Source organism: Lepisosteus platostomus, chromosome 2 (assembly GCF_059453375.1).
Source record: "Lepisosteus platostomus isolate fLepPlt1 chromosome 2, fLepPlt1.hap1, whole genome shotgun sequence".
NCBI classification, from domain to species: Eukaryota; Metazoa; Chordata; class Actinopteri; order Semionotiformes; family Lepisosteidae; genus Lepisosteus; species Lepisosteus platostomus.
The window spans coordinates 51,152,484-51,224,572 of record NC_142612.1 but is presented as its reverse complement, the minus strand read 5'-3'; the positions used below and the strand labels follow the sequence as shown (position 1 = coordinate 51,224,572).

General features: G+C 37.7%; 2 protein-coding genes across 4 annotated transcripts; both read right to left on the bottom strand.

Annotated features, from left to right (window-relative positions):
- Nucleotides 1-26,313: 26,313 nt before the first annotated feature.
- LOC148676430 (uncharacterized) lies at nucleotides 26,314-40,630 on the bottom strand. The gene is made up of 3 exons (XM_088643060.1): nucleotides 40,335-40,630; nucleotides 34,816-34,874; nucleotides 26,314-26,839 (listed from the first exon to the last, which is right to left on the bottom strand). Exons 1-3 carry the CDS (start codon nucleotides 40,498-40,500, stop codon nucleotides 26,717-26,719), a joined length of 348 nt encoding a protein of 115 aa, XP_088499186.1. The 5' UTR covers nucleotides 40,501-40,630; the 3' UTR covers nucleotides 26,314-26,716.
- Nucleotides 40,631-45,128: 4,498 nt separating this feature from the next.
- Nucleotides 45,129-70,589, bottom strand: LOC148676429 (uncharacterized). 3 transcript variants are annotated; one of them, XM_088607999.1, is made up of 5 exons: nucleotides 69,942-70,589; nucleotides 69,440-69,793; nucleotides 68,997-69,191; nucleotides 68,746-68,865; nucleotides 45,129-46,990 (listed from the first exon to the last, which is right to left on the bottom strand). In XM_088607999.1, the coding sequence occupies exons 1-5, from the start codon at nucleotides 69,982-69,984 to the stop codon at nucleotides 46,944-46,946; spliced, it is 759 nt and encodes a 252-aa protein (XP_088464125.1). In that variant the 5' UTR covers nucleotides 69,985-70,589; the 3' UTR covers nucleotides 45,129-46,943. The 3 variants fall into 3 exon arrangements, with proteins under 3 accessions (XP_088464125.1, XP_088464130.1, XP_088464136.1); XM_088608004.1 differs by lacking the exon at nucleotides 45,129-46,990 and adding an exon at nucleotides 66,930-67,743 and having other exon boundaries at nucleotides 69,942-70,587; XM_088608010.1 differs by lacking the exon at nucleotides 45,129-46,990 and adding an exon at nucleotides 66,930-67,740 and having other exon boundaries at nucleotides 69,942-70,585.
- Nucleotides 70,590-72,089: the final 1,500 nt, after the last annotated feature.

The window sequence follows — 72,089 nt, the reverse complement described above, 5'->3', positions numbered from 1 at the left end:
TAGCGAATACATATGCAGGACAACTGGAGAAGACGTTTTACAGTGGATGGATTTTTAGGAACATCCCATCAGTGACATCACTGAAGTCAATTCCTAGGTAACTGTCGTGTGGATACTTTCACAAGAATCAGACAAAGGTTTAAGCATCGCTTGTTCTAGATAAAACTGCACAAAAAAACAACAACCCATAATGTACTTCTTTGCGGCTCTGTTTGCCCAAATCATATATTCACAACGTGAAATTAGAAAATAATATTACGTAACCAAAATCCGCAATATGGAAACAGAACCTGTGTAATTGTTGACAGATGATGTACTCGTAACATTTTTACAAGACGAACTACAACATTTAAAAAATGACTTGTATGTACTTGATATCTCTAATCAATCCACTGCACTCCATTAAAACAAAACGAAAACTAAAATGCCCTGGGCATACCGTTTCGCGCTTCTTATCAGTTGCTCAAAAGTAATTTGACCGTATGAAATGCATAATATAAACCTAGAAACATATACGTGAGCAGTATTTACGTAGTATCGGTGTCAAGACATACTTCTTAAATACTGTGAATCAAGTTAAAAATATCTCAAGACCGATTCTGGTCATAATGAAACCATGTTTCGTGTATGTTTTCTTTAAAGTACCGAGACCAGCCATATACTGTATGTTTATGTTCCAAAATTAATATCGTTTATGGCCTTCACACGCGTTGCAGTATGCTCCTATTCTTTTTATGCTCAGGCACTAAGATTTCCCTTCAGTGGTAAAATTCCATATACAGATGCAGCCATTCAAAATGCGCGGGCGATACCGCATTATTTTCCGGTATGCTGTACGCAGTCTACCGCAAGCTACCGGTAAATACCGCGAGTTACCGGTAAATATCGCTAGTTACCATAAATTCTCCTATAATACGACAAGCAAAATAATAGTATCCGGAATTTCCGCAAGGTGGAGCTAATAAAGCTCAACCTCTCTTGTTTGAGCTGTGGCCATCAGTCTTTAACGAAGATATTACTAATAGTATTAATAATGAATGACCTTGGACAAGCTGTAAGTGTAAACTCAAAGTATTGCCCTGGTCAACATTCTTTTTTTCATTGACCGTCTTTGTAAAAGTAACACCACAGCATTTCGCAATCACGCATTTGTTTCCAATCATGCAAAGTACAGTGATTCACCATGCCTTTCACATGCTCATAAAAGAGATTTATTTAGGAACATAAACATATTACCGTATGCAAACTGTACTGTATACAGTATGTATATGTATATTTAATGTCTTAACTGTGCCCATTTAAGTATTGAATATTCATATCTAATTTTACCACTGAAGGGAAATCTTAGTAGCTGAGCAAAAAAAGAATAGGAGCATACTGCAACGCGTGTGAAGGCCATAAACGATATTAATTTTGGAACATAAACATACAGTATATAGCTGGTCTTGGTACTTTAAAGAAAAAAATACACACCAGTATTCCATTTCTCCCTAAACATTTTAAGCTTCGAAGTCTTTAACTAACGTGATACCGGAGTCAACAAGCATACTTTTAGAATTTGATTAATAGGGAATATAATATGGAATCGCGTATCTAAAGAATTTAATAACGGTATGATTATATTCGTGTACTGCGACAGGCCTGTGTAAGGCTGTTTCGCCTCCCTGTTCATGCGAGTTGTCTTGTAGCCCACTGGTCTAGGTGCATGACTAACAATGCACAGGTTGTGTGTTCGAATCCAGCTGGTGCTGGACTTTTCTTTTAACAAACATTTCTTCTGAAAAATAGAATAGCGATATTATGGACAATCAATTGACTTTTATATTTCAAAATATCGCAACATGATCGATATTTGTGATATTTTGAACATATCTTCCCTTCTGGCAGCGGTTCCTGCTTCTATTGTGTGTGTGTGTGCAACAGAGTACATTTTTATAGAGAAATGGAGGCTGGACAGTATGCGTTACAATATAAACATTTATATTGATTTAAATCGTGTTCTGATTTAAATCGCAAACGCATGTTTAATTATGTGTTTTTTAATCATAATCAGGCTAATGCATTTCTACATTTTCTGTATGAACCAGCTTAGAGGTTCATACAGAAAGACAGCTTGTGTTTAAATTGAGTGTAAGGTAATTTTACTTACACTCAATTCCCTTACACAAAGCAGAAGGGATATCTTCTGCCCCTTATGCAAAACCCTTATGCAAAACCAAACCCTCCTCCCATCCCAGTTTACCCTCTTTATCATCCTCAAAATCTACCTCGGTTTTCAACTTAAAGCATTACTGCTTACTGGGTTTTTGAGGGGGAGGTGTCTTTCGCTGGAAATCTCGCCTGCTTCCACTACTGTACTCAACCCCCTCTCTCCCGGAGTGCTGGCTGTGACGAATTAAACCGGTTTCACAGGCATTCAAAGTAGGAAGTACAGTGTTAAGTGGTAGCTGGGCTACTCCCTCAATAGAATCGCTTTAACATGCTAATGCATTGGTTTAACAGTACGCTGGGCAAACGTTCCGAGGTCAAATTCTTCCAGCACGGGGGTACCTTTAAAGCGGAGACGACGGCACCGAAATTTTTTGGCGCGCCTTCTCTTTAAAGCCCTGGCCAAATATGAAGACAGTACGTACAGTTATAATTCAAACGGAATTAAAAACTACACATCCCAGTTACCATGGTGGTGCTTGTGATCATTGCGTTTAACCAACGAAACAGGGCGAAAAATCAGTCACATGACTTTGGGGCAGAGTTTCGAACGTCCCTTAAATACATTGAGCACAGCTTTCTCACCACTTAAGATTGCTTTTGATACCATCCTTACACAAAGCAGAACGGAAATCTTAGTGCCTGAGCATAAAAAGAATAGGAGCATACTGCAACGCGTGTGAAGGCCATAAACGATATTAATTTTGGAACTTAAACATACAGTATATGGCTGGTCTCGGTACTTTAAAGAAAACATACACACCAGTATTCCATTTCTCCCTAAACATTTTAAGCATCAAAGTCTTTAACTAACGCGATACCGGAGTCAACAAGCATACTTTTAGAATTTGATTAAAAGGGAATATAATATGGAATCGTGTATCTCAAGAAATTAATAACGATATAATTATATTCATGTTGCAAAAGAACTGCAACGGACATAAAAACTCCCTTGCTTTTAACAGAGCGTTCCATAATTTCTAACTACGAAAATGCCAGGTGAAAGGATTTGTAAACATATTTTGTTAAAGCAAGTCAGTTTTTTCCGCAACACATAAAAGACATTTTTCCTAGAAAGTTTAGCCTTTGTCACTAATGAAACCACTAAATAAAGACATAAATATAGAAATCTTAAGATTTGTTTTATTTAATGTTGGTAGCAAGATGAACTGTCAGGTTGAGCTAAGTGTATATTTTGTTGCAGAGTTGCTGCAAGATGTTAACAGTGAAAAAGGTATTTAGAAATGAATTATTTCAAGATGAAAATTTCAGAATAATTGCAAATCTAGCAGGATAGAGAAAGCACAGAAAACTGGCTGTTAGATTGATTAGATTAGTATGAAAAGTCATTTAGCAAAGGGAATGAGAAGAGTGACAAACTAGTATACTTTAGATCTTTTTTTCTAAACCAGGGAAAATCTGATCATGTTTCCCTATAACAATAATTAAAAACTTTATTTGATATATCACCATTAAAGGTGGCATCTCAAAGCAATACAGTAGATGTAAAAACAGATAAAAGGACCACAGATTACAAAGTAAATGCATATAAGAAAGACAAGCAGTTAGAGGTGCTATCAAAATTAGAAAATGAAGCAGATACAGACACTAAGTCTTCTGAAAATAAAGGTTCTGAGGTTAGATTTAAACTGGCCCTGGTGTGTGTGTGTTTGTGTCTGTCTGTCCTGTGATGGACTGGCGCTATGTCCAGGGTGTATTCTGCCTTGTGTATGTCGCTTACTGGGATAGGCTCCAAATCCTCTGTACTGGATAAAGAGATTAGAAATGGATGGAAGTAAAGGCACTGTGTGGATGGAACTATACACAGTGTTAGAAACCCACTATGAAATGGCAGCATCTCACTGAGAATAAAATATATTATAGTGCTGGCTTAAGGAAACAGCCTTTCCACCTCTCTTGTTAACATCAGTTAACAGACTGTATGTTTACATAGATACTGAAATGAGGATTGTATTTTAGATTTTGTGTAGTTGCTAGCGTTGAACTGTGTGTTGGATGCACAGGAATTGAAGGAATGGGCAAACATAGCTGATGCGGATCCACAGAGCCAGCATATTAAGATGTTTATAATTAGAGGCAATTTGTTTAAATAACTAGGTATGGATACTGATGTGCAAGAGAGGTGGAAAGGCTGTTTCCTTAAGCCAGCACTATAAAATATTTTATTCTCAGTGAGATACTGCCATTTCATAGTGGGTTTCTAACACTGTGTATAGTTCCATCCACACAGTGCCTTTACTTCCACCCATTTTTAATCTCTTTATCCAGTACAGAGGATTTGGAGCCTATCCCAGTAAGCGACAGACACAAGGCAGAATACACCCTGGACATAGCGCCAGTCCATCACAGGACAGAAAGACACAAACACACACACACCAGGGCCAGTTTAAATCTAACCTCAGAATCTTTCTTTTCAGAAGACTTAGTGTCTATATCTGCTTCATTTTCTAATTTTGGTAGCACCTCTAACTGCTTGTCTTTCTTATATGCATTTACTTGGTAATCTGTGGTCCTTTTATCTGTTTTTACATCTACTGTATTGCTTTGAGATGCCACCTTTAATGGTGATATATCAAATAAAGTTTTTTATTATTGTTATAGGGAAACATGATCAGATTTTCCCTGGTTCAGAAAAAAAGATCTAAAGCATACTAGTTTGTCACTCTTCTCATTCCCTGTGCTAAATGACTTTTCATACTAATCTAATCAGTCTAACTGCCAGTTTTCTGTGCTTTCTCTATCCTGCTAGATTTGCAATTATTCTGAAAATTTTCATCTTGAAATAACTCATTTCTAAATACCTTTTTCACTGTTAACATCTTGCAGCAACTCTGCAACAAAATATACACTTAGCTCAACCTGACAGGTCATCCTGCTACCAACATTAAATAAAAAAAATCTTATGATTTCTATATTTATGTCTTTATTTAGTGGTTTCATTAGTGACAAAGGCTAAACTTTCTTGGAAAAATGTCTTTTATGTGTTGCAGAAAAAACTGACTTGCTTTAACAAAGTATGTTTACAAATCCTTTCACCTGGCAGTTTACCTGAATGCCCAACTATCTGAGAAGCCCTCCATGAAACCATAGTTGCTATTAATTCATTTAGGGCTCACTGACAGAATTGCTGTTTTGTATGCATACTAATTTCTGATTCCTCACTCTGTTTCATGTTTATAGATAAGGCTATTGATCGCGAAGGGAAATTGATGTACATGTTTGCATGTTCTTTTGTAACATACACCTTTTTGTGATTTTTTTGTATATCTAAGCAAGTGTTCCTGCATCCCTCTTCTGCACTGTAGGCATGGCTTTTTTTCTGTTTGCTCAATTTCTAAAACTTTTTGCTCATGTGCATTTTTGTATTTTTTACACCTCTAGCACTTTAACGTCCTGAATTTTCATTTGCCTTAATTTGTAGAATGAATTTGAGTTTTAGCCTTAAAAATCTTAAGTTTTCACTATCTTTTGTTTCTTGTCCTACAACTGTTATCATTGATCGCCGAATTATTGTACTTGACATGACTTCATTCAGCCTTTCCTGAACGTCAATGACAGGCAGAGAGAGTGCTGTTTCTGGTGCGATCTTTTGCAGCTGACATTTCACTGTTTTAAACGAACAAGAAATTAGATTGCTCATAAATCACTTATTCTATATAAATACAGCGTAATTGCCCTCCGAAAATCCTCTTTTTCTTGTTCGTTTTAGAGACCTTGATCGAAACTGATTATATAATTATATGAATTACATGAATATAATTATATCTTATTAATTTCTTGAGATACGCGATTCTTTTAATACAGTCTTTGCTGTGCTCTAGAGGATCCTTGTGATATTTCGAGCTCTGGTTGAATGATAAGTGTCACAGTTTAAATCATTTTCGTAGTTAGAAATTATGGAACGCTCTGTTAAAAGCAAGGGAGTTTTTATGTCCGTTGCAGTTCTTTTGCAACATGAATATAATTATATCGTTATTAATTTCTTGAGATACGCGATTCCATATTATATTCCCTTTTAATCCAATTCTAAAAGTATGCTTGTTGACTCCGGTATCGCGTTAGTTAAAGACTTCGATGCTTAAAATGTTTAGGGAGAAATGGAATACTGGTGTGTATGTTTTCTTTAAAGTACCGAGACCAGCCATATACTGTATGTTTAAGTTCCAAAATTAATATCGTTTATGGCCTTCACACGCGTTGCAGTATGCTCCTATTCTTTTTATGCTCAGGCACTAAGATTTCCCTTCTGCTTTGTGTAAGGATGGTATCAAAAGCAATCTTAAGTGGTGAGAAAGCTGTGCTCAATGTATTTAAGGGACGTTCAAAACTCTGCCCCAAAGTCATGTGACTGATTTTTCGCCCTGTTTCGTTGGTTAAACGCAATGATCACAAGCACCACCATGGTAACTGGGATGTGTAGTTTTTAATTCCGTTTGAATTATAACTGTACGTACTGTCTTCATATTTGGCCAGGGCTTTAAAGAGAAGGCGCGCCAAAAAATTTCGGTGCCGTCGTCTCCGCTTTAAAGGTACCCCCGTGCTGGAAGAATTTGACCTCGGAACGTTTGCCCAGCGTACTGTTAAACCAACGCATTAGCATGTTAAAGCGATTCTATTGAGGGAGTAGCCCAGCTACCACTTAACACTGTACTTCCTACTTTGAATGCCTGTGAAACCGGTTTAATTCGTCACAGCCAGCACTCCGGGAGAGAGGGGGTTGAGTACAGTAGTGGAAGCAGGCGAGATTTCCAGCGAAAGACACCTCCCCCTCAAAAACCCAGTAAGCAGTAATGCTTTAAGTTGAAAACCGTGGTAGATTTTGAGGATGATAAAGAGGGTAAACTGGGATGGGAGGAGGGTTTGGTTTTGCATAAGGGTTTTGCATAAGGGGCAGAAGATTTCCCTTCTGCTTTGTGTAAGGGAATTGAGTGTAAGTAAAATTACCTTACACTCAATTTAAACACAAGCTGTCTTTCTGTATGAACCTCTAAGCTGGTTCATACAGAAAATGTAGAAATGCATTAGCCTGATTATGATTAAAAAACACATAATTAAACATGCGTTTGCGATTTAAATCAGAACACGATTTAAATCAATATAAATGTTTATATTGTAACGCATACTGTCCAGCCTCCATTTCTCTATAAAAATTTACTCTGTTGCACACACACACACAATAGAAGCAGGAACCGCTGTCAGAAGGGAAGAAGGTGACTATTCATTGTTATCAAAAATGACTTAGAATCGATCATTTTGCGATATTTTGAAATATAAAAGTCAATTGATTGTCCATAATATCGCTATTCTATTTTTTCGAAGAAATGTTTGTTAAAAGAAAAGTCCAGCACCAGCTGGATTTGAACGCACAACCTGTGCGTTGTTAGTCACACACCTAGACCAGTAGGCTACAAGACAACTCGCATGAACAGGGAGGCGAAACAGTCTTACACAGCCCTGTCGCAGTACACGAATATAATCATACCGTTATTTAATTCTTTAGATACACGATTCCATAATATATTCCCTTTTAATCAAATTCTAAAAGTATGCTTGTTGACTCCGGTATCACGTTAGTTAAAGACTTCGAAGCTTAAAATGTTTAGGGAGAAATGGAATACTGGTGTGTATTTTTTTCTTTAAAGTACCAAGACCAGCTATATACTGTATGTTTATGTTCCAAAACTAATATCGTTTATGGCCTTCACACACGTTACAGTATGCTCCTATTCTTTTTATGCTCAGCTACTAAGATTTCCCTTCAGTGGTAAAATTCAATATCTACAACGGGCAAAGTAAAGACGTTTACAGTAAGTCTTTCTACGACAGACCAACGGACCACGAGTGCCCCTGTCGGTCAAACAATCACGTACCGTGTCATCTTGCGTCATGATACGCGATACCGCAGCCAATTACCTGCGGTACGTGTCTGTACCGCGCACTTTGAATGGCTGCATCTGTAAATATTCAATACTTAAACGGGCACAGTTAAGACATTAAATATACATATACATACTGTATACAGTACAGTTTGCATACGGTAATATGTTTATGTTCCTAAATCAATCTCTTTTATGAGCATGTGAAAGGCATGGTGAATCGATTCTCAAAAATTACTGTACTTTGCATGATTGGAAACAAATGCGTGATTGCGAAATGCTGTGGTGTTACTTTTACAAAGACGGTCAATGAAAAAAAGAATGTTGACTAGGGCAATACTTTGAGTTTACACTTACAGCTTGTCCAAGGTCATTCATTATTAATACTATTAGTAATATCTTCGTTAAAGACTTTGATGGCGACAGCTCAAACATGAGAGGTTGAGCTTTATTAGCTCCACCTTGCGGAAATTCCGGATACTATTATTTTGCTAGCGGTATTTACCGGTAACTCACGGTAGACTGCGTATAGCGTACCGGAAAATAATGCGGTATCGCCTGTGCATTTTGAATGGCTGCATCTTTACATTTTATATTAATGTAGTTTTTTTCATTTATAATCACCACATGTATTTCACGCAAAAATGTTCTTAACATCGCATTGCGAAAAAATAAAACCTCAAAACGTCAAGGTTGGTTTGTGAACACGTTGCTATAAAGAATAGATACATTTTCTTATAGCGATACCGTTAATAAAAAAACATTTTTCTTAATAATATTCTTAGTGGTCTGTTGGTAAATCAAACACAGACACCGGGGCACATTTTCACCATGTTTTAACAGCTGTGAAATTTAGACACTGTTGTATGTCTTAAAATATAGATTTTAACATTTTAACGGTCTAAAACATTATCTAAAAATGTTTCTTAAAATAATTTCTACAGCTCAGCACGTGCACGCCCCATGATACCTAAGGTTAATTGTTTTATGGGGGGGCCATGTGTGTTTCTTAGAGGAGAATGTTTATAGGGGTGGGGTATAAGAACCAGCAGTGTAACAGGTGAAGTTTTGGCTGAATTCCAATTCTTTCAGTCTCGTGTTATCGACTAACTTGTCAGAATGGATCACACCGATCAATTTCAACAGTCTGAAGACAGTCTATTTACAAATTTAACACTGCTCCATTTGATAGACGAAGACGAGGACTTAACGAATTACAGTTGTATGTATATCTGGCTTATTGTGAGATAAAATTACAACGTCACGGTGCATGTCTCATGTTGACATGTTGTTAGCTATAGTTGCAAAACGTTGTATAATATTTGTATACTATGCGATATTGAATTATTATAATGGAATTACCAGGGCCATGTGGCCGTGACTGTATGTATCCATTCATTTCCATTAGCACCGAAAACAACAACTGTAAAAAGACCAGTTACGGCGCAACCCAACGCTGGTGAGTAATAATGACAATGTTTTGAATAACGCTTTACGACCATGTGGGTCTTAAAGACACACGGGTACTTTCTCCACATCAATACACGTGTGTGTCTATTTCACAGAAGCGGGTAAAGGGACAAGTCGGTACACTTTTAAAAACCTCGTTTGGGGTTTACAATACCCCCTCAAAACCTTGTGGAGACACATGCAAATGTTCACGTTATACCAGAGAGTGCGGAGCATATTACTAGATCACCTGGGAGAAAAAGTCGGTATTAAGGATTGTCTGCGTCGTGTTATAAAACATTCTTTTAGCATGCACATTTAAATGTGTCTATAATAAAAATTCCCACCGTTTTCTATTTTTGGGTAATTTGCGTTGTTGAGTTCTTTCACTAATGGTATTTTCCCTCTTCATGCAGAACCCGAACCTTCAAAAAATAAACTGTGACACAACGCTAAGACGTTAACGGAAATAACAAACTCAAAATGTCTCAAATCAACAAACAAAGGTTAATATCATTTAACCGTGGTCAAGATGTGTTATGATCCACTTACTGCAACAGTTACTTCTTTTGTTAGAATGTTAATTTGTTGAAAGATCCTAGTTCAAGTAGTTTTCTGTTTGGGGTTATTAAAAAGCCTTATTTTAAAACTGCTTAGCCTTTAAAGTTAAAAGTGACTGATCTGTGCCGTGTGTCTATATGCCGTTAACCATACCGCTTGACCCAGTAGCGCCACCACAGTCTTAAAGGAGACCGGTGTAACAACATGTCCGTGTAACTTATTCCATTTACCCACAGCCCTTTGTGTAAGGATGCACCACATGTGTGGCGTTTTTATCCTAGTTATCGTAGTTTGATGATTTTGACCATTTAGATTGCATTTATTGGTGTGTTGAAAAGTCTTATATTTTTATCAAAGTGTAGTTTTGTGATTTTGAGATATGGTACACTGGCGTCGTATTAAAAAGTATTTTATTTTTATTCACACAGCCGTTGTATCGACAAGTGTGGAGGAAACGTCGGGCCCTAAGGTGGTGACGGCGTCGAAGATGGCCGTTAATACACTGACCAAAGCCAAACGTGTCAAGCCTTTGGAGAGAAATCATAACGCGACTAAAGACTTGTTGTATTTTTGCACTAACTGCCATGCGGCGTATAGTCACAAGAACGCACACGCCTGTGTTAAAGCTTGTAAAACCTGTTTAGATCCCCAGTGTTGCGAAATTGATGCAGAAATTCAGAATTGCCCGGCCTGTAAGGTCTTTTGTCGTAGCTCTCAATGTTTGGTGCGACACTTTCAGAATGCAGCGATGGGTGTTAGTAAGTGTGAGCGCAGGGTCTTTTGTGAGAAATGTGGTGTTTATAACCTTGCACGTCACAAATGTAAAGAGAAACTGTGCTCGCGTTGTAACAACGTGATCGACACCCCTGACACACATTTGTGCTACATACCACCTTTGGACAACCCCAACATTTCAAACAAGTACATTTTTTTCGACTTTGAATGCATGCAAGAAACGGGGACACATACCAAATTACGTCCACGCCCTTCATATTAACAATAAATGAAGCTGGGAATTGTATGGTGAAACTTGTCTAAAGGATTTTGCGTGTAAATTTATCGATAGTCGTTTCAAAAACCATACTTTCATATCGCACAATGGCAAAGGATATGACAATTACCTAGTAATCAAACAGTTGTTAGATGAAAAGATGGACGTTGAACTAATTAATCAGGGTGGTAAGATAATGTGTATGACCGTAAAAGCTCTGCACATCAGATTTGTGTGCGTTGTGTGCATCGACCCCTTTCAGTTTGTGACCATCGCAAGTGTCTGCATGGCCATGTTTAGACTTATGTTTTTACAGGAAGAGACGATAGCGTTGCTACCCCATGACAATTACCACCGCCAGCAAAAATGATTTTCTACACCCAGCATTCAGGGTCTTATGTACATCGAACACACAGAGCACGTTAAAATCCAACAGGTGTTAACCACGGCCGGTGAGTTCAAGGTTGGACCATATTTTCTGGATGGTTATGCTGTAATTGATGGAGTGCAGACAGCCTTTGAGTTCAACGGTTGCTTTTTTCACGATTGTAGCGTTTGTTATTAGTGAAAACGATTTAAATCCGCTGACAAACACTACTTTTGGTTGGTTGTTCTCAAAATGAGAGGTTTTAATGTGCGTGTTTTGAGGGAGCACAAGTTCAGAGACATGCTTATTGAAAATGGAGACTTGGGTAAATTTCTAACAGCTGCACAGTTACCAGAGCCTCTGCAAAAGCGCGATTCGCTTTTTGGGGGGAGAACAAATGCTATTTGTTTGCATTACACAACGCAGCCCGGTGAAAAAATTCATTACTATGATTTCACCAGTCTGTATCCGTTTGTGAACAAAACTTAAAAATACCCACTGGGGCACCCCTGAATAATTTATAACAACTTTGGAGATTTAAAACGGTATTTCAGTTTAGCGAAGGTGAAAGTTTACCCACCGAGACGTTTGTACTTTCCAGTTCTTCCAACCAAAATTGACAAAAAACTATTTTTTACACTGTGTCGTACATGTGCTGAAACAAAACAGACCACTCCCTGCGAGCACAGTGATGAAGATCTTGCCTTGACTGGTGTCTGGTGCACCCCGGAATTACAGATGGCCTTAGATCTGGGGTATAGAGTGGGTAAAATTTATGAAATTTGGCATTTCGAAAAGTGCTCACACTATCTTTTTTCTTACTATATCAATCTGCATCTGAAATGGAAACAGGAAGCTTCAGGGTTTCCAGAGTGGTGTACGGATGTCGCGAAACAACAAAGATATATCAGCGAATATTATGAAAAAGAGGGTGTCTGGCTGGACCCCTGCAACATTAAAAAGAATCCGGCCAAAAGACAGCTTTCAAAAATTGCCTTGAACAGTTTGTGGGGCAAGTGTGGGCAAAGAGACAATTTACCACAGACCACCATTGTGAGAAACTCCGATGAATTGTTCAGGTACTTATTTATGCCATATCATGAGGTGTCAGCCTGCGAGTTTATTTATGAAAACACCACCTGTGTTACATGGAAACACACTAAAGACCACTATACAGGCCATTCAAACACTAACATTTTCATCGCTAGCTTTACAACAGCCTATGCCCGCTTGGAGTTATACAACCTGCTAAATGCTTTGCAAGGCCGCTGTCTGTACCACGACACAGATTCCATTATCTTTGTGAGCCGGGAGGGTGCGTGGAATCCGGTGCTGGATGACTATTTGGGTGAGCTGACCAGCAAAATCAATGCTGGACAACACATCACCGAGTTTGTATCAACAGGACCCAAGTCATACGGGTACAAGCTGTCTGGTGGGAAAGCCTGTTTAAAGGTGAAAGGTATGACGCTCAATGTGAACAATTGTCAAAAAGTTAACTTTTAGAATCTGCGGGACTTGGTTTTTGACTATGGTGTTAACCCTTATGCAGAGTGCTGGGAATTTAAACACATTTCTATTCAACAGCCAATGATCGTGCGAGTTAAAAAGAATTGGCGCATTGAGAAAACCCAGAAGGTGGTGTACGACAAGCGGGTGTTGCAAGAAAATTTGACATCGTTGCCCTACGGATATTAACACGATGGATGTCAGGTTAAAACACCATTTTTCATGCATTTTGTCCGGACCCTCGAATTGCAGTAAAAGTTATTTTATAAAACAACTCTTGGAGAATGGTGATACCTTTATGACTCGTAAACCCGAAAACATGGTCTGGTGTTACAGCTGCTGGCAACTTCTATACGCTGAGTTGCTTGTGAAATTTCCAGACATTCAGTTTATAGAAGGACTACAGACGTCATTTTCCGACGACCAGCTACTGCCACCGGATAGAGTAAATTTTGATTATAGTTGATAATTTGATGAAGTCTGCGTGTGAAAATAATGAGATCGAAAAAGCTTTTACCAAATACGTACACCACCGAAACCTCAGCATCATGTATATCGTCCAAAATGTGTTTTATCAAGGCTGGAAAAGTAGAACCATAGCATTAAATACAAAGTACATGGTGCTGTTTAAAAACCCTAGAGGTAAACTACAGATTACAACCCTGTCCCGGCAGATGTACCCCAGTAAAGCCAAATTTTTTTTGGAAGCTTTCGATGACGCTACTAAAAAACCTTTCGGTTACTTGCTGGTGGATTTAAATGCCAACACCCCAGATGACTATCGCTTGCGAACAGGTCTTTTACCCCCCGATGTACCCACGGCTTATCTTCTTCTTCTTCTTTTTCACAGCTTTAGTCCCAGACTGTCCTGGGGTCAGCTGCTTTGGTTGCTCTTCTCCACTTGTCTCTGTCTAGCACATCTTCCTCACTCACTTCACATACCTCCATATCTTTTCTCACACAATCTATCCATCTTTTTCTATGCCTGCCTCTTCCTCTGTTACCTTCCACCACAAATTCCATTACCCTCTTTGTTACTTCCTCAACGTCCCTCCTCATGATATGTCCATACCACCGTAACCTTGCCTCTCGCATCTTCTCAACCACATCCACCACCCTACATCGTGTACGGATTTCTTCATTTCTGATCTTATCCTTCATTGAAATCTGCAGAATCCATCTCAACATCCTCATTTCAGTTCTTCTCATCAAGTTCTCTTCCCTCTTTCCAACTGCCAAGCATTCAGCTCCATATAGTAGTACAGGTCTAATCACAGTCTTGTACATTTTGCACTTTAACTTTCTGGGAATTTTCCTGTCACAGATTATTCCAGTTATTTCTCTCCACTTGTTCCATCCAGCTTTCACTCTTTGTTTTACTGCCTCCAGTGTTTCTCCTCCCTTTACCAGTTTTGATCCAAGGTATTTAAAGCCATCAACTTGTTTCAGTTTTCCTCCATTTGTCTCCTCAACATTGGTCATAGTATCTCCTCTTCTCTCCATTACCATTATTTCAGATTTTTCTGCATTCATTTTCAGTCCACCCTTTTCCAGACTCCTCTGCCATTTGAACACTTTCTCCTGTAGTTCTACTTCTGAATCTGCCATCAGTGCCACATCATCAGCAAAGATGAGTTCCCAAGGCACTTCTGTTCTTACCTCCTCTGTCGGTGTGTCAATAATGTTTATGAAAAGGAAAGGACTTAGTGCTGATCCTTGGTGTACTCCAACTGTGATTTCAAACTCTTTTGTCTCTCCCTGTTGTGTTATCATCTTCGTAGTTGCATCTCTGTAGGTTGCTTGAACTAACTTCACCATGCTTTCTGGTACTCCTTTCTTCCTCAAGCACCAATACACCACCTCTCTGGGCACACGGTCATATGCCTTCTCCAAGTCCAGAAAGGCCACATACAGCTTTTTCCCTTTCTCTAGTGTCTTCTCCTGTAACTGTCTCATCACAAAAATGGCATCTGTTGTGCTTTTCCCCGCTGAGAATCCAAATTGTGAGTTGTGGATCCTGACTATCTTCCTGAGTCTCTTGTCCAGAATTTTTTCCAGGATTTTCAATCCATGTTCCAGAAGTTTTATTCCTCTATAGTTTTTACACTCCATTGGGTCTCCTTTCTCCTTGTAGATGGTAACCATACTGCTTTTTGTCAATTCTTCTGGAATTCTCTCTTCCTTTCCAATATTGTTTAGCAATCTCGTCAGCCACTGAATCCCCTCTTCATCGAGGTTCTTAAAGTGTTCTGCTGCTATTCCTGATGGTCCAGTTGCTTTGCCAACTTTCATCTCTTTGATAGCTTCTGTCACTTCCTTTACTGAAATTTCTTGGATTGGTCCACACAACGTCTGCCTCCACTAGGTTCTCCCTCTCATTTTCTACATTTAACAGATTTTTGAAGTACTCCAGCCATCTTTGCTTGATCTGTTCTTCTTTAATCAAGACTCTGCCTACTCCATCCTTGAGTACTGCCACCCGGATAATATCTTTTTTCTGTCTCGCTCTATGTTTAGCAATCTTGTAGATTTGGTCCTCTCCTTCATTTGCTTCAAGTTTCTCATACCATTCTTTCCAGGCTCTTTCCTTTGATTTTGCTACACTTCTTTTTGCTACCTTCTTTAGTCTCTTATATTCTTGTAATTCTCCAGTGCCATCTTTCAGTGCCTTGTATGCTTTTTCTTTTCCTTCAGTGTTTCCTGAACTTCCATATCCCACCACCACTCTTCATTTTCCCTCGGTCTGCCTCCTCTTGTCTTTCCACAAACCCTGGTAGCAGCCTCTTCTAGGATGTGGCTCATCTCAGTCCACTCTTCTTCAACTGAAGGCTCCTCTGTTTCCTCTGTGTTGTTTTTCATTTCTCTCACCAGCCTGTTGAAATCTACTTTGTTTTCTCTCAGTTTCCACACTTTTGTTCGTGCTGGGTGTTTCCTCTGCCTTATTCTTCGCTCCTTCAATATTGTGATGTCCATCACCAGTAGCCTGTGTTGTCTGGTAACAGCCTCATAGGGCAGGACTTTAGCATCTTGGACTTTCGCTCTATCAATTCTTCTCACTAATATGTAATCTATTTTGGTATCATGGCCTCCACTCCTGTATGTCACCTTTTGCTCATAATTCTTCGTGAATCCTGTGTTCACTGCAAACAATTCAAGAGCTTGGAGTGATTCTAGTAGCCTTCCTCCTTCTTCATTTCTCTCTCCTAGCCCTCTCTGACCATGTTCATCTGGATAATCTGGGCATTTCTCTCCTAAATGTGCATTGAAGTCTCCTCCAATTACCACCATTTCATTTCCTGGGATTCTGCTAACCACTTCTTCGAGATCTTCCAAAAAGCTATCCTTTTCCTCCTGTGGTCTTCCTACCTATGGTGCATATACAGAGATATACCCACTCTCAAAAGCCACCTGTACATTGATAATCCTGTCTGAGTGTCTAACCACCCTCACTATCTTGTCTGCTAGGTCTTTGCACACTATCACACCCACTCCATTCATCAGATCTCCACTTTTCTCCTTGCCATAGTTTCAACCAATTCTCTCCCTCTCCCTGTCATGGTACCAACATTCCAACTCCCCACTCTCATTGATTTAACATTCCTTCCAGGCCCCTTCACCTTGTTTCTTTTCTGTAGCCCCCACTCTACAGTTTTCCCCACAGTAGCATAATTTCCATTAGTACCCTGTTGGGACACAGCACTAATGGCGGACGTTGTTAACCCGGGCCCCGGCCGATCCGGTATGTGCTTTGTGTTCTTTGTAACCATGGTTTTGGCAAGATGGTTTTACGTCGGATGCCCTTCCTGACACAACCCTTTTAGTCACCTCTTACGACAGGCAGGGATACCCAGGAGGTATTCTGATCCCCCTCCCGAGGGATGATGTACCCACGGCTTATGTATTTAAAAAATCTAAAAGTCAGTGATCTCGCAACCATAGACTCAGTCGAAAAACACTTTCGGGCCGTCGTCATGTCTTCACGCGTTCAGAGAAACCTGACTCTCTTACATTTTCTGGTAAAAGCCGCCCCAATCAGTGGAAAGCTATTCTCTGTTGGGCTTCAAATGATCTTGTACAGACCATAGCTGAAATCGCCTTGAATACCTTGAAAGGGAACATACCGTTATCTGCAAAGCAGTTTGGGACACTGAAGAGAAAGCATAAGCTTATAAAGACTTTGAGTAGAAAGGTTCTTTCTCTTAAAAGAAAGAGACTCTTGGTGATAATAATGGAGCACGCTGAAAAAATGTACCTGGTACCTCAGAAACAGCTCGATCGACTCAGAGAGCGGTCTGGCCTCGAAAGCGATGTAAGAAAAATAACAACTCGCCGGTTGGATGATGAAATGAGAGACACTCTTCAGAACTCACATCTGGCCGAATATGAAAAAGTGAAATTGTACAGTCAGGTGTTACAACGGTATTTGACATTAGTATGCCAGGAGACTTCCGAAAAGGGGACTTTAACTGTTGTACCACCAGAAAATGCACCCGCCGAGCTATCACGCACGTTAGCAAAACAGCTGTCATCGAGCGACGCTGACTTTGGGTATATTTTGGACAGCGTGTCTCAGCGGTTCGAGAGAAATGCTGCGATAATGTTAAAGACTATGGCCCGCAATGAACAATTAATAGCCTGGAATGAAAAAGGGGAATTTGTGTACAAGGGGGCACCCGTTGAGGGCTCTCACATGATTGATCTTGTCAGGGCTCTCACGCAGCAGCAAGCAGTTGCGGTCGGTAAGAAGCCAAAAGGTTGGGATGTGTTAATGGAGGCTATGGCAGAAATCAACGTGCCGGGCACCTTGCTAGCCAAAGCTGGTAACCGAGAGCTACTTGAAAAACTCAAGGCTGCCCCGCTGGGGTGTGAAGCATCGGTCAAAACTTTAAAACAACCGGTAGAGTTGTCGACGCCCGACCCGGTCTCTAAGATAACCGCAGAAAGGAGACGATCATTAATACCTAGACCCACATGGTTGACTTTGTAAAGTTTTTTCTGTGGGTATGTGTGTTTGTGATAAATGACTTGAAATGTATATTAAAAAGCGTGCGCAATATAGTTAAAAATGTTTGTAAGAAAATGGCTTGGATGTAACATGTATTAAAAAAAGCTTGAGCGATATAACCGCAAATGTATAATAAAAATATTGTATTCATTTTAAATCATATTTTGTGTTCTTTTTAAAATAATAACCACACAGACAATGAAATAGTTCGATTTCATTTTTATTTTAGATGGTTGATTAACATTTATGACATGTTTTAAATTGTAAACACCCGCATAATTGAACATTCGTATTTTCAAAAGGCTTAAAAGCCGGGGCGGTCGTGTGGGTGAGTATTAACTATTAAACTCAGAGGGCGCCGTGCCAGTCTCTCGCTCAGTAGGGCATCACTGGGGAACATGCCTAGAAAACTGTCTCGGGTGTAGAGGTCTCGAGTTAGAATGTCTTCCAGCTGTTTGGTGTTCATCTTTATGTGCAGGTTGTGTGGCCTCCCGTGCTTTTTAGCTGAAGTCGTAAATGACTCGATGTCTCATATCAAGCTCTATCACGTTGTCGAACAGCGCATACACAACCATGTGAATTGTAGTGGGTAGGGGTAGCGCAAAGTATTTCAGCTCTCAGATTACCCGTTTGATAAGTGAATAATGACCTGTGCACTCGTCGTCGGGGCTGAGATTGAAAGCGAACAATGTGTAACCGCGCGCATACTCCTCACGGTCCACCAGAAGTGGTTTGTCTTTCAGATGCTTCCTAGATGTTTCCACCAAATTAAAATATTCACGGACGCAATGTCCATTCTGGAAGTCTGGTTGAAGCGGTTTAGGTGGGATTTGTTCACCGTCGGCGTAGAGAGCCAGAACGTTAACGTTGTAGTGTTTAAAATTGAAGGGGTTTTGTGTAAAACTGCCGCTGAATGCGGCGTTGTCCACAAACCCCAAAATTACCACTTTGGGTAACTGCCCGAGAAAGAGGTTTTCTTGGTTACACACACGGCTCCCTGCAGGCAGACTGAAGACTTTCATCTGTACGCAGTCTATGGGGTATTTAGCGTTGGCCGTCAGGAGTGCTTCGGCGTGTCCCAGTCTGACCCCTGGTGACACTCTGACTCTTTTCACAAACAAAGATGCAGAGAGTACGCTCAGTTTGTGTTCTCCGACATTGTTCACTAACCAGAAAGCATCTCTGTTGCATGTGAGTTTTATTTTCAGGTCAACGCCATTCAGTAGTAGTTTGTCCTGAAAAAACAGGTCTGCGTGAATGTGACCCAGGAGCTCCAGTTTTCGGCTTTGCGTCATGTATGATGCTCTTTTTCGGAACCCCTGATTGGGTCCATCCAAAATTGTGGACTCGTGTTGCCCGCTGTGTCTTTGTAAAAGAGCCCTGTTGAATACTGCAACTTCAGCGTCTCTTCACTGTAGTTCAGGACAGACTCTATAAAGGCTCTGTAAGGATAAGAGTTGTTGCTCTGGCTGATCAACTGGTCTCCTACGGGGATGCCAACCTGGCTTAAGATGGCAGCGATGGGGTAATTCACCAGACTCACACGGGCTGCCGCATCAATGTCCTGACCGTCTGCTTCTGTTATTTTACAGGTCAAATAGAGCAGTGTGTTGTTTAAATATAAATAATCTTCTCCGTTGCCTGCGATGTAGAACTCCAGAGGTGCGTTTTCTGTTAGGGCCGTGAGGGGTGGAACTTCTATGTAAAAGCTTTTCTTGATGCTTGTTTGGGCAGGCGCTAATTCAAATATGTCCAGCTCCGACTTTGCGCATTCTGCAGACCCGCCGTAAAATATGTCTCGTTTCGTATCTCATTGATTGTGGTGTGTCACGGCCCTCTTCTTGGTCGACCTGAAGCTTTTATGAGATGACTGTCTTCTCCTAGCCATTCTTTTATCAGGTTTCAGAGGCCCCCGATGGTGTGATGATGATGTCTGTCTTTTTCTCTTGACACCTCTGCGGATATATGCTAGACCCGAACCTTCCTGCTGATGTGCAGCCACCTTAGACATGACTGTGCTTGTAACGTTGCTAACCACGTCTTTGGCGATGTTTTTAGCCGCCGATGCCATGTGCGGCTTAGCTATTTCAAACCCTTGTTTCAGAAAAGGCACGGCTTTTCTAAATAGTGCTCTGAAAATACCCCCTGTACCCGTGCCGTACTGAACCGGTAGCCCAGAAAATCCTGGTAATCCATAACCAGCCTGTTGTTTGTAGTAGTGCGTATACAAAGAAGGATCCCCGTAGCTCTTGATGACCGTCATCCTTTCACAGGTCTGAAATGCAGCTTCAATGGTGAAGTTGTTAAAATGATCGATGCTCACCGGCACATAATGGGGTTTGTCGTACAATACTGTGACGAATTCACCATCCACGCCTCTGAAGGGCACACAATGTAAAAGGGGTGCGTAGACGTCGCCTATTAACTGGTGTTCAATGATGTAGGTGTATATATACATGGTGTTAAACCCGCCAGTCATACCGACAGGGTGCGGTGATTTTACACTTCCAACACCCGATTTGAAACCCAACATCCTTGCCAGACGGTTATGCACATGTATAACAAACCGGTTATCACTAACAATCTTTACCGACTGGCTAATGGGGTTGTGTTTAAGACTTACAGTTGTTAACTTGGATTTTTCCACAGCCCGTTTCATTTCATGCAAGAGCTGCTCGATGTTGCTATAGTACCCTCTCGGTACGGTACATGTCAATATAGTCTTGAGCTCTTTGCTGATGAACAGAAAAACTTCGTCTTCATCAAACGTGTTTAGCGTATGCGGATAGTGTAGCTTGACCAGGCCCACTTCCCAGCTCCCGTCCAGGTCAATCGCCTTTGCCAGATGCTCTGTGAAGCAAGCTTTGGTGTTCTTTGGAAACATCTTTGAGGATGAATTACTGGCCAGCATAACATAGATGCCATTGGGGTTCATTTTTCACCACCTCTATATGTCTCTGACCTCGGAAGCCTTTACCCAACTATTGAATTTATCTCTCCAGCCGCGCCACTTTACCAAAAGCTTTTTGTTTTTGCCACGACCCCTGGCTACTAAAATCTTTTGGATGTGGTAGATGTTCTCAACATTGGGGTTTATCTTCTGTAGCTCTTCTGCATAGAAGGAGCCCTTAATGTCGTCGCCTGCATAGTCCTGCAGTTTGTAATAGGGCCTCAGAGCCGAGGTCCGCTCTTTGACAATGAAAATTTCATCTGTGAAGGTCTGTTCATATCCCTTCTCAAACACTCCCTTTATTTTGGACACCCGCACACGATCACCCACATTAAATGAAAACTTTGACGGTTTTCTCTTAAAGTGTTTGTCATAGACCGTTCTCCACGCCTCAAGGGAGTTGTCGGACGTAACAGAAACGGGGTTCATTTAATAGTCGTGTGGTAACTATTCTTATAAGAGTAAATAAGATCTGATAGGATCGATATATTGAAAGGTGTTTTTGTGTGTCAGGTACCTCCACATTTTTGTTTAAATAGTTCTATTAAACCTCTCAACCACACTAGCCTTCACATTGCTGGCCGTTCAATGTTCAATATTCTCACATTTGAGAAAAGGTCCTGTTAAGAAATTCTTTACCCTCATCCGTTTGTAGCTTTTTAAGAGCATGCCCCTCTTGCAGTATATTTCGGAAGGCGCCTGTCACTGCCCCTCCAGACTTGGTTTTCAGCGGCACGGCCCAAGCGTATTTAGACAACATGTCTATACATGTTAAGATGTAACAGAAACCGTCGTTGAACTCGTGGTGTTCTCTCATGTCCACCAAGTCGGCCTGCCACTGCCAGTCCATTTCGGACACCAACATCCTGTTTCTCTTCAAATGTACGCGCACCGCCTTGTGCAGCATATAAGCCGCCTGACTGGACAACCACTCGGCCATCTGCCCGCGGCTGGCGCCGCCCAAACCCTGGGATCTCGCGGCCCTCACCAGACTCCCCCCGCCGCAGTAACTCCCCGATTCCCTAGGTTTATAATAGAGCACACTCAACCCTGCGGAAGACATGGTCCCCTTCCAAACCAATACATGCTTTCTCATACATAAATTGAGAGATTCAGCGGCTGGGGCTTTTGGACCCTGTGGCTCTGGACCGACCAGCAGGGGGAAGGCGGGAGTTCTGACCCTTAACGACACACCATTAGCTCCTAAGGGGGCGGGACATGCACCCATAACAACCCACCATTGGCTGGCAAGGAGGCGGGACATCAACCCCCCTGCGGACTCCCATTGGCTGAGGGGGGCGTGGCATCTGGCATCTGTCAAAAGTTTGACGAAAGGTGTAGCCTTATACTACTAACATGGTATTTCAGTACTTCCATGACTTACAGCAGAGTGCTACAGCTTTCTCATGGTTCCCCTACTCTGATTGGTAGTATAATAATAATAATAATAATCATCATCATCATCATCATCATCGTTACACTTATATAGTGCTTTTCAGAAATTTGCAGGTAATGGGCCTCACTTCCAGCACCCTGGATGATGCAATGGCAGTCAGAGTGCACCAGAATGTTCACCACACAACAATGGAGAGGACAACATGCTAATGAAGACAATTAATTGCAGTGGAGCGGTGGCTCTGTGGCTAAGGATCTGCGCTTGTGGCTGGAAGGTTGCTGGTTCAAATCCTGCAGCTGGCAGGGGAATCCTACTCTGTTGGGCTCCTGAGCAAGGCCCTTAACCCCAACTGCTCCAGGGGCACTCTACAATGGCAAACCCCTGTGCTCTGACCCCAGGCTCTCTTCCTGTCTGTGTGTCTGCTGGAGAGCAAGCTGGGGTATGCAAAAAGATAATTACTAATGCAAGAAATTGTAAATGGTTAATAAAGTGATGTTATATAATTCAAAAATTAATTTACCAAGATTATCTGGCTGAGTAAACTCAAATAGATGCTTATTGTCAATGGTTCTCATTGAACACCCTAAGTAATGTGAACACAACACCCTCTGGACACACCATTCCTGAACTCACATGCAGGTACAAAATAGGTTAATAACTTCTGTTTTAAAATATTTCAGATTGTTTGGTTATAGATTGTTTAAGTTAAACCATATTTATAATGCTAGAGTAAACGCCCTGCTCATCATATTTAGACTGTGTAAATCTGCAAATGTATATTCATGCTTAAGAAAATGATGGTTAAATATAAATCATATTATAGTATAGGAAAAAGTTAAAGATTTATTCCATGCTGAAAAGAGGAGAACGGAAATACAATCTTTCGAATGTGGAGCCTTCTTCGTGTGTGAGGATATTATATTATATAACATTATATTATAGTAAAACCTGTCTCACACATTTCATTGGTCACACCGCTCCTCCTCCCTTCCGTACCTCTCACTCTGTGGGGGCTCCCAGCATCCTTGTCCGGGAAGAAGGGGGAGGTGGGAAATTGTTGCAGAACATCACTAACTTTAAATGTTAGTAGTTTGTTGTCTTTTGCATATCACTTTTCGATTTTAGTTTTTAATTTTTGAAAAAATTCTGCATACCAATTTTAATGGATAGTATTTTGAAACAAATAACTTAAAAACCTCAATTCAGATTTCTGTATAAGAGTATCTTTAAACTCTCTTACTCTTTCCAAACATACTGTTGTAAACATGTGGAACTGATTTTTACTCCCACCATTGACAATATTCACATTTTGCTAGCTTATTCACATTTATTCATGCTATTCATTTATTATTAATATTTTAATACATAACATACTGTGATATACAAAACCAGTAAAAATGGCAATGTGGCATACATATTATTTATTATATTTTACTATTATAGAAAGAGTTTTTATTTGTTAAAGATACAATTGGGCATTGGCCACGAATCAATTCCAAAACTTTCTAGCTCACAGGCGAAAATTCTACCACTGAACAAAATCAGTGAACCAAAACAAAATTGGTTTGGTTAAATTTAAATTATTAAATAATAAATTAAACTATAAGTTTTTCATTTCCTATTGCAACAATCACAACAACAAAATGTAGTGAAATAACCATAAAATAACCAAAGTGAATGAGTTAAAGAATTTGATACCAGATGTTTACGAAGAAAGTGGAATACCCTACCTCAACAAGCTAAATACATACTTTATATTTACAGTCGTGAATTACTTTTGTTAATGTACAGAAATGTATTTCTATTTCCAGCTACTGTATCTAAATTTGCATTTAATTACATGGTTCTATATTAAGTGGATTTAAGAAACTAAGGCAACAATTAAATTAAGCTTATGTGTCACTAACATCGAACGCACCACAAGTGCCACCTAATGATATTTTCTTTACTTTTGATTTGCAATTTGAGTGGCTACATCTGTAAACCAGAAATTACATATGGAAACTAAGAAGAAGTACGTTTAAGATGCTTTGAGTACAGTGATTCTTTAAAGAGAAGGAAATGGAGGTCTGGAACAAGCTATCCAGCCACACTGTTGAGGCTGATACTATGCCCTCTTTCAACAAAAGGCTGAATGAGATCCTAAGATCATTCTAAACCAGCTAGATGGGTTGTGTATAACCCTTCTTAACCTTACATCTATTTTCTAACCACTTCTTCCAATTTAGGGTCACAGGGGAGTCAGTCTATCTCAGGACAGGTACACAAACACAAACCATCTCACATCTGGGGCCAATTGTCCCAGAAGCCAGTTAATCTACCAGTAGGTTTTCAAGCTGTGGGAGGAAACCAGAGCTCTTGGAGAAAATCCACATGAATATGGGAACAACATACAGACTCCACACATATAGCACTCAAGATCTTGGGTTGAACCCACTGCCCAAGCACTGGAAGGCAGGCGTAATAACCACTGCAGCATTGTTTCTGAACTTGTTTTCTTATAAGTCATGATTGTGATCACAATAAACTACAACTCTAACAGACTTGTTGAAGTCCACTTACTGTGCATTGATCTATGATTTATATATATAGATTAAAATTAATATATTAAAGTTTGAAGCAATGTTTTTTTTCTAGCAATATAAAAGCCAAATTGATTTCATGCTTTTGTGTTTTATTTTTAATACTTGGTCTCATAGGGAATCAAGAATCATTGTAGAAAAAACAACCAGTGCTTTATTTTAATGTTATGTACTGTACATACAACAACACAATACAGCTTCCAGCCTCATGATGCTAACTCTAATATTTGGCAAGCCAATGACAACAATTTTTACTCGTATTGGTCTGCAAGAGGGCATGTCACTTTGTCCTGCAATAGCAAACACCTGCCAAAAGCAAAGCCAGTGATGCAATGATCAACTCTTTCACACAAAGTGCAGATAAATCAGTACCCTTAAGTCTCCCACTACTTTCCACAGAGTGATATTACACATATGTCACACACAACCTGTTTACTGTATTTCAAAGCTGTTTGCACACAGCCATTTGCATGTCCTTCTTGAGACTGGTTGAGATCCTCTTATTCCACTGAGACCCAGCATACATAACATGTCCACATGTGGGTGTAGATCTTAGCTGCAGTGAGCTCACATACCGTAGGCTGCTCTGCCAGCATTTCAGCATCTTTGAGGTTTCCGTTTACCATCTCTACTTTTTTTTATTTCATTCATAATCCCTTGGCACTGACACTGCTATTTCTGTCCAGTTTTACTTAATTAGAATACAATGACTAAGGTTCACCAAGGTAGGTTGACATGTTAATCAAATAAATCACATTGTACAGTATAGTTATATTATGAAAATAAATGTAAACAGTATATCCTAAATATGGCGGTGAACTTAATTTTGTACTATATGTCTTTATAAGTCACATCTCTAAATATAGGAAGTCAGATGGTTCAGTGCATCAGCCATTGTAAAATTTTAAAGCTTGCAATAATTCTGTTTGTGCAAAATATATGCATATTAACTTCAGGTTTCAAATCACCAGATCATATCTCATACTTTTAATCAAATCATATTTTTTTCAGTGTTGTGCTTTTAAATGATAAAAATAACAATTTTATAATAAGCAAAATAATCAGACTTGCCTCATCCATTCTCCACAGTTTTATGAAAGTGATGATGATGCCCAGAGCGTTTTATACTTTCAAATTAATTGTTCTTATTAAGAAATGCTGTTCAAAATAGAACAAAATGCACTATGTACAGTACTTTACTGTACTTCCAATCGCTGTCAAAGAAATTTCAGTTGAAACCTACTAGGATTTGTTTAACAGATTTCATCAAGAAAAAGTGAGCTTTAAAAAAATTGCTACCGATGTTTTAGATACAGCATATATCAACAAGTATGTCTTCAATATACAATTTAAAGAATTTTAAGTTGGAAACTGTGTCAATGTGTGAGGTGCATAGAAATACATAGAGGTTAATCATATGTGGAAAGGTAGAAAGACAAATGTCAGTGGTCAGTATCACACCCAAAGAATGGAATTAATCTCAGTTTATTCACTTACAAGTCATCACTTTAACCTCTGTATAGATGCCTATACATGTTATACATGTATTGGTTTATATCTGCACATAGAAAATCTTAGTATTAATGTACTGTAGCTTGTAATTTATGATTAAACCATTTTAGAGAAAATGTAATTCTGAATTTAATGAATGGCTTTTCATCATATTACATCATAATTATGTTGTAACAAACTTGCTAATAATAGGTGTTGAGGTAAACACAATATTAACTCAGTCTTGTAGTGTGTTAGATTATGTTATTAATGTAAAAGTCAAAAGTAAAACTTTTTAATAAACTTTTATTTACATTTCATGGTAAATGTACATAAAAGCCTGTCTGTCCATTTCTTTTCTCTTCTTCTCTGTCTTAGGTTTACTGCCATTGAAATGTAAGGCAGCATAATTCAGCATGTTTGCATCCTCATTCTGAAAAAAAGAATGAAACACTCTGTGACATTATGTGAATTAACAGAAAACTGGTGATGACATATACAGTATGCTAAACTAATTGTCAAAATAGATACTCTTACGGTACAAAATAAAATATCTATATACAGATGCAGCCATTCAAAATGGGTAAGGTATTTCGCGGCATACCGCGACACGCCCACCGGGGTATCACGCGGTTCACGTGTGTCACGTGACTAACTATCCGGCGTCGCCTTGTAAAACCGCCAGGGGGAGCTTAACCTCTCATGTACAGCATTTGAGCCTTTAATTTTGAACTGTGTATTACAGCATGTTAATCATCAGTCATTCAAATGTTGGTATATTTTATGAAAGCAAGATTGCTCAGTTGGACAAAAGTACACAACCTACCTTTATCAGAAATATTTATGCATCAAAGCCTTTACTGAAGGTATTACTAATAGTATTAATAATGGATGACTTTGGACAAGCTGTATACTCAAAGTATAATTTCTTTAGCACATTTGTACAAGCACTTGGAATCTGTCCAAGCCATACTTTGTCAGGCATTTTGTTTTACTTCAACGGGCATAAAAACTTCCTTGCTTTTAACAGGGCGTTTCATAATTTCTAACTACGAAAATGATTTAAAATGCGACACCTATCATTCAACTAGAGCTTAAAATATCACAAGGATCCTCAAGAGCACAGCAAAGAGTGTATTAAAAGACACTTGTATTTATCAACGCTTTCTTTTCTTATGGAACCACTTCAGAGGGGTGTTCCAGGAATCGGCACTTTAAAGAAAAAAATACACACCAGTATTCCATTTCTCCCCAAACATTATAAGCTTCGAAGTCTTTAACTAACGTGATACCGGAGTCAACAAGCATACTTTTAGAATTTGATTAAAAGGGAATATAATATGGAATCGGGTATCTCAAGAATGTAATAACGGTATGATTATATCCGTGTACTGCGGCAGGGCTGTGTAGGGCTGTTTCGCCTGCCTGTTCATGCAAGCTGTCTTGTAGCCTACTGGTCTAGGTGCGTGACTACCAACTGGCAGGTTGTGTGTTCAAATCCAGCTGGTGCTGGACTTTTCATTTTTATTTATTTATTTTTTAATTGCGTAACATAAACATATTACCGTATGCAAACTGTACTGTATACAGTATGTATATGTATATTTAATGTCTTAACTGTGCCCGTTTAAGTACTGAATATTCATATCTAATTTTACCACTGAAGGGAAATCTTAGTAGCTGAGCATAAAAAGAATAGGAGCATACTGCAACGCGTGTGAAGGCCATAAACGATATTAATTTTGGAACATAAACATACAGTATATGGCTGGTCTCGGTACTTTAAAGAAAACATACACGAAACATGGTTTCATTATGACCAGAATCGGTCTTGAGATATTTTTAACTTGATTTACAGTATTTGAGAGGTATGTCTTAACACCGATACTACAGTGCTTAAGTACTGCTCACGTATATGTTTCTAGGTTTATATTATGCATTTCATACGGTCAAATTACTTTTGAACAACTAATAAGAAGCGCGAAACGGTATGCGTTTTACTTTCGTTTTGTGCTGGGACCCGTGGATTGATTAGAGATATCAAGTACATACAAGTCATTTTTTAAATGTTGTAGTTCGTCTTGAAAAAATGTTACGAGTACATCATCTATCAACAATTACACAGGTTCTGTTTCCATATTGCGGATTTTGGTTACGTAATATTATTTTCTAGATTTCACGTTGTGAATATGATGGGATGTCTGATGGGATGTTTCTAAAAATCCATCCTCTGTAAAACGTCTTCTCTAGTTGTCCTGCATATGTATTCGCTAATGAAGCTGTGTGTTCTGAGCCATTTCAGTTCTCTACATTTCTGTACGAACCAGCTTAGAGGGCTAAAGGCAGCTTGTGTTTAAATTGAGTGTAAGGCAATTTATGCTTCTAAAGTCATGGTCAGCATTTATTTTTGTACTGTGCTGTAAACTTGTTCTGTGCCAAGTCACATTATTTTATAGTGTTTTTATAGCGTTATCAAATACGGTGTTACTGTAGTTTCCTGACTCCCATGTCACATGGTCTGTGATTGAAACCTGTAAAACCGGTTTAATTCGTCACAGCCAGCACTCTTCAGGTGTGAGGGTCTTCTGCTCAGAATGAAACGCTAAAATGTTTGTGTATATTCTAATGGTAGTGGGGGCAGGGTGTGTGGGAACAGGTTTGGTTGAAATTGCATTGGAGATCTATGTTCTTCACACCTGAAACATTTTCTCTGAAAGCATTTTCTTCGCAGTTTAACCGATCTTGTTACAGCATGTTACAGTTTACTATTATTAAACATATTAATTTTAAGTGCTTAATGTAAAATCTTGTAAAAATATATTTTCATTGTTCAAATATACATTAAGTCTATCATATAATAAGTTAAATACAAAACTAAAGAAAAAATAGGGTTAAATATAATTCAAAATATTTTGCTAACAATGTTAACTGTTTATGAATAATAAAATGTTAATAATAAAATGTTAATAATGTTAAAATTTTAATAATAAAAACTAAGGAGTAGGATGGCACAGTTGTTAGTATGTTTTTTGTTTTGTTTCTTTTTCATAAATACAACAGTAGTACCTGATGTCTCAGTGGCTTTCAAAATTAAATTATGCATGCAAACCTTTGAACTAGAAAGATAACTAAGATATCCATCCATTATATTCCATAATATCCATGAAATATATGGCGCTGAAATATGTGTGACGCAGTGGTGGCCTGACACGGTGAGGTGCCCTGGCAGCTGTATGATGCAGTGGTGGCCTGGCACGGTGAGGTGCGCTTGCAGCTATGTGACGCAGTGGTGGCCTGGCACGGTGAGGTGCGCTGGCAGCTGTGTGATGCAGTGGTGGTTGGGTATGTAGAGGTGCACTGGCAGCTGTGTGTTGTGACGCAGTGATGGCCTGGCACGGTGAGGTGCACTGGCAGCTGTGTGGTGTGAGGCTGTGGTGGCCTGGCACGGTGAGGTGCGCTGGCAGCTGTGTGATGCAGTGGTGGTCGGGTATGTAGAGGTGCACTGGCAGCTGTGTGGTGTGACGCTGTGGTGGCCTGGCACGGTGAGGTGCGCTGGCAGCTGTGTGATGCAGTGGTGGCCTGGCACGGTGAGGTGCGCTGGCAGCTGGGTGATGCAGTGGTGGCCTGGCACGGTGAGGTGCGCTGGCAGCTGTGTGGTGTGACGCAGTGGTGGAAATGTTCACCATGTTTCACCATGCTGAAAATGTTTTTACCAGACTTTTTTGAGGCCTGTTTAATTGTGTCTGAAGTCTGATGTTGTAAATTTTATTGTTAAAAAGATCCATGAAAATGTCACTACTAAAGTTAGCTGGTACTGTTGGTATTGTAAGTGGCAAGTAGAGCTCATATTTTAGATTTTGTGTAGTTGCTAGCATTGAACTGTGTGTTGGATGCACATGAATATATTCATTATATGCCAGCGCACCTCACCGTGCCAGGCCACCACTGCGTCACAACACACAGCTGCCAGTGCACCTCTACATACCCGACCACCACTGCATCACACAGCTGCCAGCGCACCTCACCGTGCCAGGCCACCACTGCGTCACACCACACAGCTGCCAGCGCACTTCACCGTGCCAGGCCACCACTGCGTCACACCACACAGCTGCCAGCGCACCTCATGGTGCCAGGCCACCACTGCATCACCCACCTGCCAGCGCACCTCACCGTGCCTGGCCACCACTGCATCACACAGCTGCCAGCGCACTTCACCGTGCCAGGCCACAACTGCGCCACACCACACAGCTGTCAGCGCACCTCACCGTGCCAGGCCACCACTGTATCACACAGCTGCCAGCGCACCTCACCGTGCCTGGCCACCACTGCATCACAACACACAGCTGCCAGTGCACCTCTACATACCCGACCACCACTGCATCACACAGCTGCCAGCGCACCTCACCGTGCCAGGCCACCACTGCGTCACATAGCTGCAAGCGCACCTCACCGTGCCAGGCCACCACTGCATCATACAGCTGCCAGGGCATCTCACCGTGTCAGGCCACCACTGCGTAACACCACATAGCTGCCAGCGCACCTCACCATGCCAGGCCATCACTGAGTCAGAGATTAAATAAAACCTCACTCGCACCAAACAAATTTATATTTCTAAATATCACAACATGATCGAATTTAAGTCATTTTAATAACAATGAATAGTCACCTAGGCGTTACAATATAAACATTTATATTGATTTAAATAACGTTTTGATTTAAATCGCAAATGCGGGTTTAAATATATGTGTTTTTTGATTCACAATCAGACAAATGCAACATAAATTGATATCTTTGTCTTCTAAGTATCTTAATAAACTTTCAGCATAGCTTTCTCCCCGTTTAGATTTATTTTGGGATCAAACGTGGAAAGATTAGATTGTAATCGTTTTTATTTTTTAAATACATTTTAGAAAAGTGTAATCTACAATAAAAAGCTGTACACCACCTGCTATAAAGATACATATTGTAATACTTTCGGGTTCGGATAGGACAGACACAAGAACTCAGACTTGCGGAGTTAAAGCAAGTTAAAGCCTTGATTTTATATATCACCTTTAAAAGTGGCATCTCAAAGCAAAGTAAATACCCAACACTGATTGTACCCATCTGTCATGCTAATAAAACAGCTTGAATTGAATTGAGAGGGGGGGGGGGGGGTATATTTGCTTTGTGTATAAAGTACATTGTGAATGTTTTCACAGCCTTCACTTTGTCGTTTTTATGCCATTTTTTGACCACGCACGAATATTCCTATGTCCGTATCTTCGCAAGGGAATCAGTGTGAATTTTAATACTAATTAAATGACCGCGGGCACTTTCCACCCCCTCTACATTCTCAGAGTAGAACAGACTAACCTTCTAATGAAAGACGGTCCACCCCCCACGGACAGGAAAAGTGCCCACAGGCACTTAAACTTAATATGGTCAGTAACAGTAAACAGTAACATGGTCAGAAGGAGCACGTACAAACGTTTCCGAAATAACCACATGTAAGAATCTGATGCTTAAAATGTTTAGGGAGAAAGTGGAATACTGGTGTGTATTTTTTCTTTAAACTACCAATACCAGCCATATACAGTCTGTAACGTAGGGATTTCTATATGTCTTTATTTAGTGGTTACATTAGTGACAAAGGCTAAACTTTTAGCTTGAGTAACGTGTACATATCTCCCCTTTTTATAAAACGACTTGGTTGAAAACTGTTCCAGAGCCACTGTTGTTTCATCAGTGAAAAGTACATCATGAAATGCCTCTCCCTGTTCAATCCACTGGAAAAAAGAAAAGGAGCATAAAGCTTCTGATGGTCATAAACGATATTCATTTAGGAGCAGCATCAGAGGTATGTTTTTAACTGCACTGCATTGGAGAGAATACCATAGTGTGTTTTTTTTTTTTACTCCCTGGCGGAAACTGGCTTCCAGAAGAATCAGTATGGCTCAGAGATTAAATAAAACTTCACAGACATTAACGAAGAGCATAACGCGTGTACTGTATACACCGCAAGTACAACCCCCCTCTCTGCAGGAGTGCTGGCTGTGACGAATTGAACCGGTTTCACGGGTATTTTCAAAGTAGGAGGCGAGATTTCCAGCGAAAGACAACTCCCCCCCCTCAAAAACCCAGTAAGTACAGTACTTACTAGTTAAAGGCTAGGCTCCCGACTACGGCGAAAGGAACCCTTCTTTCATTAGAAGACAATGAACATATTTTAGCCCTGAATGAATTAATAGCAAACATGGTTTACATAAAATACATTTTTCCAAGAAAGTTTAGCCTTTGTCACTAATGAAACCACTAAATAAAGACATAAATATAAAAATCTTAAGATTTTTAAAATACATGACTTTGCTAAAATTTATTTGAAAATAAAAACAATTACAACTGCCAGGGGAGAGAGAGAACAGGGGAGGGATGTTGGTTTTGCATAAGGGGCGGGGCTATGGAAATTAGGTCTGTTTGGGAATGTGTAGTTACATGTTCTGGCTGTTTGTGAATTATCGTTGTTGAGTATGGAGTGTTGAGGTATTGATTTTGTGTAATGCTTTATGTTGAAAATTGAGGTGGATTTTGTTTATGATAAACAGGATAAACTGGGATGAGAGGAAGGTTTGGTTTTGCATAAGGGGCGGGATTATGATAATTGGAAGACTTTGCGAGAGTAAAATCGTTTGATTATTTGATTTTGTATTGTGGTTGTTATCTATGTTTTTGGTTGGTATTATGTTTATATGGTTGTTTTTGTTGGTTGGTTGTTATTATGGTTATTAATAATACGATCTATAGTTGAAATCTGAGCCTAAATAAAAAGAAAAAGCAAGTGATTAGGTTTATGAGCAATCTAATTACTTATTCGTTTAAAACGCTATATAAAATAAAGTTTATTATTAATTTGCTGGACAGAGCGGTGAACATTATTATGCATAAGACAAAGATAATGATCCTGATCAGTTTAGAAATCTGTGTACGCTGTAAGGTTTTTACTTCTTAAACTTTTAAAATACACGTTTTGAATAGAAAGAAATCCTCTTCCCTGTACAGTATGTATAGCAAACCAGCACGTCTTTTTTCTCCAATCAGAGGGGTGTCAGATGGTGTTAGCCAATCACCATTCTGAAGCCCTACCATAATCTCTGGTATGGGGAGACCCCAGAATTCTGTCCCATAGTTTAGACAGATGATAGATACTTTTATTGATCCCGTGAGGGAAATAAAGTAAATCATTTTCATTTTAGGAAATTATTAAACGCTCGGTTAAAAGCAAAGGAGATTGTCTGTTATAGTGGACATAAAAACAAGAGTTCGCTGGCATTATATCCTGGAAGACACAGACCGGCGCCAGACTGGTAAAATGCCTGATGAACTAGGGATTGGAAAGTTTCCAAGTGCTTGTACAATCGATGGAAATGTTCAAATACATGTGCAAAAGAAATAAACAAAATAATCATTTATTTCTTTATCATATTGGGTAGCTAATGTCCTCTCTTTGCTAGTTAGTGGCTGTGTTTCTGCGTTGGGTAGCAACGGGTGACTGTTCTCAGGCGGAAGATGTAAACAGCTTAATGTTCGTGTTAAATATTTTTTTTTTAATTCAATTAAACGGGCACAGTTAAGACATTAAATATACATATACATACTGTATACAGTACAGTTTGCATACGGTAATATGTTTATGTTACGCGATTAAAAAATAAATAAATAAAAATGAAAAGTCCAGCACCAGCTGGATTCGAACACACAGCCTGTCAGTTGGTAGTCACGCACCTAGACCAGTAGGCTACAAGACAGCTCGCATGAACAGGCAGGCGAAACAGCCCTACACAGCCCTGCCGCAGTACACGGATATAATCATACCGTTATTAAATTCTTGAGATACGCGATTCCATATTCCCTTTTAATCAAATTCTAAAAGTATGCTTGTTGACTCCGGTATCACGTTAAAGACTTCGAAGCTTACAATGTTGAGGGAGAAATGGAATACTGGTGTGTATTTTTTTCTTTAAAGTACCAAGACCAGCTATATACTGTATGTTTATGTTCCAAAATTAATATCGTTTATGGCCTTCACACGCGTTACAGTATGCTCCTATTCTTTTTATGCTCAGCTACTAAGATTTCCCTTCAGTGGTAAAATTCAATATCTACAACGGGCACAGTAAAGACGTTTACAGTAAGTCTTTCTACGACAGACCAACGGACCACGAGTGCCCATGTCGGTCAACCAATCACGTACCGCGGTATTTTGCGTCATCGCGCGTCACGGTGCACGACGCCGTAGCCAATTACCTCCGGTACGTGTCTGTACTGCGCACTTTGAATGGCTGCATCTGTATATTGTGCTAAATTATTTAGTAAAAAAAAGGAACTTTAAATCTTATTTAAAAATTTATAATTTATAAGTTGTAGTTTTACCTTTGTGTTACTTGATCTTTCTCTCATGTGCTCATTGTGAGACAGGTCAGGCTGGTCATCTACAGGCAGAGACAAAATTTGAGATTGAGAGAAATTAGATTATTTCTGTGGTGATGAGAAGATGAATAATTAATCAATAACCATGCACTGAAAAATAAGTTTAAATAAAATACAGTAGTTCATTAATGATTCTCTTTATTGTTATTATTATTATTATTGTTACTATTGTTCTTACAACATTTCAATAAAAAGCATCTAACAAAGTAACAAGTAACTTGTTAAGAAACAAAAATGATTGCATTGAAACAAGTGGTTTATTTGAAGTCTCTTAGCTTTGAGAGAAACTAATTACAGTACATTTATTCTGAAGAACAAATATTACAACCACATCCAAGTTAATAATCTCTGGAGAAATCAATTTTTCTGTTGAAGTGTATCTGAAGATTTCATCTAGGAATTTGTATTAAAAGCAAAAGTGAAGACTGACTGATCTTTTCTCTGTTTTTTTTATCAAATGGCAAATCAGGAATACAATTACAGTCACAAACACAATACTTGTTGCCATCAAAACAATGGTGATGTACATATTTGTGGACTCATGAACAGATGCTGAAAAAGGGGTGTTGAAATAGGACATAAATAGATTAAGAAGTTTCAGTTAGCTTATATGAAAGTTAATTCTGATTCAAATAAGGAGTATTCTAGTTTACATATACAGATGCAGCCATTCAAAATGGGTGAGGTATTTCACGGCATACCGCGACACGCCCACCGGGGTATCACGCGGTATCACGTGTGTCACGTAACTAGCTATCCGGCGTCGCCTTGTAAAACCGCCAGGGGGAGCTTAACCTCTCATGTACAGCATTCGAGCCTTTAATTTTGAACTGTGTATTACAGCATGTTAATCATCATTCATTCAAATGTTGGTATATTTTATGAAAGCAAGATTGCTCAGTTGGACAAAAGTACACAACCTACCTTTATCAGAAATATTTATGCATCAAAGCCTTTACTGAAGATATTACTAATAGTATTAATAATGGATGACTTTGGACAAGCTGTATACTCAAAGTATAATTTCTTTAGCACATTTGTACAAGCACTTGGAATCTGTCCAAGCCATACTTTGTCAGGCATTTTGTTTTACTTCAACGGGCATAAAAACTTCCTTGTTTTTAACAGGGCGTTTCATAATTTCTAACTACGAAAATGATTTAAAATGCGACACCTATCATGAAAAGAAAAAAATACACACCAGTATTCCATTTCTCCCTAAACATTGTAAGCTTCGAAGTCTTTAACTAACGTGATACCGGAGTCAACAAGCATACTTTTAGAATTTGATTTAAAGGGAATATAATATGGAATCGCGTATCTCAAGAATTTAATAACGGTATGATTATATCCGTGTACTGCGGGAGGGCTGTTTCGCCTGCCTGCTTATGCGAGCTGTCTTGTAGCCTACTGGTCTAGGTGCAAGACTACCAACTGGCAGGTTGTTTGTTTGAATCCAGCTGGTGCTGGACCTTTCAGTTTTATTTATTTATTTTTTAATCGCGTAACATAAACATATTACCGTATGCAAACTGTACTGTATACAATATGTATATGTATATTTAATGTCTTAACTGTGACCGTTTAAGTATTGAATATTCATATCTAATTTTACCACTGAAGGGAAATCTTAACATAAACATACAGTATATGGCTGGTCTCGGTACTTTAAAGAAAAAAATACACACCAGTATTCCATTTCTCCATAAACATTGTAAGCTTCGAATGAAACCACTAAATAAAGACATAAATATAGAAATCTTAAGATTTGTTTTATTTAATGTTGGTAGCAGGATGAACTGTCAGAGTGTATATTTTGTCGCAAAGTTGCTACAAGATGTTAACAGTGAAAAAGGTATTTAGAAATGAGTTATTTCAAGATGAAAAAGAAAACATACACGAAACATGGTTTCATTACGACCAGAATCGGTCTTGAGATATTTTTAACTTGATTTACAGTATTTGAGAGGTATGTCTTAACACAGATACTACAGTGCTTAAGTACTGCTCACGTATATGTTTCTAGGTTTATATTATGCATTTCATACGGTCAAATTACTTTTGAGCAACTAATAAGAAGCGCTAAACGGTATGCGTTTTAGTTTCGTTTTGTGCTGGAACCCGTGGATTGATTAGAGATATCAAGTACATACAAGTCATTTTTTAAATGTTGTAGTTCGTCTTGAAAAAATGTTACGAGTACATCATCGATCAACAATTACACAGGTTCTGTTTCCATATTGCGGATTTTGGTTAGGTACAGTATTATCAAATCCAGTGGCGCTGTGTGTTACTTTACTGAGTCCCAATCTGTGATTGAAACCTGTAAAACCGGTTTAATTCGTCACAGCCAGCACTCTTCAGGTCTGAGGGTCTTCTGCTCAGAATGAAACGCTAAAATGTTTGTGTATATTCTAATGGTAGTGGGGGCAGGGTGTGTGGGAACAGGTTTGTTCTTCACACCTGAAACATTTTCTCTGAAAGGATTTTCTTCGGAGTTTAACCGATCTTGTTACAGCATGTTACAGTTTACTATTATTAACCATATTAATTTTAAGTGCTTAATGTAAAATCTTGTAAAATATATTTTCATTGTTCAAATATACATTAATATACATTAAGTCTGACTATCATATAATAAGTTAAATACAAAACTAAAGAAAAAATAGGGTTAAATATAATTCAAAATATTTTGCTAACAATGTTAACTGTTTATGAATAATAAAATGTATTAACTAAGGAGTAGGATGGCACAGTTGTTAGTATGTTTTTTGTTTTGTTTCTTTTTCATAAATACAACAGTAGTACCTGATGTCTCAGTGGCTTTCAAAATTAAATTATGCATGCAAACCTGTGAACTAGAAAGATAACTAAGATTTTAATACTAATTAAATGACCGCGGGCACTTCCCACCCCCTCTACATTCTCAGAGTAGAACAGACTAACCTTCTAATGAAAGACGGTCCACCCCCCACGGACAGGAAAAGTGCCCACAGGCACTTAAACTTAATATGGTCAGTAACAGTAAACAGTACCATGGTAAGAAGGAGCACGTACAAACGTTTTCGAAATAACCACATGTAAGACTCTGATCCTAAAAATGTTTAGGGAGAAAGTGGAATACTGGTGTGTATTTTTTCTTTAAACTACCAATACCAGCCATATACAGTCTGTAACGTAGGGATTTCTATATGTCTTTATTTAGTGTTTACATTAGTGACAAAGGCTAAACTTTTAGCTTCAGTAACGTGTACATATCTCCCCTTTTTATAAAACGACTTGGTTGAAAACTGTTCCAGAGCCACTGTTGTTTCATCAGTGAAAAGTACATCATGAAATGCCTCTCCCTGTTCAATCCACTGGAAAAAAGAAAAGGAGCATAAAGCTTCTGATGGTCATAAACGATATTCATTTAGGAGCAGCATCAGAGGTATGTTTTTAACTGCACTGCATTGGAGAGAATACCATAGTGTGTTTTTTTTTTTACTCCCTGGCGGAAACTGGCTTCCAGAAGAATCAGTATCAGAGATTAAATAAAACTTCACAGACATTAACGAAGAGCATAACGCGTGTACTGTATACACTGCAAGTACAACCCCCCTCTCTGCAGGAGTGCTGGCTGTGACGAATTGAACCGGTTTCACGGGTATTTTCAAAGTAGGAGGCGAGATTTCCAGCGAAAGACACCCCCCCCCCCAAAAACCCAGTAAATACAGTACTTACTAGTTAAAGGCTAGGCTCCCGACTACGGCGAAAGGAACCCTTCTTTCATTAGAAGACAATGAACATATTTTAGCCTTGAATGAATTAATAGCAAACATGGTTTACATAAAAGACATTTTTCCAAGAAAGTTTAGCCTTTGTCACTAATGAAACCACTAAATAAAGACATATATAGAAAAATCTTAAGATTTTTAAAATACATGACTTTGCTAAAATTTATTTGAAAATAAAAACAATTACAACCGCCAGGGGAGAGAGAGAACAGGGGAGGGATGTTGGTTTTGCATAAGGGGCAGGGCTATGGAAAGTAGGTATGTTTGGGAATGTGTAGTTACATGTTCTGGCTGTTTGTGAATTATCGTTGTTGAGTATGGAGTGTTGAGGTATTGATTTTGTGTAATGCTTTATGTTGAAAATTGAGGTGGATTTTGTTTATGATAAACAGGATAAACTGGGATGGGAGGAAGGTTTGGTTTTGCATAAGGGGCGGGATTATGATAATTGGAGGACTTTGCGAGTGTAAAATGGTTTGATTATTTGATTTTGTATTGTGGTTGTTATCTATGTTTTTGGTTGGTATTATGTTTATATGGCTGTTTTTGTTGGTTGGTTGTTATTATGGTTATTAATAATACGATCTATAGTTGAAATCTGAGCCTAAATAAAAAGAAAAAGCAAGTGATTAGGTTTATGAGCAATCTAATTACTTATTTGTTTAAAAAGCTATATAAAATAAAGTTTATTATTAATTTGCTGGACAGAGCGGTGAACATTATTATGCATAAGACAAAGATAATGATCCTGATCAGTTTAGAAATCTGTGTACGCTGTAAGATTTTTACTTCTTAAACTTTTAAAATACACGTTTTGAATAGAAAGAAATCCTCTTCCTGGTATAGCAAACCAGCACGTTTTTTTTCTCCAATCAGAGGGGTGTCAGATGGTGTCAGCCAATCACCATTCTGCGTTGGGTAGCAACGGGTGACTGTTCTCAGGCGGAAGATGTAAACAGCTTAATGTTCGTGTTAAATAATTTTTTTAAATTAAAATTCATTCTATACAGCAATCGCATATTTGGGTACCGTTTCATAAAACTTTCATGCTTAAAATGTTTAGGGAGAAATGGAAGACTGGTGTGTATTTTTTCTTTAAACTACCAAGACCAGCCATACACAGTACAGTTTACATACATACAGTAATGTTTTAAATTAATATCGTTTATGACCTTCAGATGCGTTATGCTCCTCTTCTTTTTATGCTCAGCTACTAAAATTTCCCTTTAGTGGTAAAATCCATATAAATATTCAAAACTAAGCGGATTAAAATGTGCACAGTAAAGACATTAAATGATTAAATCTTTGCACTACCAACCAATGCACCACGAGTGCCCCTGTCGGTCATTTTGGCCAGCCAATCACTTGCCCTGCGGTACCCTCCGGTGCCCCGCGGTGCCTTGTATATGGTTACCGTACCGCGGGTTTTTACTGCGCATTTTGAATGGCTGCATCTGTATTATATAATGCACTTCTGTTGTTTTGTTCTGATGGAACAAAGCTAGACTTTATTTTGCCATGTAAATATCAAAATATTTAGTCAAGATTTATGCCATGATGGGAAAAATATATACAACTCACAATTAAGGTTAATAACTACAATAAAACATGTATCTACATATTGTAATAATATGCACTTGTTCAAAAATGTTAAAGTGATATTTAGTTTTTTATACAACAGCCTACCTGTAATCTCTAGCGTTGTCCCATTTCCAAACAGGATCTCCCCACATGTGGCCACAGCACAGTAGTGTCCCAGTAGTAGTCCCAGAATCAGAGGGCCTGATGTTCTTTTTAGGGAGATAATAGTCACAGCTCTGTGTAGGAAGCTGAGCCTCAGAGCTTCTCTCATACTTATCACTCCTGTTTTCTTGGGTGAAAATTATTCCTGGAAAGGATTCTTCTGAGCCATGCCTGAAACAATAAACATTTTGCTCTCCTGCACAGATCTCAGTTTGTATTGTACACTGCAGGGTCACATCATCTCCTGTCAGGACTGGAACTGATGCAGGCTTCTGCACAACACTCCTATTCCTTGACTTTGATCCTAGATCCATGGAAATGACATACTTATGTTGTGTATAAGTTCTGAAGTTAGAAAATCAAAAACAGCATTGCAATCACATGGCTGAACACTAAACCAAAAGACATTTTTTAAGTGCAAATAACATGATGAAAGACATTAGGCATTATACTGTGGGTTATTTAGAAAAGCTGTATCATGCATGAGAAGGAAAGTAAATCAGACTTGGCTAGATTATAAGATGTTGAAAAAAGAATTAAAAAAAATGTTGATAAAACTAAATAATAAAGAATAGCCCAATAGAGTCACCTGTTCTTTTTTGACCTCATCAACAATTTTAGACTTTTAAAATTAAGTTAGATCTGAGATTGAATGAATAATTATTAACTGGGACACTTTATATTAATGCTTTAGAACTTGTAAAAAAATTACTTTATTCTAAATCAATGTAATTTAATGTTTTAAGATTAAAAGCTCCCCCAAAATACTGAGATGCGAACATGGACTTTACCCCTTAGAATTAGCACAGTTCCATTCCCGAAAATCATGTGGTTGAAACTGAGTGCTCCACAGTAATATGTCCCAACATCAAGAGGTTCAGTTCTTGAAATAATGAGGCTACATTTGTTTTTTATCTTGTTAATCTTGAAATGTGGATCATTCTCTAATTCCTCAAAGAGTCTGACATCATTTTAATTAGAAAAAGCAATAGCTATATGGATAGGGGCTACTCCAAAGGGTTGCTTAAATCAGAAAAGTTAGTACAAAACATTCCAGTGTGACCGAATCTTCAAGTCTTGCTGTCTCTGAGAGATACGGCTGGGTGATGACATTCTCAGACATTGCATCTGTTGTAAAAAAATATATGGCAATTACAAAGTTCAATTTGGACAAAAAGATACAGTTTGTCAAATAATCCTACTTTGCTTGATGTGTAAAAATACTGTATTGCAACATACAGATAATTGTTAATGACAATATTAGTAGTTATAAATTAACATTGTCTCCACTAACAGACTTTGAAGAGAAGCATTAGAGTCTTTTCTTCAGTCAATAAAATATTGAAATACAGAGATTAATATTTACAATATTATCTGATCTTAATGTATGTTCGGACCAATATAGAAAGCTCAAATGAAATAATCTAAAGCTCTAATGAAGTAGTTTTTAATCAATTGCATAATACGCCACCACCTAATACAGCAATATATTTCAGATAAGCAATGTGTATTTCAGATAAGCAATGATTTGAAAGACTGGAATATAAAATACTGCGGTAATCTAGTAGAGGTGTAATTATTAGGATTAATTATTAATTATTAGTTATTTAGGAGATTTCAAGTTTTATTTTCTAAATATGTTGTAATGTGATTTTTTCACTCTAAATAGGAAATTCAATGATTTGTTTAAATGCTGGGGGGTTGTGTCTGCCACTGTGGGCATGTAAACAGGCACTTCCAATGCTCCAGACATGTTCTGATAAGCTGATGGGTGTAGTGTGCTCTCACGAAGCACCAGTTCTGTAGGGTTTGGGCATTTACTGGGACAAATATTAATTGTAGCAGTAAATCACAAAATGATTCTTTTAATGGCTTTAGAATCCAACCATGCGATATAACAAACAACGCACACACACAGGTACTAATACACGAGGATACATTTATTAATACATAGAATATGCATGTAAACCTAACAGATCTTATCGTGAGGGTTATCAGAATACAAAAGATATATAGTCAGTCAGTTATGAAGAGTTACATATATCAAGAGGACATACGTTCGGTATATCATTCATTTAGACCGTTTCGTAATTGAACTTGGTTACAACTTCTACATTAGATACTCAAAACAAGTACATAACTCTTAGGAATTAAATTGATATCAACTGGTTGGGATAACAATTGAATTCTCGAGCAGTAATGCAGTGAAGTTGAATACTCATCCAATCTCTGGGGATTCAGATCTCCTGCGGGCTCAAAGAAACAGTTGCAGGCTTCTAAGTTGTCCAATCCGTGCTCTCTGGCTCCATGCCAAGCTGTGCTATGCAGCTTGCGACGGTGCGCTGCTGATGCTCTGCGCTGCTCTCTGAAGACCAGCTAATTAGTTTTGGCTGAAACTAGCAAAGTTTGTGCACAGGAGAAAAGATGACTGTGGGTCCCAGCAGGTCAGGAAGAGGACCGGTTCGTTCCTGATGAAGCGCTAGTTCTGAATAGTGATCAGCTGTCCACAGTTCCAACCTGTTCACGAGGCTTGCTGCTGATGCTAACCTCGGGTGGATCCTCTGGTTACTCTCTGGCAACCTCTGCTCTCGACTCTTAGAACAAAGGAAAGTTTTGGCACTCGGACACACTGGCCGTTCCGTGGTTGTCCGGGCTGAGTTTCAGGATGGTCAGGAGGCGCACTGCGTGAATGTCCTGCCTTTGGGAGCCTTCTGCTCCTGGGCCGTCCTGCCCTGGAATTCTCCTTTGAATTCCCTTTAGAATAGTCCACAGAATTCTCCACTGAATCCTACTGAATCTCTCAGACCCTCTGTGTTGCCTGTTTTTACCTGGAGGAACTTCAGCTCGTTGATTGGCTGAAAGTTCCATGGGCATCAGAGTCCCACGTGGGTTACTCGGCCCTACCAGTCCCTGATTGGTTGATCAAGGTGAGATATGAGTCACTTACTCCTGACACTTAGGAATGCAGTCCAGATGTCCATCTAGCACTCCCTAGACAGATAGGCGCCAATGGATGACCATTGATCATGATAGCCAGGCTTAGCTAAGTGCATCCCCCTTTGGGAGCTGTCCTAGGAAACCTTATCAAAAGAAACCTTAAATCAGCCTGCATGAATAGTTTCTCTGTGGCTGCACCACCGAGATGAAGAGAGAGATGGGGCCTCATTTGGGAAAGCACAGCAACACTTAATTCTGGTGGGTAGCTGCCTCAGCATGTGTAAGCTGCAAAGTACAAATAATAGGTTTATTCCATGCTGAAAAAAAGAAGAAAGAGAACACAACGTTTCGGCCGTGGAGCCTTCTTCAGGTGTGAGAGAGACAGGGCAGTAGGCAAAGGTAAAGTAGCGGGAGAACAAAGGTTGGGAGGGAGGAGGAGTGAGAGTCGGGAGCAGGGGACAGAAAGAGAGGCCAATCAAGAGGTGTGAAGTCAGAATGGGTGCAGAGAGGTGTGAAATGAAACTTCCAATGAATGGAGAAAATTTAAAAGAACAGTAGTCTGTTGTTAAGAGAAGGGAGAATGTGTGATCCTAGCTGCAGAATAATTTTAGTTTCGGTGGTCTTTCTGATGTATGAGTTCGGAAAAACGTCTTTGAGAACACAGACAGAGAGATTATAGTGGTCGTGGCCGTCAGAGGTGAAATGAGAAACAATGGGCTTGGAGAGATCTTTAATCTTCACAGCCCTGACGTGTTCTCTGAAGCGGTCTCCGAGTCTCCTTCCTGTTTATCCAATGTAGATGGCTGGGCATTTACTGCAAGAGATACAGTAAATAAGGTTGCTGGAGGTACAAGATGCTGTCTGGGTGATCCGGAATTGTCCTGAGGGGCCTTTAATGAGTGTGGTGGTGGCTGTGTACTTGCAGGTGATACAGCGAGCTCTGTTGCAAGGGAAAGTGCCTGGTGTGGATGGTTGTTGAGGGCGGTCAAGGGAGCTGTGAACAAGGAGGTTCACATTGGAGAAAAGAGACAGAGAGATCAGTGTGATCATGGCTGTCTGAGGTAAAAAATAGAAACTATGGTGTAATTAAAAACTATTTCTCCAAGCCCATAGTTTCTCATTTAACCTCAGACGACCATGATCGCACTTATCTCTCTGTCTCTGTTCTCAAAGAAGGGTTTCTCAACTCCCATAGCAGAAAGGCCCTCTTTCTCCCCTCTCCCAGCTTTTGATCTTCTGTGCTATTTTATCTTTGCTGTCTGCCCTGTCTTTCTGACACCTGAAGAAGGCTCCACAGCTGAAACATTGTGTTTTCTCTCTTCTCTTTTCAGCATGGAATAAACTTATTACTTGTTCCTTTGCAGACTGTGCATGCTGATGCAGCTACTGTACCCAACTGAACCACTTTGGTTGTTTATATTATTTTCTGGCTTGATGACTGTCAGCCCATACCTAGTACCAGTTGGTTATCTCTCATGGCTTGTATTTAAACCATTATGTACTGGTTGCTTCAGAAGATAAAGAAACATCACAGGAAAAACAGTGGCATACAGTACATCCAGTCAAGGATACAAACTCCACCACACAGGATATTGAGAAAAACATTTGCTGGCTGCTAAAATCACTGATTTCATTGAAGTGTAAATGAGTGCTTTCTTCCAGATATGGTAACAGTGTCTGGTACCTATTTTTGGTTTAACACATTTTGTAACAGTTTTACTTTTTCTTTCATTCTGTGTGTTCTTTTGTTCTGTGTGAAACAGATTCTTCACAGTGCCCAGTAAAATCATTTTTTCATGCTTGTTTAATATTTTTATGCTCTTTATTTGATCAGAGTCAACCACAGAAGAACCACTGCATTCAGAATGTGAAAGAATCCAATACCAGATTTCTTTATAATTTAAGCAATGATGTTTTCCTAAAATAAGTTATAAAATAGATAAAGGTTTGATTTAAAGTCACACATATTATTCTAAAGAAATTCTAAAACCCTTGAAAACACGTGTCTATTTCCCCCTTTTTACTCAGAATTGTATAAAAAGTCAAACAAGCTTTCAACAGTCATCATGTTGAAGGTTTTCCCCTTAATTTCCCTCCTTTTCCACATGCTCTGCTTTACTGGAGATTTCAGTAAGAATTATGAAAATAACATCTTTCTGCAGTCCATTTGTGGCATACAGAATAAGTGTTCAGTTGAAGTAAAAGGAATTGCATTGAGAGAAACGAATTACTTTGAGAGAAGTAGACACCCTTGTGTAAAAGACAAAATTATTTATTTATTCGATATAATCTCAGCTCAGCTGAAAGATACAAGAATTTAAAATAATCAATTTCTTTAGAATAATGAATCTTTTATTGTACCACCATGGAGATTTGAATAGATAACTATCCATTAAGCAGATGACCAATGGTTAATACAACTTGGAGAGAAATTTAGTTTGAATAGAATGTGAATAGTGAACCCTTAGAGAGTCTAACTAGATATTTTGTTGATTGATGTTTTTTTAGTGAGATGAGTACTAAATAACCTCAATTGCATTTTTAATCAAATTCCAGTTCCTTAGCATTTGGAGACAAACTTGCCACACTACCAATAAATATTTTAAGACACACAAATACGTTTTTTGAAATTTGTAAATGGGAGTTCATGTAAAGACTAGACTTATTCACTCTCTTTCTGGGGTTTCAATATTTATTCAGCACATACATATTCTTTATGTATTTTATCTTTACACAAACAGAACTCTAAGATAAAGAACTCTCAAGTGAAAATAGCTCAAATAAAGGTTCATTCAAGAGGAAATAACTGTGGTGATTTTTTGCTGTAAGTGCTTTGGGGAATACGGCCCTGTGTATACTGTACCCCCACATCATGGTAGATTAAGCTATTTGATCAGATTATATTTTTGAAACAATCAGGTTATTGTAATATTGCTGCTCATAATGGAGTAATGCAGCAGTCTGGCGTCATGAGGTTAACGTAAGAGCAGCCGAGGGAAATGGGCAAACACAGTCCAGAGATGTGCTCTAGCAAGGCAAGGATTAAATCTAAGTAGACACTGTTGTAGAGCACAGGGAGAATCCAAAGGCATGGTTGTGACAAGCTTTTAAGATCCATTAGTGTGAAAGACTAGAGCAAGCACAGGGAAAATCCAAAGGCAAGGATGAGACAAAGCGAAGCTAGGAATCCAGAGAGTGTAACACAAGGTAGGTTATACAAAGCTTGATAACTCAACTGAAGCTCCAGGCAAAACTATATAACAGAGCCCCGGGCAAGATCAAAACAGATTTTAAATGGGCTGATCCACTTGAGAAGAATGTGGTAGCAAATGGCACACAGGTGGAACAGGTTTCCAGTCTGTTTGTGTACCATGGCAACCGGCTGACTGACAGGTGAGTAGAGCCATCATCAGTTACCATGGTAAGGCTAGCTTCCTTTGCAGTGCTCCAGTGGAAGAGAACATGGCAGTAATTAATTCATCTTGAAATGGCTCTTTCCTCCCTGGAGACAGGCACAACCTCCAGAACACTCAATTACATTGGTTGTACTGGACCTGGGAATACACAGTCTGTCTGTCCATCTCAGTCCTCTTCCTCCCAGGCCTAGCATCACTCTCAGTAAAACTCAAGGCAGCGTAATTCAGCACTTCTGTGACCTGGTTCTAAAAAAGAGAAAAAGGGGTTACACATACTGTAAATCAGATAATGCCTAACTTTATGTAATTTAACTGCACTTAATTTACACATTTAATCTACTAATGTTCTATATTCTTTTGTTGTTGTTGTTGTTGTTGTTGTTTCAAATACAAACAAAAAATAATGCAAACCTACTGTATGTTTAATGAAGTGTTGTCCAAGTGGCAGAAAAAAAGAAAGGGAAAACATTTTCAGCTCATTTATGGTTTAGTCACATGTGAAGGGTTTCAAATGATAAATAATTATTCAATAATTCAACTAAAAAACTATTTTGTATGAATTAACACATGTACTTCAAACCTCTTACTGTATGTTAGAAATTGAGTAATTTAATTATTGTTTTCAGAGATTGCTGTTGTACCTGTTTGTAATTTGAGCTTTCTCTCGTGTGCTGATTGAAAAATGCACCAAGATGTGTACAGATGCAGCCATTCAAAACAAGCGGGCGATACCGCATTATTTTGCGGTGCGCTTGACGCAGCCTGCATCGAGTTACCGTAAATTCTCTTATAGTACCTCATAATACCACGTGGTACCGCAAGTAAAATAATAGTATCCAGAATTTCCTCAAGGTGGAGCTAATAAAGCTCAACCTCTCATGTTTGAGCTGTCGCCATCAAAGTCTTTAACGAAGATTTTACTAATAGTATGAATAATGAATGACCTTGGACAAGCTGTAAACTCAAAGTATTGCCCTGGTCCACATTCTTTTTTTCATTGACCGTCTTTGTAAAAGTAACACCACAGCATTTAGCAATCACGCATTTGTTTCCAATCATGCAAAGTACAGTAATTTTTGAGAATCTCCGATTTACCATGCCTTTCACATGCTCATAAAAGATATTGATTTAGGAACATAAACATATTACTGTATGCAAACTGTACTGTATACAGTATGAATATATATATTTAATGTCTTTACTGTGCCCGTTTAAGTATTGAATATTTATATGGAATTTTACCACTGAAGGGAAATCTTAGTAGCTGAGCATAAAAAGAATAGGAGCATTCTGTAACGTGAAGGCCATAAACTATATTAATTTTGGAACATAAACATACAGTATATGGCTGGTCTCGGTACTTTAAAGAAAAAATACACACCAGTATTCTATTTCTCCCTAAACATTTTAAGCATCGGTCTTTAATTAACGTGATACTGGAGTCAACAAGCATACTTTCAGAATTTGATTAAAAGGTATTATAATATGGAATCGTGTATCTAAAGAAATTAATAACGATATAATTATATTCATGTACCTCAACACAAGAATAGTACACGCTGTACGATGTCTGTTGATAATGTTTCCTCATGTCACTTTGCCGGTGGCGCTGTGGGTTAGGTTCCTGACTCCCACATCACACGTTGGGTGTTCAAATCCAGTTGGAGCCATGACTTTTTTTTTTCAACAAACATTTCTTTGAAAAAATAAAACGTTTCCCTGGGTCAGAGATTAAATAAAACTTCACTCGCACCAAACAAATTTATATTTCTAAATATCACAACATGATTGAATTAAAGTCATTTTAATAACAATGAATAGTCACCTATGCGTTACAATATAAACATTTATATTGATTTAAATCGCGTTTTAATTTAAATCGCAAACGCGTGTTTAAAACCACTTAACAACATTGACATATTTAGACAATGTCCGCCTGGAATTTCCTCCCCCTTAAACATTTGTTATATCTCTGCAGCAGAACATAGCAGGAGCCTGGTTCAGGTCTTAAACTGAAGCTAACCCCCTTGGCTTTGAGTGTGAATAGTCAACTTTCTTATATTTCTTAATGTGTCCACTCAGCAGACAAACATATGAAAAAAAAACCCAAAAAACAGCTGGCGAACATGTGTTTTTGGTATTCAGAGGTCAGATTTTTCAACTATATGCATGTCAAGGGCCTGGGAATGATTTGAAAACCTTGTTCTAGGTAACTACTAGCTTGGATAAAAATCTGGGACAACTTGATCAATTAGAAAAAATTCTACATCATGTTTTGTGAAGACTGGACCTGGAATGAAATTAATGAAATTAATAAAAAATCATGAAAATATTGAAAATAAGAATAATAACCATTGCAATTGCTATAAAAACCTTTAGACACTGCTAGAGAGCCTTTATCTGCTGTTATGCAATGAAAAAAAACCTCAGAGTTGCCTTCTGGTGTGGAAAAAAAGAAGAACTGATAAGAAACTGATTAAAAACTGATTGATTACCCCTTCTGAGTCAATGATTGACAGCTACAAATGCAGCCTGAAGCTTCTAGAGGAAGTCTCACCCCCTAAGGGCTCTGAATGGCTGAAAATACAATGAATGACAGCGGTTTTTACCAATCAAATCGCCTTATTTCTAGCGGTCGTTCGTCAAACATTTACTACGTAATCAATAACGTTTACTAGTCTCTAGCTCTTGAGATAAACTAGTCTGAGTTATTTTGGATATATATCATGCTCCAATAAGGTAAAAACATGGGATATATATATATATATTTGCTGGTTTTTGCTTTTGCGGTTTTGTTGGTAAAAATGTATGATATTAACATGCTGTGCTGGCCGGGTGGTCGGGTGTTTTTATTGGGATTCTGCTAGTTCATTAATTTATTGGTTTATTGCATAATAGTGTCATGTCTGTGGAAACAAACTTTATGGTTTTGTTGTGGTGATATTGGAGAATACGTGCATGTGAGAAAATTTGTGGAGCAGTTTCAAACAAACGTTGTTTATCTCGCGTTTATCTTAAAAATAAAAAGTGTAATCTGGGGAGACAGGAGTACCCCCTGGTGACCTCGATTCGGACGAACAATATGTGTTTTTTGATTCACAATCAGACAACTGCAACATAAATTGATAACTTTGTCTTCTAAGTATCTTAATAAAGTTTTTCAGGAAGTTAAAAAAACACTTGAATTACTTATCCAGCCTCTCAAAATAAAATTATTTTTCAAGCAATGCAACTAATGTCGGGCAACGTGTTTTTTTTAATCCAACGCTGACAGCCACATCTTAAATCTTGTCAGTCAGCTCTTTTTTCTCTATTTGAATTGTGGATAACAAATGGTCTCAAAGTCACCGAGCTCACAGAGCTTCAACAACAGATGACAATTTCTTTAGTCCTTCCTTAGTCTTCCTGAAATGGCCAGATTATGAGTGAATAAAAGCATTTTATTAAAAACACGTTTGCGCTTGTTTGGGAGCTATATTATGTATTTTTCATATGTAAGATGTAATGATGTGTTCCTGCTTACACATCGCACGACTTTAAAAGCTAGAAAAACAGTTTTCGATTCACATTATCTGGCAAGCCTTGTTTTGTCAAAGGACAGCACACTCTCTCTCGCTTGCCCTAAACAGACAATACACAGGGGGGAGGGCAAGCGAGAGAGAGAGAGAGGGGGGGGTGGGTGATATGTGAATATGATAATGTGAATTCCATCAAGTAAGGCACCTGTGAATTTGCAGTATTCCCAGAAAGAGCCGCATCCCATCCACTGTTCCTCCAGAAAGCTTATGCAAAAGTGAAGGAATTAAATATGGAATTAATATGGAATTAAACCGGTTTCACAGGTATTTTCAAAGTAGAAGGGGGCGAGATTTCCAGTGAAAGACACCCCCCCCCTCCAAAACCCAGTAAGTACAGTAATTACTAGTTAAGAAAGCTAGGTGTTAGCATAAATTATTAGTAATCAATAATATTAAATTTAGCACTGTAATAAATTGTGCTAATAATAAATTATATTCTACTCTGAGAATGTAGGGGGAGGAAGAATGCCCGTGGTCTTTTCACTTACTGCAATATTATGGACACTCAATTGACTTTAAAAAAAAAAACAGCTTTTTTTGACAGCTGGTACAGCACCCCACCGCGCCCACGCGCCAGCATTATATTCTCATGTATGGGTAGAATATGTTCATTGTCTTCCAATGAAAGAAGGGTTCCTATCGCCGTAGTCGGGAGACATTAGAAGCTTGCCACGCCCGGACTGTTACACCAACGTATTAGCATGTTAAAGCGATTTCATTGAGGAGCCTAGCTTTCTTAACTAGTAAGTACTGTACTTACTGGGTTTTGGAGGGGGCGAGGTGTCTTTCGCTGGAAATCTTGCCCCCTTCTACTTTGAAAATACCTGTGAAACCGGTTTAATTAGTCACAGCCAGCACTCCCGCAGAGAGGGGGGTTGTACTTGCAGTGCATCGGTATAGATGGGAAAGCCAGAGCCGACCGCTACGCCGCCCCCATGTTTGGGGTGCTTATCATTCTCAGTGCATAACAAGGAGGATTAATAAACAAACATAATCTCATGGTTAAATAGTCAAGTCTAGCCATGTGTGAGTCTAGTCTCACAGAGCTTCAACAGCAGATAACAACTTGTGAGTTAGATTAAGAATGAATAAAAGCATTTCATTAATAACGCGTTTGCGTTTGTCTGGGTGCTGACAAAGTAAAAAACAATTACTTTTTGACAATGAAGAACTGTGTGTGTGTCTCTCTTTCTGCTGGCGTTTGTAATCGTTTTTATTTTTAAATACATTTTAGCAAAGTAATGTACCATAAAAGTATTGTGAGACATATTTGGGTTAACATGTTCAGTGTTCAGTGTGTGGTAATTTGTTTGGTGTGAGTGAATTGTTATTTAATCTCTGACCCAGGGAAAAGTGTGGTGTGGACGGCTGAGGAGAGAATGCGGGCTCGTGCTGTTTCCGTTATTCTTTTTGTCTTCTTCTGGCTTGGTCGGATAGTTTTTTTTTGTTTTATCAATAAAGTTTGATAATTGGCCAGTGAAAGCTCTGTTGTCCTTCACATGAATGCCTGAAACATTGTACCGAACCCAGGATTTTACAGTATTTTTTATTTAAAATTCCAATAACAGCAACATACAGTTTACATAATATGTTGATGTTCCAAAATTAATATCGTTTATGACCTTTATGACCTTCGTTATGCTCTTCGTTAATGTCTAAGCGGGAACACATCATTATATCTCATTTTGTATTTCTTTAAAAAAAAAATCGTTTGCCCAGCCCAACAGTATCGTTCTTATTGTTTTTATCCTGTAAAGCGCTTTGAGGAGCCACCTTTAAAGGCGCCGTATACAATAAAGTTAATTATTATAACTTTTGTTAATTTGCTGGACAGAGAGGTGAACATTATTACGCAGAAGACAAAGATAGCGATTTACATTGCATTGTGCATTGTGCTGCTGTAATACAGTTTTAGATAATTACAAGTATAAACAGTATCAGCTTTATTTATGGGTTTTAAAGGCGATTTAAACATGATTTAAATCAATATAAATGTTTATATTGTAACGCATAGGTGACTATTCATTGTTATTAAAATGACTTAAATTCAATCATGTTGTGATATTTAGAAATATAAATTTGTTTGGTGCGAGTGAAGATTTATTTAAAATCTGACCCAGGGAAACGTTTTATTTTTTCAAAGAAATGTTTGTTAAAAAAAGAAGTCATGGCTCCTGCTAGATTCAAACACCCAATGTGTGATGTGGGAGTCAGGAACCTAACCCACAGTGCCACCGTCAAGGTCACAAGAGGAGTGTTGAAAAAGCCCTACAGAAACATTATCAACAGACATCGTACAGCATGTACTATTCTTGTGTTGCGGTACATGAATATAATTATATTGTTATTAATTTCTTTAGATACGCGATTCCATATTATATTCCCTTTTAATCAAATTCTAAAAGTATGCTTGTTGACTCTGGTATCACGTTAGTTAAAGACTTCGATGCTTAAAATGTTTAGGGAGAAATGGAATACTGGTGTGTATTTTTTCTTTAAAGTACCTGGACCAGCCATATACTGTATGTTTATGTTCCAAAATTAATATCGTTTATGGCCTTTACACGCGTTACAGTATACTCCTATTCTTTTTATGCTCAGCTACTAAGATTTCCCTTCAGTTGTAAAATTCCATATAAATATTAATATTATATTTATAATATTATTATAATATTATATTATATACAGTGTCAATTTCCTAATGTAAAATATTATTTTTAATGCTGAGTTATTTATGATTCATCTGCGCATTGTTTTCCAACACTAATGAGTCTCGTGACTTGGCACGTGGCTTGCGGTGATGCCAGTAAAGATTCTTGTATTCTTCCAGTACATTTGCATTTAGCGACTGTAGAGCTTACAAATGACAAATTGCTGTGCATGCAGGCATGTTGTAGGAGCAGGACTGGATGTCTCATTCTCTTAGACAAGTCTAAAAATATTTGGAAATTTCAAATTGGGTGGGGAAACAGTAAAAAGGTGTTTAGTAAATATTAATAACAATAGCAGGTCAGTGTAGACTTGATATTTTGTCTTCAGTAAACTGTCTCACTTGTAAACTGAAATCTGAATAGAAACATTTGTATCGTTCCTCATCAACAGTGCAATATTTCATATTATTTAATTCAAAGAGACAATTTACTTTTGTTCTTCAAATATCTTCGAACAGGCAATAAAACTGATTTGGTACAATATCTTCATAAGTTTTTTTATTATTTCATTTTTTTACTGATTTATTAGCTGAATATGATGATAATAATTGCTTTCTTTATTGTATTTTTACCATGCTACTTTTTATATTTGTGGAAAGATGTTTCCTGTTTTGTAATTTCATCAGGGTAGAAACTGATGTTTTTAGTGTTTTTTCCAGAAGGATCATGTCCCTTTTCTGATTTACTCAACATTAAATTCAGACACTCTTATTTTAGTAATACACATTACATACACAATTAAAAAAAGAGACTATTTCTGAATCTTAATACAGTTAGTTTAATTATCCATTTTCTATTACTATCATTTATATAATGAGAGTTTTAATTATAAATATGAATATAAGTAAATAAGAGTAATAACAAGCTACCTGTTATCTCCAGAATTGTCCCATTCCCAAACACTATCTCCCAGCATGTGACCACAGCACAAAAGTAAATCCCAGCATCAGAGGGGCTGAGGTTTCTCTTGGGGAGGTTACAGACACAGCTCTGTGCTGGAAGCTTAGCTTTAGAGCTCCCCTCACACTGATCACTCCTGTTTCCATGAGTGTAAATTACTCCTGGGAGGGATTCTCCTGAACCAATCTTTAACCAATGAACATCAGACTCTCCTTCACAGGTCTCAATGTGTACTGTACACTGGAAAGTCACTTAATCTCCTGGCCTGACTGGGACAGATACAGGCTGCTGCACAACATTCCTGCTCACTGATTCTGATCCTAAAATAAACATTTATCCATTTGTATTATCAACGGTCAAGTCAAGTTTACTAAACATTTTTCAAATATACAGATGCAGCCATTCAAAATGTGCGGGCGATACCGCATTATTTTGCGGTGCGCTTTACGCAGTCTACCGCGAGTTACCGGTAAATACCGCTAGTTACCATAAATTCTCCTATAATACGACAAGCAAAATAATAGTATCTGGAATTTCCGCAAGGTGGAGCTAATAAAGCTCAACCTCTTATGTTTGAGCTGTGGCCATCAGTCTTTAACGAAGATATTACTAATAGTATTAATAATGAATGACCTTGGACAAGCTGTAAGTGTAAACTCAAAGTATTGCCCTGGTCAACATTCTTTTTTTTCATTGACCGTCTTTGTAAAAGTAACACCACAGCATTTCGCAATCACGCATTTGTTTCCAATCATGCAAAGTACAGTAATTTTTGAGAATCGATTCACCATGCCTTTCATATGCTCATAAAAGAGATTGATTTAGGAACATAAACATATTACCGTATGAAAACTGTACTGTATACAGTATGTATATGTATATTTAATGTCTTAACTGTGCCCATTTAAGTATTGAATATTCATATCTAATTTTACCACTGAAGGGAAATCTTAGTAGCTGAGCATAAAAAGAATAGGAGCATACTGCAACGCGTGTGAAGGCCATAAACGATATTAATTTTGGAACATAAACATACAGTATATGGCTGGTCTCGGTACTTTAAAGAAAACATACACGAAACATGGTTTCATTATGACCAGAATCGGTCTTGAGATATTTTTAACTTGATTTAAAGTATTTGAGAGGTATGTCTTAACACCGATACTACAGTGCGTAAATACTGCTCACGTATATGTTTCTAGGTTTATATTATGCATTTCATACGGTCAAATTACTTTTGAGCAACTAATAAGAAGCGCGAAACGGTATGCGTTTTACTTTCGTTTTGTGCTGGGACTCTGCTTTTAACAATGTCGCCGTGGATTGATTAGAGATATCAAGTACATACAAGTCATTTTTTAAATGTTGTAGTTCGTCTTGTAAAAATGTTACGAGTACATCATCTATCAACAATTACACAGGTTCTGTTTCCATATTGCGGATTTTGGTTACGTAATATTATTTTCTAGATTTCACGTTGTGAATATATGATTTGGGCAAACAGAGCCGCAAAGAAGTACATTATGGGTTGTTGTTTTGTTTTTTTTGCAGTTTTATCTAGAACAAGCGATTCTTAAACCTTTGTCTGATTCTTGTGAAACTATCCACACGACAGTTACAGTACCTAGGAGTTGACTTCAGTGATGTCACTGATGGGATGTTTCTAAAAATCCATCCTCTGTAAAACGTCTTCTCTAGTTGTCCTGCATATGTATTCGCTAATGAAGCTGTGTGTTCTGAGCCTGGATCTCTACATTTCTGTATGAACCAGCTTAGAGGGCTAAAGACAGCTTGTGTTTAAATTGAGTGTAAGGTAATTTATGCTTCTAAAGTCATGGTCAGCATTTATTATTGTACTGTGCTGTAAACTTGTTCTGTGCCTAGTCACATTATTTTATAGCGTTTTTATAGTGTTGTCAAATCTGGTGGCGCTGTGTGTTAGTTTCCTGACTCCCATGTCACATGGTCTGTGATTGAATCCCATGGAACTATGACTTTATTTTTTAACAAACATTTCTTTGAAAAAATGAAACGTTTCCCTTGGTCAGAGATTAAATAAAACCTCACTCGCACCAAACAAATTTATATTTCTAAATATCACAACATGATCGAATTTAATTCATTTTTAATAACAATGAATAGTCACCTATGCGTTACAAAATAAACATTTATATTGATTTGAATCGCGTTTTGATTTAAATTGTAAACGCATGTTTAAATATATGTGTTTCAAAGCGATATACTGTATAAAATCGCTGATTCTTATGGAGTGTGTTCCGCCGGGGAATCAAAAAAAATTTTTTTTTAATCGCGTATCTTAGGAAAATTGCAGTATAACTTTGTTCATGCACAAACAGTGGCATGTTACATTATAATTTGGGTGTCTCCTCTTGCCAGAAAGCTCTAAATTGCAACGTAAATTGCAAAAATGCACTTGGAATCTGTCCAAGCCCTCCTACGAAAATTATTTAAACTGCGACACTGATCATTCATCTCTAAATAAACTTTATTTTATATAGCGTTTTAAGCGAATAGGTAATTAGATTGCTCATAAACCTAATCGCTTTTTCTACATAAACACAGCGTGATTGCTCTCTGAAAATGCTTTTCCTTTATATTAAGGCTCAGATTTCAACTATAGATCGTATTATTATAAACTTTCTTGGAAAAATGTATTTTATGTAAACCATGTTTGCTATTAATTCATTTAGGGCTAGAATATGTTCATTGTCTTCCAATCGAGTCGAGTTGACATTGGAAGCTTGCCACTCCCGGACTGTTAAACCAACGCATTAGCATGTTAAAGCGATTCTATTGAGGAGCCCAGCTACCACTTAACACTGTACTTCCTACTTTGAAAATACCTGTGAAACTGGTTTAATTCGTCACAGCCAGCACTCCGGCAGAGAGGGGGTTGTACTTGTAAAGTAGAAGCAGGCGAGATTACCAGAGAAAGACACCTCCCCCCCAAAAAAAAGCCCAGTAAGCAGTAATGCTTTAAGTTGAAAATCGAGGTGGATTTTGAGGATGAAAAAGAGGATAAACTGGGATGGGAGGAGGGTTTGGTTTGCATAAGGGGCGGGATTATGAGGAATTTGCGAGAGTATAATGGTTTGATATTTTTGATTTTGTATTGTGGTCGTTATCTATGTTTTTGGTTGGTACAGATGCAGCCATTCAAAATGGGTGAGGTATTTCGCGGTATACCGCGGTGGGCGTGTCACAGTATCACGCAGTATCACGCGGTATCACGTGTGTCACGTGACTAACTATCCGGCGTCGCCTTGTAAAACCGCCAGGGGGAGCTTAACCTCTCATGTACAGCATTTGAGCCTTTAATTTTGAACTGTGTATTACAGCATGTTAATCATCAGTCATTCAAATGTTGGTATATATTATGAAAGCAAGATTGCTCAGTTATACAGAAGTACACAACCTACCTTCATCAGAAATATTTATGCATCAAAGCCTTTACTGAAGATATTACTAATAGTATTGATAATGGATGACTTTGGACAAGCTGTATACTCAAAGTATAATTTCCTTAGCACATTTGTACAAGCACTTGGAATCTGTCCAAGCCATACTTTGTCAGGCATTTTGTTTTACTTCAACGGGGCATAAAAACGTCCTTCCTTTTAACAGGGCGTTTCATAATTTCTAGCTACGAAAATGATTTAAAATGCGACACCTATCATTCAACTAGAGCTTAAAATATCACAAGGAAAAATACACACCGGTATTCCATTTCTCCCTAAACATTGTAAGCTTCGAAGTCTTTAACTAACGTGATACCGGAGTCAACAAGCATACTTTTAGAATTTGATTAAAAGGGAATATAATATGGAATCGCGTATCTAAAGAATTTAATAACGGTATGATTATATCCGTGTACTGCGGCAGAGCTGTGTAGGGCTGTTTCACCTACCTGATCATGCGAGCTGTCTTGTAGCCTACTGGTCTAGGTGCGTGACTACCAGCTGGCAGGTTGTGTGTTCGAATCCAGCTGGTGCTTTTTATTTATTTATTTTTTAATCGCGGAACATAAACATATTACCGTATGCAAACTGTACTGTATACAGTATGTATATGTATATTTAATGTCTTAACTGTGCCCGTTTAATTGAATTTAAAAAAAATATTTAACACGAACATTAAGCTGCTTACATCTTCCGCCTGAGAACAGTCACCCGTTGCTACCCAACGCAGAATGGTGATTGGCTGACACAATCTGACACCCCTCTGATTGGAGAAAAAAGACGTGCTGGTGTGCTATACCAGGAAGAGGATTTCTTTCAATTCTAAACGTGTATTTTAAAAGTTTAAGAAGTAAAAACCTTACAGCGTACACAGATTTCTAAACTGATCAGGATCGTTATCTTTGTCTCATGCATAATAATGTTCACCACTCTGTCCAGCAAATTAATAATAAACTTTATTTTATATAGCTTTTTAAACGAATAAGTAATTAGATTGCTCATAAACCTAATCACTTGCTTTTTCTTTTTATTTAGGCTCAGATTTCAACTATAGATCGTATTATTAATAACCATAATAACAACCAACCAACAAAAACAACCATATAAACATAATACCAACCAAAAACATAGATAACAACCACAATACAAAATCAAATAATCAAACCATTTTACACTCGCAAAGTCCTCCAATTATCATAATCCCGCCCCTTATGCAAAACCAAACCTTCCTCCCATCCCAGTTTATCCTGTTTATCATAAACAAAATCCACCTCAATTTTCAACATAAAGCATTACACAAAATCAATACCTAAACACTCCATACTCAACAACGATAATTCACAAACAGCCAGAACATGTAACTACACATTCCCAATCATACCTACTTTCCATAGCCCCGCCCCTTATGCAAAACCAACATCCCTCCCCTGTTCTCTCTCTCCCCTGGCGGTTGTAATTGTTTTTATTTTCAAATAAATTTTAGCAAAGTCATGTATTTTAAAAATCTTAAGATTTTTCTATTTATGTCTTTATTTAGTGGTTTCATTAGTGACAAAGGCTAAACTTTCTTGGAAAAATGTCTTTTATGTAAACCATGTTTGCTATTAATTCATTCAGGGCTAAAATATGTTCATTGTCTTCTAATGAAAGAAGGGTTCCTTTCGCCGTAGTCGAGAGCCTAGCCTTTAACTAGTAAGTACTGTATTTACTGGTTTTTTAAAGGGAGGGGGGGGGGGTGTCTTTCGCTGGAAATCTCGCCTCCTACTTTGAAAATACCCGTGAAACCGGTTCAATTCGTCACAGCCAGCACTCCTGCAGAGAGTTGGGTTGTACTTGCAGTGTATACAGTACACGCGTTATGCTCTTCGTTAATGTCTGTGAAGTTTTATTTAATCTCTGAGCCATACTGATTCTTCTGGAAGCACACCAGTATTCCACTTTCTCCCTAAACATTTTTAGGATCAGAGTCTTACATGTGGTTATTTCGAAAACGTTTGTACGTGCTCCTTCTTACCATGTTACTGTTTACCGTTACTGACCATATTAAGTTTAAGTGCCTGTGGGCACTTTTCCTGTCCGTGGGGGGTGGACCGTCTTTCATTAGAAGGTTAGTCTGTTCTACTCTGAGAATGTAGGGGGGGTGGGAAGTGCCCGCGGTCATTTAATTAGTATTAAAATCTTAGTTATCTTTCTAGTTCACAGGTTTGCATGCATAATTTAATTTTGAAAGCCACTGAGACATCAGGTACTACTGTTGTATTTATGAAAAAGAAACAAAACAAAAAACATACTAACAACTGTGCCATCCTACTCCTTAGTTAATACATTTTATTATTCATAAACAGTTAACATTGTTAGCAAAATATTTTGAATTATATTTAACCCTATTTTTTCTTTAGTTTTGTATTTAACTTATTATATGATAGTCAGACTTAATGTATATTAATGTATATTTGAACAATGAAAATATATTTTTACAAGATTTTACATTAAGCACTTAAAATTAATATGGTTAATAATAGTAAACTGTAACATGCTGTAACAAGATCGGTTAAACTTCGAAGAAAATCCTTTCAGAGAAAATGTTTCAGGTGTGAAGAACAAACCTGTGCCCACACACCCTGCCCCCACTACCATTAGAATATACACAAACATTTTAGCGTTTCATTCTGAGCAGAAGACCCTCACACCTGAAGAGTGCTGGCTGTGACGAATTAAACCGGTTTTACAGGTTTCAATCACACACAGCGCCACTGGATTTGATAATACTGTACCTAACCAAAATCCGCAATATGGAAACAGAACCTGTGTAATTGTTGATAGATGATGTACTCGTAACATTTTCTCAAGACGAACTACAACATTTAAAAAATGACTTGTATGTACTTGATATCTCTAATCAATCCACGGGTTCCAGCACAAAACGAAACTAAAACGCATACCGTTTCGCGCTTCTTATTAGTTGCTCAAAAGTAATTTGACCGTATGAAATGCATAATATAAACCTAGAAACATATACGTGAGCAGTACTTAAGCACTGTAGTATCGGTGTTAAGACATACCTCTCAAATACTGTAAATCAAGTTAAAAATATCTCAAGACCGATTCTGGTCGTAATGACACCATGTTTCGTGTATGTTTTCTTTTTCATCTTGAAATAACTCATTTCTAAATACCTTTTTCACTGTTAACATCTTGTAGCAACTTTGCGACAAAATATACACTCTGACAGTTCATCCTGCTACCAACATTAAATAAAACAAATCGTAAGATTTCTATATTTATGTCTTTATTTAGTGGTTTCATTCGAAGCTTACAATGTTTAGGGAGAAATGGAATACTGGTGCGTATTTTTTTCTTTAAAGTACCGAGACCAGCCATATAATAATAATAATAATAATAATTGCTTACACTTATATAGCGCTTTTTCTGGACACTCCACTCAAAGCGCTTTACAGGTAATGGGGATCCCCTCCACCACCACCAATGTGGTAAACATACATATACTGTATGTTTATGTTAAGATTTCCCTTCAGTGGTAAAATTAGATATGAATATTCAATACTTAAACGGGCACAGTTAAGACATTAAATATACATATACATATTGTATACAGTACAGTTTGCATACGGTAATATGTTTATGTTACGCGATTAAAAAATAAATAAATAAAACTGGAAGGTCCAGCACCACCATTATGTTTATATGGTTGTTTTTGTTGGTTGGTTGTTATTATGGTTATTAATAATACGATCTATAGTTGAAATCTGAGCCTAAATAAAAAGAAAAAGCAAGTGATTAGGTTTATGAGCAATCTAATTACTTATTCGTTTAAAAAGCTATATAAAATAAAGTTTATTATTAATTTGCTGGACAGAGCGGTGAACATTATTATGCATGAGACAAAGATAACGATCCTGATCAGTTTAGAAATCTGTGTACGCTGTAAGGTTTTTACTTCTTAAACTTTAAAATACACGTTTAGAATTGAAAGAAATCCTCTTCCTGGTATAGCACACCAGCACGTCTTTTTTCTCCAATCAGAGGGGTGTCAGATGGTGTCAGCCAATCACCATTCTGCGTTGGGTAGCAACGGGTGACTGTTCTCAGGCGGAAGATGTAAACAGCTTAATGTTCGTGTTAAATATTTTTTTTAAATTCAATTAAACGGGCACAGTTAAGACATTAAATATACATATACATACTGTATACAGTACAGTTTGCATACGGTAATATGTTTATGTTACGCGATTAAAAAATAAATAAATAAAAATGAAAAGTCCAGCACCAGCTGGATTCGAACACACAACCTACCAGCTGGTAGTCACGCACCTAGACCAGTAGGCTACAAGACAGCTCACATGATCAGGTAGGCGAAACAGCCCTACACAGCTCTGCCGCAGTACACGGATATAATCATACCGTTATTAAATTCTTTAGATACGCGATTCCATATTATATTCCCTTTTAATCAAATTCTAAAAGTATGCTTGTTGACTCCGGTATCACGTTAGTTAAAGACTTCGAAGCTTACAATGTTAAGGGAGAAATGGAATACTGGTGCGTATTTTTTTCTTTAAAGTACCAAGACCAGCCATATACTGTATGTTTACGTTCCAAAATTAATATCGTTTATGGCCTTCACACGCGTTACAGTATGCTCCTATTCTTTTTATGCTCAGCTACTAAGATTTCCCTTCAGTGGTAAAATTCAATATCTACAACGGGCACAGTAAAGACGTTTACTGTACTGTAAGTCTTTCTACGACAGACCGACGGACCACGAGTGCCCCTGTCGCTCAACCAATCACGCACCGCGGTATCGCGTGTCATCTTACCTGCGGTATCTGTACTGCGGTGTCTGTACCGCGCACTTTGAATGGCTGCATCTGTATTATGTTTATATGGTTGTTTTTGTTGGTTGGTTGTTATTATGCTTATTAATAATACGATCTATAGTTGAAATCTGAGCCTAAATAAAAAGAAAAGGCAAGTGATTAGGTTTATGAGCAATCTAATTACTTATTCGTTTAAAACGCTATATTAAATAAAGTTCATTATGAATTTGCTAGACAGAGTGGTGAACATTATTATGCATAAGACAAAGATAATGATCCTGATCAGTTTAGAAATCTGTGTACGCTGTAAGGTTTTTACTTCTTAATTAAACTTTTAAAATACACGTTTTGAATAGAAAAAAATCCTCTTCCTGGTACAGTATGTATAGCAAACACGTCTGTATACCAGCACGTCTTTTTTCTCCAATCAGAGGGGTGTCAGATGGTGTCAGCCAATCACCATTCTGAAGCCCTACCATAATCTCTGGTATGGGGAGACCCCAGAATTCTGTCCCATAGTTTAGACAGATGATAGATACTTTTATTGATCCCGTGAGGGAAATAAAGTAAATCATTTTCATTTTAGGAAATTATTAAACGCTCGGTTAAAAGCAAAGGAGATTGTCTGTTATAGTGGACATAAAAACAAGAGTTCACTGGCATTATATCCTAGAAGACACAGACCGGCGCCAGACCGGGAGAACGCCCCCAGCGTAAAAGAAAATGCCTGATGAACTAGGGATTGGACAGTTTCCAAGTGCTTGTACAATCGATGGAAATGTTCAAATAAATGTGCAAAAGAAATAAAGAACATAATAATTTATTTCTTTATCATATTGGCTAGCTAATGTCCTCTCTTTGCTAGTTAGTGGCTGTGTTTCTGCGTTGGGTAGCAACGGGTGACTGTTCTCAGGCGGAAGATGTAAACAGCTTAATTTTCGTGTTAAATAATTTTTAAAAATTAAAATTCATTCTATACAGCAATCACATATTTGGGTACCGTTTCATAAAACTTTCATGCTTAAAATGTTTAGGGAGAAATGGAAGACTGGTGTGTATTTTTTCTTTAAACTATCAAGACCAGCCATACACAGTACAGTTTATGTACATACAGTAATGTTTATGTTTCTAAATTAATATCGTTTATGACCTTCAGATGCATTATGCGCCTCTTCTTTTTATGCTCAGCTACTAAAATTTCCCTTTAGTGGTAAAATTCCATATAAATATTCAAAACTAAGCGGATTAAAATGTGCACAGTAAAGACATTAAATGATTAAATCTTTTCACTACCAACCAATGCACCACGAGTGCCCCTGTCGGTCATTTTGGCCAGCCAATCACTTACCGCAGTGCCCTCCGGTGCCCTGCGGGTAGGTTACTGTACCGCGGGTTTTTACCGCGCATTTTGAATGGCTGCATCTGTACACTCACATCAGTCGGCATCACAGGTCCAGAATTGAACCTAGGACCCCAGCATTGCAAGATAACAATACTAATGGCTGCTCCACCATGCCATCCATTACGATATATTTTAGATATCATATTTAGCTTCTCTTTAACCCTATATTTAGTTTAAATGAAGATAAATTGATGCAGGTCCAGAGCAGAATTTAGCCAGGAGATGCAGTGTAATACCCAAGCAGTCAGGACCTTAGTTTAACATCTTTTAACAGCTTGACAAGACCTACTACTGTCCCTTGTCAGCATACCAGGGCTTTTGTTTACAAAATATGTGTCCAAAGGGAAAAGCTCCTCTTACTGCTCCACCAATATTTCAGAAACGTGTTTTAACTTTGAGGTTTTCCATCTCAATTTTAATGATCCCCTTCCCTCCTTTAGTTCTATATTGTTCATAAAGTCCGCCTTATGATGACTAAAATTAAACGTAATACTTGCTTAGATCGTATGAATTCTCAGTAACCCCTTAGAACAAGGTAACCTGTATAGTAAGCTCAAATCTCTAAAATAGTGATATATAATAAGCAAGTTATGAGTCATTATGAATTGCTATAAACTCTTTTATTGCAAATTATAAAAAACGTACCACTATCCAAATTATTGTCTTATAATATTTTATAATTTGATAAACATATAATTCGTAATTTATTATTTTTAATATTGTGCGAAATGTTTATACTAGCATTGCATTTATCACCAGAATTAAACTAAATTAAATAAATTGTCTGGAGATAAGAAAAGTCTTAACAGAAGACCACCTTCTCACAAAGTATGATTGTAACACTAAGCTGTAACATTTTTACAGGTACTACATTCACTCTGTGTCATTCATATGCTTCTAAATAAAGTGGTCCTAAATTAGTTGTTTGATTGACCACCTTAACAAACAAAACCCATTGTATGCCTTGGTCTACTGTAAAAAAAACAACACTGTAAAAATGACCATGGCTCCTTTTTGGACATAAAATATTTTTATTAATATGACATGCATATGACTTATTGAATATATAATACATGTTGGTAAGGCATTACAGTAATTACATTGTAATGTACATGTCTACTGAGACAGACAATGAGAAAAGAAGTCTTTATTTCATTAGAAGCACTTTTTGTTTATTCAGTGGGTCCCCCTTGGAGTACTGTATATCACATGGCTCTCTTTGAGTTATATTGTGATATATTGGTACATTACCCAGTCTTATAACATTCTCCCATTATATTTTAGCAAACAACCACGAGAGGGCCAGGTTCCTTTTGTAGGTAGTGCATTAATTTGAAGATCCAGCTGCTTCTTGAAAGCCAGTTGTAAAATAGCTCTGGCTGGCCAGTTTGTTCCAGATACCCAACACCATTTAGTGCTTCTTATTGTGAAACCTACAGATGAAGCCATTCAAAGTGTGCGGTACAGACATGTATCGGAGGTAATTGGCTACGGCGTAGCACATTGTGACGCACGATGACACGCGGTACGAAGTCTTTAACTAACGAGATACCAGAGTCAACAAGTATACTTTTAGAATTTGATTAAAAGGGAATATAATATGGAATCGCGTATCTAAAGAAATTAATAACGATATAATTATATTCAAGTACCGCAACACAAGAATAGTACACGCTGTACATTGTCTATTGATAATGTTTCTGTAGTACTTTTTCAGCACTCTGCATGTGACCTTACTGACTCCCCTGTCACACGGTTTGTGATTGAATCCCACTGGAGCCATGACTTTATTTTTTAACAAACATTTCTTTGAAAAAATGAAACGTTTCCCTTGGTCAGAGATTAAATAAAACCTCACTCGCACCAAACAAATTTATATTTCTAAATATCACAACATGATCGAATTTAAGTCATTTTAATAACAATGAATAGTCACCTATGCGTTACAATATAAACATTTATATTGATTTAAATCGCGTTTTGATTTAAATCGTAAATGCGTGTTTCAATATATGTGTTTTTTGATTCACAATCAGACAAATGCAACATAAATTGATATCTTTGTCTTCTAAGTATCTTAATAAACTTTCAGCATAACTTTCTCCCCGTTTAGATTTATTTTTCTTGGGATCTTGGGATCAAACGTGGAAAGATTAGATTGTAATCATTTTTATTTTTTAAACACATTTTATAAAAGTGTAATCTATGCTAAAAAGTTGTACACCACCTGCTATAAAGATACATATTGTAATACTTTCGAGTTCGGATAGGACAGACACGAGAACTCAGACTTGCGGAGTTAAAGCATCTCAAAGCAATACAGTAGATGTAAACTACAGATTACAAAGTAAGTACCCAGACAAACGTAAACGCGTTTTTAATAAAATGCTTTTATTCATTCAGCAGAGAGAGAGCGTAAAACCTGGGCGTAACAGCTGTTCCTTTTTCTGATCACTCGCTCTCTGGATAAACGTCTCACCTGTCCTGTTCTTTGTTTTCCTAATTTGCTGATTATGCCTTCTGCGATCCACTCCTGCCCTCACACCTAAAGAAGACTATTTTAAATTTCTTTGCGCGGTCCGTTGTGCAGTTAACCCTTGTATGTGCTATCCTTAAGATGATATCACATAAAGGTGATATGTAAAATAATGTTTTTTATTATTGTTATAGAGAAACATGATCAGATTTTCCCCGGTTCAGAAAAAAATATTTAGTTTGTCACTAGTACACTTTCAATACAGTCTTTGCTGTGCTCTTGGGGATCCTTGTGATATTTCGAGCTCTGGTTTAATGATAAGTGTCGCAGTTTAAATAATTTTCATAGTTAGAAATTATGGAACGCTCTGTTAAAAGCAAGGGAGTTTTTATGTCCGTTGCAGTTTTTTTGCAAAATAAATATAATTATATCGTTATTAATTTCTTTAGGTCCGCGATTCCATATTATATTCCCTTTTAATCAAATTCTAAAAGTATGCTTGTTGACTCCGGTATCACGTTAGTTAAAGACTTCGATGCTTAAAATGTTTAGGGAGAAATAGAATACTGGTGTGTATGTTTTCTTTAAAGTACCGAGACCAGCCATATACTGTATGTTTAAGTTCCAAAATTAATATAGTTTATGGCCTTCACACGCGTTACAGTATGCTCCTATTCTTTTTATGCTCAGGTACTAAGATTTCCCTTCAGTGGTAAAATTCCATATAAATATTCAATACTTAAACGGGCACAGTTAAGACATTAAATATACATATACATACTGTATACAGTACAGTTTGCATACGGTAATATGTTTATGTTCCAAAATCAATCTCTTTTATGAGCATGTGAAAGGCATAGTGAATCGATTCTCAAAAATTACTGTACTTTGCATGATTGGAAACAAGTGATTGCGAAATGCTGTGGTGTTACTTTTACAAAGACGGTCAATGAAAAAAATAATGTGGACCAGGGCAATACTTTGAGTTTACAGCTTGTCCAAGGTCATTCATTATTAATACTATTAGTAATATCTTCGTTAAAGACTTTGATGGCGACAGCTCAAACATGAGAGGTTGAGCTTTATTAGCTCCACCTTGCGGAAATTCCGGATACTATTATTTTGCTTGCGGTATTATAGGAGAATTTACGGTAACTAGCGGTATTTACCGGTGACTCGCGGTAGACTGAGTAAAGCGCACCGCAAAATTTATTTTATTGTCGCTCGTGCTGCTGTTCATTGGATCAATTCAGAAAATGCATTTTATGCATTTGTGACAATCCCTTTGTAATCTCCAGTGTTTCTACATTTTGTTATATTTTTTTAGCAATCTAGTTGGTTTGTATTGTATCCAAGAGGGTAATATCCTGAATATTGAAAAATATCTTCTTTCTACAAGTTTTGAATATATAACAATGATGCACATGAAAGAGAATAAATTATTAATTCCTTGATGATGTAATGTGATATCTCCTGTAATAAATAATGAGAGGTATATTGGTAGAGAAATAATAAAATATTTTGCAATAGAAGTTCTTATAAAAACAGTAGGAAGAGTCAAGGTATGTTTTTGAGAGAAGGCTGTGATTTCTCTTTCTTCAGTACATCAGCTCTGCTAACAAAAGGAAATGCAGATTTTAAAAATTATGAATGGAAAATAATGCAGGCTGTACATTATTTTTTAAACTCGGATTCTGAAGGTGTGAAAATGGCTGCTGATCCTTCTTAAAACTCTTATTGAATTATCTATATACCTTTAAACCACAATGCTTATTAAACTTCAGAGAAATCCTTTCTTTCATTTTGAGGATTATTCTGTAACAATTCCACCTGATAACAAGTACAGTATGCAAAAACCTGTCGCTCTGACACTTTAATTCAGTGTATAAAAATGTATGCTCATGTAAGAAATCCTACTACTATGCTCTAACCATCTGCTCTAGCCATCAATAAATAATAAAGAAAAAATAAATTAGTAAATATACATAAGTATTTCTTTTTTTAACCTGTTATATAAGACTTAATTAATAAGTTCTGTCATCTTAAAGATTTTGTTTGAAATTGGGTGTTTGGATTTTTCCTCTTATTTATATGGGTTTTCTCTGGTAACTTAAATTTCTTTATGAATGCCCTATTATGGGTTGAAGTACTATTTATATTGTATATCCACCTTTTGCCCTGCATCTGCCAGGTAAAGCTGGGATTTGCTAAGAATAAAACAGTTACTGAAGATGGATACATTCTCTCTCTATGAATTAGTTACATTGTTCTCTGTGGTAATAAGTCAAGCTTTCTGTAAAAGTTTACTTTACTTGAATAATAACTTTTGTTGCTTTTGTTCCTAATTGTGTAAAGGTGACATGAGTAATTTCCAGTGATTTGAGCAATGCAGAGCTGAGCAATGATTCATTCAATCTCGATTTTCAAAAGCAAGCTGAAACATAAAATACATTTCAAATTCTGTTTTTCTTAAATTTGTTTTTGCATTTAACTGATCTTTGGAAAATAAGGAATGGTGTTATACATACTGACTACATAAGAAAGGTTGCGATCAAGAAGAGGCATTTCTAGGGTGTTTCCTTCAGATTATGCAGTCAAAGTATCATAATTACTGTACCTCTTTCTCTGCATCTTAGTAAGACCAGAAGTAGCACCACTGTTGTAATACAAAGCCCTCCAGTTCGTGCCCAAGACAGCCAGAAGAAAAGTTTCATCTGTTGATCACACTGCACACAGCCTGCAACACCAGAGACACTATACACATAAGTACTTATGGACATGAAATACAGAAATACAGATAGACAGAAAGATGAATACAATCCTTTTAAAGCTATCTCATTGTTGCCTTACTAAAGTCAGTTTCCTCACCTGTCATGTCTGTTTGTGTTGTATTAGTGGAGCCCAGGCATCTTCCAGTTCCTGCAGTGTGGCAGGGAGCTCCACCAGATATGATGGGATTCTGGGAGACCATCTCCCTGTGTGTCACACACTGCATACACAGCTGCTGTCCTGTGTGCTCAGACACACACACTGCCTCACACACACTACTCCTGGACTCACCGTCTGAAGCACAGAACAACATGCATTGTTTTTTTCATTATTTACTACTGAAGCATTTTTTTCCCAAATATCAAAATGTTATGCAAATAATAATGCCAATAAAGCTTCCTACATATTACAATGCATAATCAGCTCAAGCATTGTTTAGAACTGTGACAGTTTATGCTACTTGCATTTCCTCTCTTCAGAATATACCTTTTCTCTTCATTAAATGCTGTATAATTATGCAGGATTGTGTGATAATATAATACCTGTCAAAAGAAGTGCAGTTCCATTCCCAAAAAGCACGTCACTGTAGGTCACAGCTCCACAGTAATATGTGGCCATGTCTGAGGGCCTCACCTGGGAAATACTCAAAATGAAGCGACTGCTTTCTTTCCTTACTGTGAAACGGGGATTGTTTTCAAATTCATTATAAAAAGTGACTCTATCTGTATTCCCATAGGCAGTCGCTATGTATCTAGGAGGCTGACCCACAAACTGTTTGAACCAAATCCAGTTTATGAGACGGGTAGTGACAATAGTACACTCCAGGGTGACAAGATCTCCGCTCTGTGTTGTCACTGAGAGATGGGGCTGGACAACCACATCCTGAGGAAATATACCTGAAAAATACACAGCAACATTACAATTAAAAGAAGACAACCTTTTATTTCAATGACCAGCTTGAACAGCATTTTTAGTTCCAAGTAAGAATAATTGTAATAAGTTTACTGCAGTGGGAGAATCCCACATGTGAACTGTAAGGATTACCTGCTGTGAGGTAAAAGACACCCAGCAGGAGAAGAGAGATCATTCTGTCTCCCCCTGTAACTTTGTGGCGATTTGTGACCCTTGAGCAGTAAGGAGAAGAGTGACAGGTTTCAGTTTTGAGAGTGGCTGTTGTCCACAAGTTATGTAAGAACCTGAAATCTAACTGGCTGCTGTGCACTGCCCCTTCTCAACCTGACCTTTACCTAATGTCTTGGTGGTTTTCTCAAACGCTTTTTGTTCTACATTTTAGCAAAACCTTAAATCTATGTTCTATGTTCCATGTTCCACCTAATGGATAATTTATTTTAAAAAGAACTAAAAAGATTTAATTGCATTTTTTTCAATATTGCATTTCTAAGCTTTTAAAAAATCAAATATTTTTTTTAACACACAGGCCCACAGCTTTTCACACTTTGTATATTATACAAAGAGGGGCAGCTTTTTCTGTCTTCATAGTGCCAAATGTGAAAAAAAATGTATCACTGACGTCAAACCCCAGACCACTGAAAGCACATTTAGAAAACTGTTTATTAATAAATATACTTCATTAAGATATAAATAATCAGTATTGTCCTGTTATCTTACTGTAATATTCCAATTATGTTAGGGAATTTAATGTAACTGTGCCTAATCTTTGGTATGCATCCTGTTTATATAGGGTAAATGTATATGTAGTTATTGATTTTTTATAAAAGGTATATTATTAAACAACCATAAAATGTATCACAAAAAACATCAAATTGATGAACATCAAAGTCTTAAAGATTTGTAAAAGGATTTAGATTTTTTACAAAATAAGTTATTTTAAATAAAGTGCTGTATTTTAAATGCAGTATTTATTATCTAGTATCCTTATTATTTGTGGCTGTTTGTCACATCTTGTTTTCTCATCTTTATTGTTAAATCAAGACACAACAGTTAAGACAATATTCCTACAGTTTTTTACATGTTTCCCTCAAATTGTTTCTGTTTCTAGGCCATCAAAAATTTTCATGACATTGGTCCTGTGGTGCTTGTGCAGGTAGGTTTGCATAATGTGCTGCTGGTGCAAATTGATTTATTGTGCATTTAATCGGCATGAATTACGCTAACATAAAACACCGGTAAAATACACTCAAATTAATTACAAAAGAATCAGATCTTCTTGTTATTTCACAGGAAGCTGGCTAGCTACTTCCTGTCTAGTTGCTTCCTGTCCACCGCTTGACCCACCACATGATTGAACAGTACACTAGAAACCCTGCAGACTAGGTGGTGAGAGTGGATGAGAAAAAAAAAATTCACATTGGCATAATGTTAATTATATTGGGAGACTCTGCAGCTACTGTTAAATGTAAGACATTCTGTGTTTTTACTGATGTCAGTGCAGCTTACAGAAGCCACATAAAAATGATGCGTACTCTGACAACCTTGTATAGAACTGCTGCTATGTATAATCCTTCTGGAGAATCCAGAGGCTCATTGCACCTATCTTATTTTACCTCTGCACTTTATTAGTCAGTTATATTGTCACTGTTCAGCATGGAAACAATAGATTTTCAAGACGTCTGCATGAAAAAAATTCTAGATTAAAATCTCATAAATGTACTGCAACAAAATTGGGAAATGATTTACAATAAGTGCATTTTTCATGTAGGTTCACAGAATGTGATAGGTGATTTGCTGTGAATCCATTATAAGTAGAGATTTATTCTTTTGAGATAAACACAAATTGCTAATAAATTATATTAAAAAATGCAAACAGACTGTGGATACCTGAAGCTGAACACTGCTCCCCACTATCTTCTGAAGTATAGCATACTTACTGTGCTTTCTTTTTAGTTTATTTACACCAGCTGAAATCAGAGAAACTAACTTAATTTAAACTAACTAAATATTTCAAAACTTTAACAGATCTGCTCCTTTACAATATCCTTCAATAGTCCTGACCTGCTTAATTTTAGATTGTAAATATGGAATTACTTAAGTAAGATATATTACCTTATTATGCAAAGCCTGTATCATAGGACAGTGCCAATATTTACTGCTACCTGCAGTGTGAGTTGTATTAGCAGAGCCTGAGAGCTGGGACATGCAGTTTGCTTCACAAATACTAATACTGGACTGAAACAGGAGAAAGACCCTAATTACTTCATTCCATAATCCTGG

Excerpts from the sequence above, each read along its gene's own strand:
- LOC148676429 (XM_088607999.1), bottom strand. The coding sequence starts at position 69,984 with ATGATCTCTCTTCTCCTGCTGGGTGTCTTTTACCTCACAGCAG. Across the intron at positions 69,794-69,941 it reads TGTCTTTTACCTCACAGCAG|GTATATTTCCTCAGGATGTG; the intron begins GTAATCCTTACA and ends TGTATTTTTCAG. Across the intron at positions 46,991-68,745 it reads ACTAAGATGCAGAGAAAGAG|AACCAGGTCACAGAAGTGCT; the intron begins GTACAGTAATTA and ends TCTCTTTTTTAG.
- LOC148676430 (XM_088643060.1), bottom strand. The coding sequence starts at position 40,500 with ATGAGAGAAGCTCTGAGGCTCAGCTTCCTACACAGAGCTGTGACTATT. Across the intron at positions 34,875-40,334 it reads GACAACGCTAGAGATTACAG|ATGACCAGCCTGACCTGTCT; the intron begins GTAGGCTGTTGT and ends CTCTGCCTGTAG. Across the intron at positions 26,840-34,815 it reads AAAGATCAAGTAACACAAAG|AATGAGGATGCAAACATGCT; the intron begins GTAAAACTACAA and ends TCTTTTTTTCAG.